This window comes from Apium graveolens, chromosome 3, assembly GCF_009905375.1.
Source record: "Apium graveolens cultivar Ventura chromosome 3, ASM990537v1, whole genome shotgun sequence".
NCBI lineage: Eukaryota > Viridiplantae > Streptophyta > Magnoliopsida > Apiales > Apiaceae > Apium > Apium graveolens.
The window spans coordinates 295,277,634-295,349,722 of NC_133649.1; the positions used below are offsets into that span (position 1 = coordinate 295,277,634).

At 35.6% G+C, this 72,089-nt stretch overlaps 4 protein-coding genes, 1 non-coding gene and 2 pseudogenes across 7 annotated transcripts; 1 reads left to right on the plus strand and 6 right to left on the minus strand.

The window, feature by feature from the left end:
• Positions 1-6,944: 6,944 nt before the first annotated feature.
• LOC141713662 (uncharacterized) lies at positions 6,945-8,823 on the plus strand. Of its 2 annotated transcripts, none has more exons than XM_074517171.1 (2): positions 6,945-7,997; positions 8,097-8,229. In XM_074517171.1, the coding sequence occupies exons 1-2, from the start codon at positions 7,287-7,289 to the stop codon at positions 8,190-8,192; spliced, it is 807 nt and encodes a 268-aa protein (XP_074373272.1). In that variant the 5' UTR covers positions 6,945-7,286; the 3' UTR covers positions 8,193-8,229. The 2 variants fall into 2 exon arrangements, with proteins under 2 accessions (XP_074373272.1, XP_074373271.1); XM_074517170.1 differs by having other exon boundaries at positions 6,957-7,997; positions 8,123-8,823.
• A 704-nt stretch (positions 8,824-9,527) lies between these two features.
• LOC141711162 (zinc finger CCCH domain-containing protein 39-like) lies at positions 9,528-13,284 on the minus strand (annotated as a pseudogene).
• A 1,005-nt stretch (positions 13,285-14,289) lies between these two features.
• LOC141711163 (zinc finger CCCH domain-containing protein 39-like) lies at positions 14,290-21,259 on the minus strand. Its single transcript, XM_074513587.1, has 3 exons — positions 20,981-21,259; positions 15,656-16,298; positions 14,290-14,748 (listed from the first exon to the last, which is right to left on the minus strand). The coding sequence occupies exons 2-3, from the start codon at positions 15,813-15,815 to the stop codon at positions 14,573-14,575; spliced, it is 336 nt and encodes a 111-aa protein (XP_074369688.1). The 5' UTR covers positions 15,816-16,298; positions 20,981-21,259; the 3' UTR covers positions 14,290-14,572.
• Positions 21,260-23,459: 2,200 nt separating this feature from the next.
• Positions 23,460-25,078, minus strand: LOC141711164 (RNA-binding protein involved in heterochromatin assembly dri1-like). Of its 2 annotated transcripts, XM_074513588.1 has the most exons (4): positions 24,825-25,069; positions 24,136-24,488; positions 23,835-23,905; positions 23,460-23,746 (listed from the first exon to the last, which is right to left on the minus strand). In XM_074513588.1, exons 2-4 carry the CDS (start codon positions 24,465-24,467, stop codon positions 23,733-23,735), a joined length of 417 nt encoding a protein of 138 aa, XP_074369689.1. In that variant the 5' UTR covers positions 24,468-24,488; positions 24,825-25,069; the 3' UTR covers positions 23,460-23,732. The 2 variants fall into 2 exon arrangements, with proteins under 2 accessions (XP_074369689.1, XP_074369690.1); XM_074513589.1 differs by lacking the exon at positions 23,460-23,746 and having other exon boundaries at positions 23,830-23,905; positions 24,825-25,078.
• A 3,456-nt stretch (positions 25,079-28,534) lies between these two features.
• On the minus strand, positions 28,535-29,743 carry LOC141711165 (early nodulin-93-like). Its single transcript, XM_074513590.1, has 4 exons — positions 29,588-29,743; positions 29,430-29,491; positions 28,908-28,983; positions 28,535-28,819 (listed from the first exon to the last, which is right to left on the minus strand). The coding sequence occupies exons 1-4, from the start codon at positions 29,619-29,621 to the stop codon at positions 28,719-28,721; spliced, it is 273 nt and encodes a 90-aa protein (XP_074369691.1). The 5' UTR covers positions 29,622-29,743; the 3' UTR covers positions 28,535-28,718.
• Positions 29,744-33,101: 3,358 nt separating this feature from the next.
• On the minus strand, positions 33,102-38,857 carry LOC141713663 (uncharacterized; annotated as a pseudogene).
• Positions 38,858-51,636: 12,779 nt separating this feature from the next.
• On the minus strand, positions 51,637-51,744 carry LOC141715292 (small nucleolar RNA R71). The gene has a single exon (XR_012572059.1). It is a non-coding gene; the product is annotated as a small nucleolar RNA R71 (small nucleolar RNA).
• Positions 51,745-72,089: the final 20,345 nt, after the last annotated feature.

Genomic DNA, 72,089 nt, shown 5'->3' on the forward strand with positions numbered 1-72,089 from the left:
GATAACGAGCACCTTCAGCGAGCTTGAACGGGCACGAAACTATCACCGAGAGAGAGAGATTTGTGTTTAGAGGCGAATATGTTTTTGGTGTGTCTAACCCTAACGCCTTAGAGGTGTTTATATAGGTGTAGATAGACTTGTGCGCTACTCTTTTCCATAATTAAATATCATTAATTATGGAATCGGTGTAATACTTGCAAGCTACTCTATTCCATAAATAATCTGAAACAGAATCAGATTAAATATATCAAGACATACACCATATCAATTAATCTGAAACAAAATCAAATTAATTTATGCCATAATATTTGAGCCAAATTCTAATGGAAAATAATAATTTCCATTATTAAGAGAATATCATCATATCTCACACATCTTTTAGTCATAATGCTCAAAAATATGACTTACCAATATGGGACTTATACCCATATTTTCCAACAATCCCCCACATGGGTGAGATTGGTGATCTTAGTAGCACACACCAGACAGACAGACAGACAGACACGGAGTTTGACTTGGTGATAGTTTCTTCGATCAGATATAGCATACGATAGGTAGAGAATGCTCCTTGAACCTTCGCTCGAGTAAGCATACCGACTTTACTGGTAGACAGTAGACGTGCTTGTCCTTGAACTGTTCGACCGTTTATGTAAACGATGATATACTTATCACTATATCGTTTCTGACTCGTTCAGCTCTCATGAGTATGTCCATTTTGGCCATGGAACATCGTCCTGGTTCTGCAGAAGTTTCTAAAGAATTGTGCCTCGCAATTCTCCTTTGAAGCGACCCCACTTCTCTCCCACATAGGTGATCTTTATCTTATAGAGTAACCCGCGTTTACTCAACTGAATTCCATGCGTTCACTCCTGAGCTCCATGTATTCATCAAAGATCATTAAAGGCTCAAAGCTTAACCTCGTACCTTACGGGTCTCACTGTTTCCTCATCATAGGAACAGGCCAGGGGTTACCCCCACAGTGATTTGGTCATCATGATTTAGTTGTCCCATTGAACCAAGTTCTTGGGATCTCCAGTCAGCAATGGTTGGGTGTCCACCATGATGCCGTTAAGCAATAGGCTTAAGGCCCATCCCTCTCGATGATTTCTCAACCACTTCTCTTGATAACCCTTTGGTTAGTGGATCCGCGATATTATCCTTTGACGGTATATAGTCAATAGTGATAATTCCGGTTGAGATCAATTGTCTAATGGAACTGTGTCGTCGTCGTATATGACGAGACTTTCCATTATACATCGTGCTCTGTGCTCTGCCAATAGCGGATTGACTATCGCAGTGAATCCCTATTGCAGTTACAGGCTTTGGCCATCTTGGAATATCCTCCAAAAATTGACGTAGATATTCAGCCTCTTCAGCGCATTTATCTAGTGCCACAAACTCAGCTTCCATCGTGGAATGAGTTATCACCGTTTGTTTTGAGGATTTCCATGATATTGCCGCTCCAGCTAATGTAAACACATAGCCACTCGTAGACTTAAGTGCTTTCTTGCTAGATATCCAATTTGCGTCAGTATATCCTTCTAATACTGCTGGGTATCTACCATAGTGCAGTCCATAGTCTCGAGTTCCCCTCAAGTACCTTAGTACCCTTATAATCGCTTTCCAGTGATCAGCTCCCGGATTACTCGTAAACCTACTCAACTTGCTAATTGAGTATGCAATGTCTGGTCTTGTACAACTCATGAGGTACATCAGACTACCAATTATCCTCGAGTATTCCAATTGGGAAACAGCTACACCTTTGTTCTTGGATAGGTGCAAAGTCATATCCACAGGTGTCCTAGCTTTCTCAAAGTCATCCTTAAGAAACTTCTCAAGGATCTTGTCAACATAATGTGGTTGACTTAATGCGAGACCCTCTGATGTTCTAGAAATTTGAATTCCCAGAATTACATTTGCTAGTCCCATATCTTTCATGTCGAACCTTGATTTCAACATGTCCTTTGTAGATTTGATAACTTTATCATTGCTTCCAGCAATAAGTAGATCATCTACATATAGTGTTATCATGACATAGCCATTGTCATTCTCCTTGACATAGCTGTTCTCGTTATCCTTGTAATAGGCACAGCTATCACATTCATTGATTTTGAAACCATTGGCCAGCACGACCTCATCAAATTTTTCATGCCATTTCATAGGCGCTTGTTTCAAACCATACAATGATTTCACCAATCTACACACTTTCCTTTCTTGTCCTGGGACAACAAACCCTTCAGGTTGTTCCATATAGATTTCTTCATCTATGTCTCCATTTAGGAAAGCTGTTTTCACATCCATTTGATGTACAGTTAGATCACGCATTGCAGCAATAGCAAACATCATCCTTATGGACGTTATTCTCGTTACAGGAGAATATGTATCAAAGTAATCAAGGCCTTTTTGTTGCTTGTATCCTTTAATTACAAGTCTGGCCTTATACTTATCAATAGTGCCATCAGTTTTCAACTTCTTCTTGAAAACCCACTTGCTACCTAATGGTTTGCAACCAGTTGGCAAGTCCACTAATTCCCAAGTATGATTTTGCATAATTGAATCAACTTCATTCTTGATGGCCTCTTTCCACATAGGCCCATCAGGTGAGGTAACCGCCTCCTTATAAGTTTTTGGGTCACCTTCTTCGAGCAAATAGGTCATAAAATCAGACCCATAGGATTTCTCCGTTCGTTGTCTTTTGCTCCTTCTCACTACCCCCACATTTTCGTCTTCACTTTCGTCACTCTCATTATCGTCATCTACAGACTCATGAGATCGTTTAGACGTCGTAGGTTGTTGGTTTCCTGGATTACAGGGAAACATCGTCTCAAAAAATGAGGCATTCCTTGATTCCATAATGGTATTCTTTTGAATATCAGGAATCTTGGATTCATGAACAAGAAACCGATATGCAGTGCTGTGTGGAGGATATCCGATGAAGACACAATCCACAGTCTTAGGACCTATCTTCACCTTCTTCGGTGTAGGGATCAGTACCTTTGCAAGGCACCCCCACACTTTCAGGTGTTGGTAACTTGGTTTCTTTTTCTTCCACATTTCATAAGGACTTACATCCTTATTCTTGCGCATCGTAATATTTAAAATATTATTTGCGCTTAAGATGGCTTCTCCCCACATCGATTGTGGGAGCCCAGAGCTTAACAACATCGCATTCATCATCTCTTTCAGAGTGCGATTCTTCCTTTCAGCCACACCATTTGACTGAGGGGAGTATGGTGCAGTGACCTCATGGATTATACCATGTTGTGAACAGAATTCCCCAAACGGTTCAACATATTCACCTACACAATCACTTCGTATCGTTTTGATTTTCTCAGTTTGTTGTGTCTCAACTTCTTCCTTATAGATTTTAAATTTATCTATAGCTTCGTCTTTGCTTTTCAACAAATATACATAGCAGTATTTTGTACAATCATCAATGAATGTAATAAAATACTTGTTTCCTCCTCTTGTTGGAGCGAATTTTAAATCACATATGTCGCTATGTATTAGGTCTAGCACTTTGGTGTTCCTTTCCACACGTTTAAATGATGATCTCGTTAATTTTGCCTCAACACAAGTCTCACACTTATGTTTTGGATCGATAGTAAGTTTAGGTATGTATTCTTTTGCACTTAAACGTCGTAAAGTGTCATAATTTACATGTCCTAATCTAGCATGCCATAAATTAGGAGACTCAAGCAAGTAAGCAGAAGAATTCTTCATTTCATTATCGTCCTTAACGGACATTACATTGAGCTTAAAAAGCCCATCAGTTAAATAACCCTTGCCTACAAACATACCACTCTTAGACAAAATAACTTTATCTGACTCTATTACAATGCGAAAGCCATGCTTATTCAACAGAGAACCAGACACAAGGTTCTTGCGAATATCAGGCACATAAAGTACATTCTTCAAAGTCAGATTCTTCCCAGAGGTCATCTTCAGGATCACCGTGCCTTCACCCTCAATGGTAGAAGTTGCTGAATTCCCCATGTAGAGCTTCTCACCAGCATCGGAAGCTTTGAGGCTAGAGAAAACCGCCTTGTCTGAGCAAACATGCCTAGTAGCACCAGTATCAATCCACCATTCACGTGGATTAGAACCGACCAGGTTCACTTCAGAGACCGTAGCACATAGGTCTATGTCACCCATCTCCTTGGAGATATTCTCTACCATGTTTGCTTCTTTCTTCTTGTTGGGCTTCTTGGGCTTCTTGCAGTCAGAAGACCTATGACCAACTTTATCATAGTTGTAGCACTTCCCTTGAAATTTCGACTTCGAAATCCCTCCCTTGGGTGCCAGCTTTGCCCCTTTACCAGAATTAGCCTTCTTGGGCTTGGAGCTTTGAGCATGCTCCACCATGTTTGCCTTCTCAGTGGCAGCGTTAACTTTCTTCTCGGACCCTCTGTTGTCTTCTTCAATACGAAGTCTAACAATAAGATCCTCCATAGACATCTCCTTTCGCTTGTGCTTAAGGTAGTTCTTGAAATCTTTCCATCCAGGTGGAAGCTTTTCAATAACAGCAGCAACTTGGAAAGACTCACTTATGACCATTCCCTCAGCATGAATGTCATGAATGATCACCTGCAGTTCCTGCACCTGACTGACCACAGTCTTAGAGTCTGCCATCTTATAATCAAGAAAGCGGCCAACAATCCACTTCTTTGCCCCAGCGTCCTCGGTTTTATACTTATGGTCAAGTGACTCCCATAAGACCTTAGCTGTTGGCTTCGCGCTATATACGTTATACAACGAGTCAGACAAACAATTTAACACATAGTTCCGACAGATGTAGTCGGAGTGCTTCCAAGCATCAGCAGCATACACAGTCTGCATGTTACTCTCAGCAGTGAGCAACGGTGGTTCTTCCTTAAGGAAGCGATCCATATGCAACGTGGTCAGATAAAAGTGCATCTTTTATTGCCAACGTTTGAAGTTCGTTCCGTTGAACTTCTCAGGTTTTTCAGCATGTGCAGCAGGCACAGTTGGCATAACAGGTGCAGCAGGCACCACGGGTGGAACAGATGGTACGTGCGTCTGTACTACAGGTGTATGCACACCAGTAGGCACCGCAGGTATGATCGGAGGAGTGAATCCTGCCGATATCTGTCCAAGAGGAACACTAAACTGTCCAATGACAGTGTGTCCCACAGGCACATGTCCCGAAGGCACATGTCCAACAGGCGTTTGACCCCCATCAGATCGTACGATCCGTGCGTTAGGGTTAATCGGCTGCTGGTGAACCCCATCAGATCCAGTGATCTGTGCGTTGAGATCAGCCGTCATGTTCATCGAATCGTTCATAGTTTGGTTCTCCATCGATCTGTTACTCAACAAAACAAGCAGATACAAATGTATCAGTCACAGATGTATATAAAAAAAATAGCTTTAAGATTGTGAAAACAATCTACGATTAATACAAATAATCAAACAAGTGTGTGCGTGAGTAAACGAAATCAAACGGAGGAAGAAAAGATATAAACAAAAAGAGATCCTCGAGTCCAGTTGAAACTGTCTCCTTAAAGCTATTTCGCCTCTCACCGTATGTGCGAGTCGATAGCCTCCCAGGATAAAACGAGGTAGCGGCGGCGTTACGGATAACGAGCACCTTCAGCGAGCTTGAACGGGCACGAAACTATCACCGAGAGAGAGAGATTTGTGTTTAGAGGCGAATATGTTTTTGGTGTGTCTAACCCTAACGCCTTAGAGGTGTTTATATAGGTGTAGATAGACTTGTGCGCTACTCTTTTCCATAATTAAATATCATTAATTATGGAATCGGTGTAATACTTGCAAGCTACTCTATTCCATAAATAATCTGAAACAGAATCAGATTAAATATATCAAGACATACACCATATCAATTAATCTGAAACAAAATCAAATTAATTTATGCCATAATATTTGAGCCAAATTCTAATGGAAAATAATAATTTCCATTATTAAGAGAATATCATCATATCTCACACATCTTTTAGTCATAATGCTCAAAAATATGACTTACCAATATGGGATTTATACCCATATTTTCCAACAAACATAATATACTACATGCCACGATGCTTTGAGATTCAGCCCTTCGTCACTTAGATTTGTAAAAAAAGTAGCAATAAAATAAAATAATGAACTACATTTGCAGCTACTGCAGCTACCTCTGCCTCTGTAATGGGTATTACTATTCTCAAATCAATTATCACACTTCTTGAGCTAGTGCTAGTTAATCGATAAATCTCAATTAAAATGATTGAGCAAAAACTCATATTACTAATATTAGTAAAATCTTTTGCAACCTAGAGAGTATCCATTAAGTGAATCTCCACTAGAAAGACACTTGATTTTAAAGGGACCGGTCTACAAAGGGGGCAGTTTCCAACAAACGTATGTTATAGCATATAATACAGCGATCTTTTTCCGCGTTAGGTGTAAAGTAAGAGTTTTGGTGTGAATACATGATAGACCCGTATTTTCATGTACCGCGGTCTTTTTCTGCAGTATGGTATGTTACAGAAATCGTTTGTCCTGAACCGTACACCGTGTTAAAAACCTGTCTATTTATGTGCAGTAAGACATGGTAGGCAAAATGAACATCAATCAGGGAAGCAAGTGGTTATGGAATATACAGTATATACAGAAACAAAATATGCAAGGATAGTCATTATCTGACTACCAACCAAGAAGTCTACCATGTGCCACATTTGTCTTCTTCCACAAGGATGAAAATTTCGAAAAATGGTGATAAATGCTGTCTTACATTATTATGTTTCTGTTTTGATAGTTCTAGCATTCAACGGTAGGCATTAACGCAACCAAAAAAGAAGATAGCACACTGACAATCATGTTGTAGATTCCCCAAAATTCAGTGTCACCTACACCTACACATATACTAATATTTATGTATATCTTTTTTCTTGGGTCTTTTGGCTTTTTGTTTCTTCTGTAGAATCTTGGACAAAAGTACACTATTATATAAGTCACCAGATCTTTTCTAAATTATCAACTACTCCTATAACACAGACACATACAACGCCTCCTGGTGCAGCGGTATCTCCCTCGCTTTACTAACCTCGGTATTTGTTCAGTTCTGATCAAGAATATGACGGGGAACTGACCTATATTGAGGTGCCTTGCTCAGGAACAGAATACTGAGCTTCCAGACATGGTTTAGGGGCCAAGTAGACCTGAAGAAATAGTTTGTGGAGCTCTCGCGTTTACGGGATTTGGCTACTATTGGAAGGTGAATTTAGTGCCTGATAAAGATTGTGTATTAGATACTATAAGACTAGATGCAGAATCACTGGCTACAGAAGTCACTAGGGTTGTTTGATGGAGCAATGAGAAGCTCCTTCAACACCCTAAACTGTCCACAGGTCCCTGTAAGAAATTTAAACAAGAGAAGAGCTCATCAGAAGATGAGAACAGACTCGTCCCTGGCTATACAAGTTTCTTCTATAATGTTACAAACTGAAGAAGGTGGAGAATCAACTAAATCAAGTCAGATTCCAGGTTCGTTTACATCCGAAGAAAGATGCAGAATCCCAGTTGGTATCATTGGTGGAGTATCTGTGGTATCAACGCTAATTTTCTTGGAAAAGCTTGTTTGGTGGAGTTCAAGAAGCGGAGGTGAATCTGCTCCCTTCATCGTCTGCAGTGATCCGTCGATCAGCAGACTTCATCTACCTCCAAATTGTGAGAAAAATGGAACTGATCACTATGATCGTTACTCGATCATTGAGAATTTGAGACAGAAAAGGGTGTTTCTGGAGCAATCAGGAGCGCGTTGTATTGTTATGCCATGCCATATTTCTCATTTGTGGCACGGAGAGGTGTCACTAGGATGTTCTGTGCCTTTTCTTAACATAGGAGATTGTGTTGCCAGGGAGCTCAAAGAAGCAAAGTTTAGACCACTAGAAGCTGGGAGTTGTGTCCGAATCGGGGTACTGTCAGATAACTCAAGTTCAATAGCAGCCTTTTACAAGAAAAAACTACAGAGTCAGGTATGTTTTTTACTGTAGAGAATGCCTAAGCCTTTATATGGACTTGGCTTAATTATGACCATCCTTTTAGCTCTCATTAGAAATGTTTCTCTAATTCAGAACAGAGAACACATTTTTTTGGACAGGGATTTGAGGTTGTGTTACCAGACAAACCAACAATGGAGCATGCAGTGTTACCAGCAATGGAAGCGTTGAAGAAGAAAGATATCGAAGGAGCACAAAATCTGTTAAGAATTTCGATTCATTTACTTTTAATGAGCGCAGTGAACACCATCGTCCTTGCCAGTGATGAGCTGAGAAATGTTTTGCCACCTAATGATCCTCTTCTCAAGAGATGTGTTGACCCAATGGATGCTCTGGTCAGATCGACTATAAGATGGGGAAGGACTTCTCAGAAAGCTGTATATCACAAGTAAAAAAATTCATTGATGTATCAAAGAATAAGGTAGAATTACCTATATAAAGATAGAAGGCACTACCATTCCAGCTCTCCCCCTCCCCCTGTCCGCAGTCTAATGACCACAGAACTACACAGTTACAAAGACGATCAACGTTTGCCAACATAGACGCTGGCATATCAATGTGTTCTTCACAGTTACACAGACGATCAACGTTTGCCAACATAGACGCTGGCATATCACTGTGTTCTACACAGTTACACAGACGATCAACGTTTGCCAACATAGACGATGGCATCTCAATGTGTTCAAGTAAGAATCCACCTGTAATATATACACATGTTGCCAATGTATATATGCAGTTTAATGAGCAAAAGCTTATTCAAATGATGTAAATATTCAATAAAATAAATCTTTCTAATATATGTGCTATGCAGAACATCTAGACTATCTAGACTATCTATGCCACCCTGTAATTCCTGAGATAAGATTACACATATATAACCATACAAGTACTACTACAGTACCTCTAACCAACTCAATATATCTGATTACAAGTTACAACCTCGATTAACACAGATAAATTTTCGCTTTGGTTGGGGAGACTCGATCAACCCATGTAAATTCCTTTTAAGTAGCTAATCAGGAAAAGCATTGGAAAACGAAATTAAAAACAAGTCGAATGAACAATCAAATCAATTCCCACTTCAGATTTCAAAACAACAAGAAGAGCATCCAGAAAGACAGTACTGTTGGTGCTGAATTAGACAACTGACACAGTTTGCCAGGTTGAAAGGATAGAAGATACTTCCTCCGTCCAGTTCTGTTTTCCACTATTACGATTTTTATACGTGTCACAAAATAATTGTCCAATTTGATAAATATGGTAAATATATGGTGGCAACGAGGGTGTCAAATGAAGTGGTGCTGAAGTAGGTTGCTAACTTAATTCGACAACCCCATCACATTTAAAATATTATTAATCTAATAAACAAAAATTACTTGTCAAAAAAATATATATACAAAAAGTAAGATATCATAAGTTGATATCTTGTCACGGTGCTAATAATTGGAGTTTTTCCAATTAAGAACACCAAAATTAACGAATTTAATGTGTAGTGTATAAGAGAAATCATAAAATCTTTTAAATGATTCGATAAACTGGCACCCCTAAAATACCAATAATCGGAAATTCTCTAGGTAGAGTTTTTGAATGTCTAGTTGGACTTGGACCAAGGTCGCATATAGACAGCCATTTCCAAATGTGGTGACCACCGATTTCCTCTGTAACACAAACAAAGCTGTTTAAGTTTTCTAGTAACACAGATCAGGAATACAGAACTTGAAAGGAAAATTCAATTTCACATAAAATTCATCTCTCCGAGAGAGGAAAAAACCATAAAGCATAATTTACCTGCATAGCATCACTTTTCATTAAGATATCTAAAAAAGAGAAATTGATACCTAAATTATCTTCTGCTACTGATCATCAGGATCTGAATATCATGTCAAATTTAATTATATGAATGATATAGTGAAGCCAATTCTTCTGGTGACATGATATCTTCAAGCCAATCACCATAAATTCTACTAACCCCCTTGGGTGTTGGTAAATCATTAAACACTATCACTCTTTCCTGCGGTGCCTCTGATTTTGTAGGCAATGCATCATTCACAACTTCTGGGATAGCCTTTTTTGGGAATGATTGGACATCTTTCATAATCTCAGCCTTGGTCTGGGTACTAGACTACTAGGCGCCTGCAGTTCTGCGTAAAAAAATGGATGCCAGGCAATTAAGCTCTTTGTAAGAAAGAAGGGTGGGATATAGAACAGCTCGTGAAATATGCATGGTTACATGTTTGTGATACAGTTTTGAAAGAAAACAAAAAATGCACTTGCTCAAGCAACCAATTGGTTCCTTGTAGCTGTAGCTGAACATAGAAGTGTCACAACAGAGGATGTGCATAAGCAAACATCAATGCCACTTGGAAAAACCAAACCACAATCTAACAATGAGAATGGAGATGGGGGAGGGGGTTGGGGGCTTTCACACTCTTCATTACATGGTCCTGTTGGTCAAAAAAATATCAGTACATCTATTTGAAGGAAGGGAAAAGTCTTTTAAATAACAAATAAAGCATGAATCTAAATACATTTATATACTTGGCACAATATGTTGCACGCTAATAACAAATCGAGGGGAATGGGTGCATGACACCTAGAGATAGTATGTAATTTTTTTTCCTGCCATTTTGAAATTGACTGCATAATTATGATAGATATTACGATATGGAATAAGATGGAGCCAAAATTAGTAACCATGTAAAACTTATAAATTGTACACCCTAGAATGGCAAAAATAACGTGAACAAGCATTTTATATTCCTTTTAAGAAAGAATCTTGTGAATAAAATGTCATGCTTGAAATACACTTAGAAGCATTTGTTTCACTTCCCTAACAGTAACATTATTAAAGCAAAGTTGGAAAACTTAAAAAGACTGAAAAGTTAAATTTACTTTTAAATGAGCCACCAAGTACATATTCATGAGAGGAAAGTAACATATTCATCACGAAGCAACAGCGTGCAAGAAAATTAAGGTAGACACTAGAAGCACACCAGAGTGCCCATGAACAAAGTGACATGTCTCTTCAAAGGGGCATTGGCCAGTGATCTCCCATTTGGCGGACATCTTTGTTTTTAAAGATGCAAGCTCTCTGTTAACTACCAAAGCATCAGAACAAGCCAACCGATTATTCAGTCTAGTTTGACCCAACACTGGTCCCATAGTTTGAGTAATTGGTGAAGATATCTTAATAGGAAGGGACCTTGCCACCTTAATGTTGGATGGAACTCGATGAAGGAATTTACACTTTTCCCCATATGGGCATTCTTGTTTAGAAATGGAATTCTTGCAAAGTTTCATCCCACGATTTGTTCGTCCTCTTCTACTACTAGCATAAATATGTTCATTCCAGTTAGGCGGGGCTCATGCAGATCTTCCGAGCCATGAGCAAAGGTACATTTCTCGCCATTAGGAAAATCACCGCCCAAAAATTGCCCACACAACCGAGTCTTGTAGAAGATACTTCTGGATCTTCTATTTTCAAGGGGATTTTGCTGATACTGGCATGTTCTTGAATTCAAGGGCATGAAAGCTGCAGCATCTGGTATGCATACATCTTGGCTCCTTGCTCTCTTGAAGGGAGGAGCATGCCCGTGCCCCGATCCTGAACCAGCAGATTTCTTGCCTAGAGAACTCATCCTTTTGAGATAGGTTTGAATCTGCTGTCTGCAAACATAAAATACGTTACTGTATTTATTTTAGTTTTACTTAACACTGACGTTCTGTACTTGTATATAGTTAGAAAGGAATTGTTTTTAATGCGATTCTATTAAGCCAGGAGCCGTTGCACGTGTAAACAACTATAAAAATAGCATAACAAGAATCATCTGGAAGCGGATCAAGAGGATTTACATATATTGACACAAACCTAGATCTCTTTGAGCAGAACTTTTTCTAGGACCAAAATATGTACAATAAACCTTTGAATATTAAATAAATATAAAATCGTACTAGGTTTCCAATCTGCAAAATTGTCAACTACAAAATTTATCTCATTCAAGGCTTCAAGCTCAAGTTTGTTTTCTTAGGGAGTTGAGCTTGAGCAAGAGGCAAGCTTGCTCCCTTGAGAATAAACTCATACTCAAAATTGTCGAATATGATACAAAACTATTGTACAAATGCTGTTATTGCTGAAAGGACCCAAATTCTCATACAGGACTGCATACTAGTTTTGTGGAGATCGTTCATATTTGAGATAAAATCTACAAGCTAATCTTGGCTGGTTTACACCTATAGTTTAAATCAGGACATTTCAAGATGCCAGACGACATTTTTTTGTAAAATCTATAGTACACATAAACATACGTCTTAGACTCTCTGGTCTACGTGGGAAAAACTGGAATCAGTCAGAAACCAGGATATCAAAATTATATTAGACAAATTGGCCAAAGTCAGTATATGCAGAACTAGTTATATAAACAATTAATAAAAATGAGAAAAATATACGAGTGCGTCCGATTAGTCCTTTTTATTACACTATTAATCACTAGAAATGTAAGGTGTAAAATGCCCCCATGTGGGAATACGGTCCAAGGCTTTTTAAAAAAAAAATAGAAATGTAAGGTGTAAATTAAACAAGTCGTCATGTTATTACCTATACATTTGAATTTAATCCAAATATTAGCAGGAATTCATGTTACGGATATCACGAGTCTAATACATTTGAGTTTAATCAAAATATTAGCAGGGATTCATGTTACGGATATCACGAGTCTTTCTTCTTCATCTACATCCACTTCCTAACAGCAATGCATTATCTAGCAATTTTAAACTAACCTAACAATAAGTAAGTGTAAACTGTAAACTTTTATTGTCAATAACAAATGCAACCAAATAATAGGTATCGAAACATGTAATAATAACTCTAAGAAAAGAAAAATATCTAGCAAGTCACTTAGTTCTTGAAGTAAGCTAAACATGAGTTAATCAAGATCATAATGATTTCTCTATTTTAGCATGTCAATAATAATAGTTTTAAAGCATAACAAATGGAAACTATTTATATGTTTATACTAAAATGGAAACTTACATCAGTTAAATGGCCTAGTGCAACCATTGCTGAGTTATATAATATCCATCATTATCATCATTATTATCATCAGCACCATCAAAATCTTCCGGGTTGAAACCCATGGATAACCAAGTTGGATCGGGTCGAAGGTGGGTGGATCCACATGGGCATGGAGATCAAATGGTAATGAAAAGGGTTCATAGTACTAGGCTTCTGTTTGATTTGTTTCATGTGGTCTGAACTGTTTGAAGAACGGACAATGATGAGCACTGTGAAGAGTTTATAAACTCTGCCGGTTCGATCCTCGTTATCCCGAGATTTATGAGAATATATATTTTATAAGATTATAAGTCATATTTGTCAAAAAAAAAAGGAACCGACAATGAAAGTAAATACCAATATTTTAGAAAAAAGTAAAACATATATAATTTCGGGTTTGGTCTTTTTTTGGGATTGTTTTAAAATAAATCGATAAAAAAAATTGAGATACTCAAAGTGAAGTTTAACCTCGATTGTTCAGAGTCAAATTTAGCTTTGAGCGGTTTTTATTGAATTATTTTTTAATCCGATTACTTGAAACTCGGATAGGATAGAGGGATTACTCGGCCGACTCGGCAATTTTAAGAACATATGTGGTTATAAAAAATTATTTATTTATGTTATTTATTTAGTAACATATAAGGATATTTATTTTCAAAAAAAAATACGGTATATTAGTATTTGATTTAAAAGAAAAAAATCCGGGTCTAATTTAAGTCCGGCTTTTTTATAAAAAATAAAAAATCCTGAATTGTTTAGATTTAATGCCGAGTTCAGTTTGATTAGATTTTCGTGCATCCCTTTTTGAATTAATACCCAATATCATTTAATTTAAAACAAGAAAATGAAATATTGAACCGATAACCAAATATCATCCCGTTTAAAGGAATCAAAATTAAATAAGATATACTTAGAAAACCTAAAAGACTATTATTAGGTTACCTAAATTAAAAAAATGAGGGATTATTTAATCTGTAAAAAAAGTTATTCTGTAGTAAAGTATTCGTAAAATATAGGCATCATATCCGGTCATTTGAAAACACTGCAGTAGCACAAACTGGCCTACGGTAAACACTGCAGTAGCACAAACTGGCCTACGGTCCTTTCTGAAATATTAAGCACATCGGAATAAGGGAAGGAGAGGGAAGAAGAATCGCGGTCTAGGGATTCAAACAGATTAAGAACTGGCAAGGAGCGACGGTAGCATGAAACAGAAAGTAAAACGACGATGTGTTTGCAATAGCACCATCTAAGATTCCGATACAAATCCAGGAGCATGAAACAGAAAGTAAAACGACGATGTGTTTGCAATAGCACCATCTAAGATTCCGATACAAATCCAGGAACATGGAACTTGGAAGGCAAACACAATTTTACATAAACAATTCATCTCTCCGAGAGAAAAAAAAACTTTATAGCATAATTTATCTGCATAGCATCACTTTCGTAAGGACTCTATAGCATAATTTAATTGCATAGCTATATATACCATATAAACCATCTAGCGCAGCAACTTCTCAGGCGGAACGAGATCTTCCAGCCAATCAGCATAAATATTAGTAATCTTCTTTGGTATTTTCCACTTTGGCAAGACCTCATCAGTCGTTCTTTCATGTGTTGCCTCCGCAATTGCAGGCAGGGTCTCAGCTTTGATCTGGGAACCAGGCACCTGCAATTCTGCGAAAAAAATATGGATGCCAGACAATTAAGCTCTTTGTAAGAAAGAAGGGTGTGATATAGAACAGCTCATGGAATATGCATCGTTACATGTTTGTGGTACAGTTTTGAAAGAAAGTGCTCAAGAAACCAATTGATTACTTGTAGCTGTAGCTGAAAACTGAAGTGTCACAATTGAGAAAGTGCATAGGCAAACATCAATTCCAGTTGGAAACAACCAAGACACAATCTAATGATGATGGATATTTGAAGGGGGGGGGGGCTTTCACGCCATTCATTTTATAGTCTTGTAGGTCAAAAAAATACCAGTATATTTATTTGGAGGGGGGGAGTCTTTTAAATAGTATCAAAGTTTACTGTAATACTTTTATAACGAAGGCGCAGAACTAAATACTAATCACATTTATACACTAAGAACAATATGTTGCACACAAATAACAAATAGAGGGGAATGGGTGCAAGACAGGTAGAGATTGGTATGTAAAGTTTTTCTCTGTCACTTTTAAATTGGCTACGTAAGATATTACGATATGGAATAAGATGGAGCCAAAATTAGTAAACATGTAGAACTTATAAATTGTACACCCTAGACACTGCAAAAATAATGTGAACAAGCATTTTATTTTCCTTTTAAGATAGAATTTTGTGATATAACGTCATGCTTGGAATACATTCAGAAACATCTGTTCACTATCCTAATAACGATTCAAGGAATTACACAGATAAATATGTAGGTGACATAGAAATGCAATAACATTATTACAGCAAAGTCGGAAAACTTAAAAAAACTGACAAGTTTAATTTACTTTTAAATGAGCCACCAAATATATACTCAAGGGAGAAAAGCCACACATTCATCACAAAGCAACAGTGTGAAAGAAAATTAAGCTATACACTAGAAGCATACCAGAGTGTCCATGAGCAAAGTGACATCTCCATCCAAAGGGGCATTGGCCAGTGATCTCCCATTCGGTGCACATCTTTGTTTTGAAAGATGCAAGCTTTCTGTTATCAACCAAATCATCAGAACAAGTCAAATGCTTATTTAGTCCAGTGTGGCTCGACATTGGTCCCGTGGTTGAGTACTTGGTGAAGATATATTAATAGGAAGGGACCTCGCCACCTCAGTGTTGGATCGAACTCGATGAAGGAATTTGCACTTCTTCCCATATGGGCATCCTTGTTCAGAAATGGAATTCTTGCAAAATTTCATCCCACGATTTCTTCTTCCTCTTCTACTATTAGCATAAATACACTCTTTCCAGTTTGGCGGGGGCTCACGCAGATCTTCCGAGCCATGAGCAAAGTTACATTTCTCCCCATTCGAGCAATTACCAGCGACAAATTCCCCACACAAACGAGTCCTATAAAAAACGTTTCTTGATCGTTTATTTACAAGTGGATTTTGTGTAGAAGCTGCAGCATCTGGTGTGCATACATCTGGGCTCCTTGCTCTTTTGAAGGGAGGAGCTTGCCCGTGCCAGGATCCTGATCCAGTAGATTTCTTCCCTGGAGAACTCATTCTCTTCCGATAGGATTGGTTCTGCTGTCTGTAAACAAAAATACGTAGATGTAATTATTTTAGTTTCAACATTCACTAATGCTGATGTTCTGTACTAGTAATTATAGTTAGAAAGGTAATTGTTATTAATGCAATTCTATTGTGCCAGGAGCCGTTGCACCAGGTAAACAACACTAAAAATAGCATAACAAGAATCATCTGGAAGATGATCAAGTGTATTGCATGTATTGACACAAAGCTAGATCTGTTTGAGCAGAACTTTTTCTAGTACCAAAATATGTACAATAAACCTTTAAATATCAAATAAATATAATATCATACTAGGTCTCCAATCTGCAATACTGTCAACTACATAATTTATCTCATTTATGGCTTCAAGCACAAGTTTGCTTTCTAAGCGAGCTGAGCTGTGCTTGAGAGCCAAGCTTGCTCCCTTGAGAATAAACTAATACTCAAAATTGTCGAATGTGATACAAAACTATTGTACAAATGCTGTTATTACTGAAAGGGCCCAAATTCTCATAGAGGACGCATACTAGTTTTGTTGAGACCGTTCACATTTGAGATAAAATCGGCAAAGCTAATTTTGGCTGGTTTACACCTATAGTTTAAATCAGGCCATTTTAACATGCCAACAGACATATTTTGTAGAATCTATAGTATACATAAACATACGCGGCCTTAGACTCTCTGATCTACTGCAGAAAAAACTGGAATCAGTCAGAAAACCAGGATATCAAAATTACATTAGACAAATTGGCCAAAAGTCGGTATAGGCAGAACTAATCACATAAACAATTAATAAAAATGAGAAAAATATACGAGTGCATCCGGTTAGTCCGTTATAACACTATTAATCACTAGAAAGGTAAGGTGTAAAATGCCCCCATTTAGGAATAATACGGTCCAAGGTGTTTTTCTAAAAAATAAGATGCAAGTAAAAAAGAAGTGGAACTAATTGGAATCGAAAACTAAATAAGACAAGTGGTCAGTAAACGGCCTAGGCAGAATCAATAAATAAAACATTTTAATGAAATTAAGAATCATACTAAGATACATCAGATTAATCATTACACATTAATCACGAGATGGGTAAGAAGGTTAAAAAATGCACCGATTAGGGAATAATTGGGCACCAAGGTCTTTTTCTCACAAATTGGATCTACGCGGGAAAGACTGTAATTAATCGGAAATCTAATAATTCGGACAAAAATAGGAGGTGGGACGTAATAATCAAAGCTAATATTTATGTACATCCAATCAATCCTTCCTGTTACCCTAGTAATCACTACAAGGGTAAGAAGGTATCAATGCCCCTATTCAGGAATAATCGGGCTCTAAGGTAGTTTTTTAGAAGATTGGATCTTCGTGGGTAAAACTGACAATTATAGTAAATCGAAAAGATGGGAACTAAACAAACAAATCGGCATAAAAAATCAGCAACAGAATTAGTAACAAAATTAATTTATAAAATCAAAATTTAAATAGAAGTACTACCAATTTATCCTTCTGATTACCAGATGAATCACTAGAAGGGTAAGAAGGTGCAAAATGCCCCAATTCGGGAATAATCAGTCTTTTAGGCGTTTTTTTCTTTTCTAAAAGATCAGATCAACATGGGATAAATTGCAATTAATCAGAAATCAAAATCATTCAAACAATCAGGCCAAAAATCAGTTTAGGAAGATGAAACATTTCAATAAAATTTAAAATACTATTAGAGAACATTTGATTGATCCTTCCTATCACCTGATTAATCACAGATCTCGTCAAGGACGATTTAACCCTTTCTTTCACCGAATTAATCAAGGAAGAAGGAAATATCAGACATCTTTGTGGACTTGAACAAATTACAGATTAAAGGCAAGGAAAAAGAAAGAACCTTTTTGTTGATCAAATTTCAAAGCAATGTCAAGGCCTGCTAATATCAAGGCCTGGTAATGATATTAAGAAAAAGAGACTCAAGTGAAGATTCTACACATTACGCTATTGATGTACCCTGAACAAGCTGGTAAACAACTACTCCCTTCGTCCCACTGGATTGTTTACGTTACTTTTCGGCACGCTTTTCAATGCTCGTTTAAAGTATACTTCCATAATATATATTTTTTTAAAAAAATTCTGAAAAAAAGTTTCATGTTTAAACTTTTATTCAAAAAAAAAAATCAAGAAAAAACATTATGAAACTATACTTTATTGAAGTCTCGAAATACGTGCAAACAGTGTACGTAAACTATCCAGCGGGACGGAGGGAGTATCATCCTAATTTATACTAAAGGATATAAATTGTATTTCTCGTTCCTGTTATTGATTTTTTTATTGAAAAATAAACTGTTAAAATTAATAAAATTTCCAATACCAAATTGTGCAATAAAAAAACTAAAAAAGAGTATCTATAATACTTGTAGGTACTTTTCCTATTCATAAAATGATTTCTTTTTAAAAAGCAATCATCTGCAAAAATCTTGAAAAACTTTTTGGGAACATAGAAATGTAAATTAAACAAATCTTCATGTTATTACCAACACATCTGAGTTTAATCCAAATATTAGCAGGGATTCATGTTATGGATATCATGAGTCTTTCTACTTCATCTACATCCACTTCCTAACAGCAATATATTATCATAATAAATAATTTTTCTAACACTTAATTTAATTCTAAAATAATTAACTTATTAATAAATGATGAAAAAATAAAATAATTTAATTATTTTCTGTTATGCAAGCTAACAGAGCCGAGCCGAGTTTAATAACCGAGATGAAAGTGATGTTCAAACTCGGCTCGTTTTCACGAACAACCGAGTTGAGCCGAACTAGAGCCGAGTCGAGTTGTTCACTAATAGTTCACATATATTTTTCGATCTACCAATCTTAATGTATAGTTTATAATTTTACAAGTTGTATCGAGATCAAATCATAGTCTTACATTACAATTATATATGCACACTCACACTTTACACTTGTTTCTTAATCTATATCATTTTATTTTTCAAGACAAGTTTTAGGAATATATCCCATTTTATTCTAAATTATTGAAACATTCGTAACTTTAGAAATCATACATTACTTCTTAAATTGTCGATGTTGAAATTTTATTATGTTTTGATATTTTACTTAAATTTGGTTTATGTAAATTACAATTTGTTTAATGGAGTTTATAAAAATATGAAAAATTGAAAATGAATATATCATGAATCATGACAACAATATTTGATAATTTTCTTACAGAATAAACTAATTATTATATTTAGAAAAATAAACAAAAATTCTAAATAATTAAATTATTAATAAATGATGAAAAAATGTACTAAAAAAATATTTTCTAAACAAAAATTCTAAATAATTAAATTATTAATAAATGATGAAAAAATGTACTAAAAAAATATTTAATTGATTAGTAATAATTTATTATTTGTAATACATATAAACTTTATCCGTGCCGAGTCGAATTACCGAGTTCGAGTCGAGTCCGAGCCGAACACACTGAAAAACTTCGGCTCGACTCGTTTACTCATCTGAGCTCATGTTCATGTTCAAGATCGGGTCGTTTAATAAAACGAGGCGAGCCGAGTTCACTTAAACGAACCAATCTCGAGTTTTGTTCATGAACGACTATGTTCATTTGCAGCCCTATCTAGTTCTCCTAACAACAATGTTCGTGAAAGGTTTATGCTAGTTGAAAATTAAATATAATTTCAATTAGATAAGAAGTTAGAGACTATGAAAGTCGTGGATTAGACAAGAACTTACTTTGTTAAAGAACAAGATTTTGATGTGCCCAAATTTGTAGCATGAACATTTTCAATAAGTGATAGACATCATGAAGATTGTCATATACCCTCTTTGTACAATTCAACTGTATAATAATCATTAAATAGCTCGAGTGCAAGAAAAAATATGTAGCTAAAAGCCAAAAATACATATAAAATGTATTGCATGCTTGCTCTCTGTCACATGATAAAAGAGGTTAACCTTGTATTGAGAAATACAAACTCTTTACGAAATTAATTACTAATATTATTCACACCAGTGAACTGTGTATGCTCTATATATTCGCTGGAAGCTTTTCTATTTTTATGAAAAACATAATGCAGAAAAATCTTGAACAAGCAGTTGAGCATAAACGCGTGCAGCAAGGCATTGCAATGTAGTAGCAAGATATCATGAATCGGCTAACATACCCAAAAGATTTTGTAGCATATCATGGAAACAAACGACCATGTCCTAGTGTTGTGTTATTGGATTTTCATATTAAGTGCACGAGACAACACAAATGTATCGAAAATAGGTATGTTAGAGCAAGTCCAACAGCTTCCCTACAGCTTCCCTACACGATGTCCTCAGTGATGTCCTAAGTTAAAGCAAGTCCAACGGCTTCCCTAAATGAAGGAATTTTCCTAAGTTTTAAACTCACCGCACACGCCTTAATTTTTGTTTTGTCAATAACTAATGCAAACAAATAATAGGTATCTAAACAAATAACAACTCAAAGAAAAATAACAAAAAATCATCTAGCAAGTTAAATTGTTTATAAAGTAACCTAAACATGTCTAAAGCCAGATCATTAAAATTTCTCCATCTTAGCATGTCATCATTAATAGTTTCAAAGCATACCCAATAATTTCATATTTCATGTCTACAGTAGGAAACTATTCATATGTTTATACAAATCACAAGAATCGAAAATAAACCCAAAAAAGGAACTTACATGGCCTCGTATATGCAACCATTGCTGAGCCATATTCATCATCACCATCATCATCACCATCACCATCATCACCATCACCATCATCATAATCTTCTGGGTTGAAAGCCATGAATTTGACCTAAGTTGGGTCGGGTCGAAGGTGGGTGGATCCAAATGGGTTGCTTGAAAGGTAGACATGGGCATGGAGATGAGATGGTAATGGGTAGGGTTCATGGTACTTGAACATAAACATGGTGTTCTTGATAGGCATCTGTTTGATTTGTTTTTTTGTGGTTTGAACAAAGAATCTATGCAAATATGCAATCTATTTTTGTCTACAAGAACATACTTATACACTAGAAGTATATTAATATATTATATTATAAATATTTTTTTAAGGCAAATTAATTTACTAATTAATAATATGAATATAACATTTTGCATGTTAATTGAAATTTCAACAAACATGTAAATTTTTTAGAAAAAGAATCGTAAAAATCACCGCATAGTTGAGGATATATTATGGCGGAATATCCCATTTTCTATGGTTAAGATCAATAATTTGTATAAGATATTTCATATGTTGTAATATAACAAATTTTAATCGTCAACTTCAATAATATATGAACATGATATTTCGAATAATATATCACACAATCATAATATTACCTATATAATATTTTCTTATGTATAAGAAAAATCTAAAATATGCGTTAAAATGTCCGATAATTGGATCGAAAAATTCCAAGTTCATAAAAAAAAATGTTAAATTTACATTCTATCACTACTTGCTTTAGAATCCTTTTAAAACCCGAGAGCACAACATATTCTATACTTGTTACTTTCTTTGTAAAAGGTTAACATTCAACTTGCGCTTCAGAGGCAAGATTAGCTAGGTACTTACATTATCTTATACATTTAATCTGTATATTCGTTTTTATACTTATTTATGTAGCTAACTGAGAAAAAATGACAAAAAAAGCCGATTTTTGAAAAAATTTAACAAAAATAGCAGTTCTGAAAAAAGTGGCCAATTTTGGCCGATTGAATACTCCACTATGAGTTGCAGTTGGGTATCCCATCGGCTAAAGTTGACCAACTTTTCAGAAACTGGTTATTTTTGTTAATTGTCCTTCACCCGCTAACTGATCACCTGATTTCTATTCTATATGAAGTCTATGTTGGGCTTGCTGAGTAGACTTAACTCCAGATTAGTATAATATTGTTTGCTCTGGGCCGAGCCCGGTTTGTTTTTGGGTGGTGCCCAAAAGACCTCGTATTAATTGGAGTTATCTGCTGCTTATATTCTAGCAAACTATCTCTCCCACAACGATGCGGGACAACTCCTAACAGTCTAATCACACTACCATTTTCCTTTCGTGCAACTATAGTTATGTAATGTTTTTGTTTACATTCTTGTTTCTGTGATCATAATAATATTATAGAAATTATTTGAAGTCCTGCAGTAATTTAGACCACTTCTATAGCCTTCTAGGATTAGTGATTTTAGACTTTATGTTAACAGGCACAAATATGCAATTAAAATGTAGCTGCAAACTTTGGGAGTGACTCTGTTTGCTCGAAATCGATCTTCGAAAGCTAGAACGTACCATTTGCAGATGGTTGAACACTATCTGCAAACTTTTAATGCAACTGACAAGATGATGACATGCATTTCATCTCTGGTTTTATAAATGGTCTGATTGATTTAAGTCGGAGATCGTATTCATGAAACTACACTGATAGGACTAAGCTTGAGAATATGCTTGGAGACATGTAGTTAAGTTGAAATTGTATGCTTTCTCTAGCTTTAAAAAGGATATTATAAAAATAGGAAGCAAGAATCTCCAGAAAGGTATATGGTGTAGTTTAGAGAACACATCACATTCTTCAGACTTCAATAGTACTTTTAGACTAATAACACCACACTTTCTACTTTCCTATCATGCTCATAAAGCCAATGAAGTTAACATAAGTACTAATCTAATTGTCTTAGACTGTGGAAATATCTATTTTTTTTAAACACGAAACGTCTTCTGAGTAATGAGCAATGGTTCCGTAAGGGTGATCATTGACTGACAAGTTGTCTTCTCTCGAGATTAAAAGGTAAAAATTGTCTTGTTTTTACTCGGTGCTGTTGCTTGTGTGCTCATAAAGCAGCGTATCCGGTTCTTATCTTTTCTATAATTGGGAATTCTAGTAGACGTGATGCTAAAAGGAATTAATATTATTGCTCCAAGACAAGGCTAAGTTGGAAAATAGTTCTTTGCATCTTTTTTTTTCTAGTTATCCTGTAATTAGTTTCTGGGGCAATGCTGTAATGGTGGTCCTTTTTATTTATTGTTGAATTACTATGCAGTCAGTAAGAAAGCTTTTAACAAGAGTTATAGAACTCAGAAACCACGTAAGAAATCAAAGCACACCACAAAAGTCGAAGTGAATCACAATTGTTCTAAAGCACTCTCTGTATGTCTGTGTATGAGAGATTATGCTATCAAACTTTTGCAAAAAGTTAAGGCATTTCATTAGCTTCATGTAAATAAGATTGCCCCATACAGTACACTAGGAAACCCTTTTAGGGAAAGACATGGCAATGCAACTGAAACTGGAAAACCAAATATAAACCTATATTTTATAAGTGAACTGCAAAAGGACATGGAGAAAAAATGATAGTTGTAAAGAAATAGTTGTTTGGGAGGGGTCAGAAATCGCGGTTGCAGCAGCTAGAAGTTGGTAATTGCTTCATGTAGATCTCATTCGTAGTTCATTTCCATTACACTGCACCACCTGAGTAAAGGTTAATGAGTGTTAGGAAGATGAATATTTGGTATTCAGAGTGTAAACATTTCGAGTATGAATAATGTTGGATGCTAACCGTATTCCTTCGGTGTTTTGCATTTGTAACATTCCTTCCTATTGGCATAGTTGTGTACTCCACATCCATATCTGACCAAAGTACCAAGTTGTTCATATCAGATGTGAAACTCATGTAGGATGATTAAATATTTTAAGGTCATAAACAGCTGCAAACTTGCAATTATGATTATTGTTGCTTTAGTATACTCATTTTAACTCTGCATTACATAATTCAATGCATTTTAAATTGATAGAGAAATAACTGTATGTTCTGCATTATAGATCAATGCAGATTGATAATAGGAAAACCATGAACTCACCTATTGCAAATCCAGTCACCACTTTTCCAACCAGGAGGAACTGTATTTTCGCTTGCATACCCTCCTGATGTCATCATGCCAGCACCATACCCGTAAAGATCTTGTTTTAATGCACCACATCTGAAGCAATTTGTTCTGCTAGCATAATTATGTGTTCCACAGTTCATGACATTGCAGTACCAATCCCCAGCCAAGACTTCTTCTCTGTTGATCCCATAGGATGCCATATCAGCCTCGCTGCCAAACTTGGGGAATCTGCAACGCTGGCATGAATCTCGTTTCTTAAAATTCAAATGCTGGCACAAACCACACATCCAATCTCCGCTGCTCATTTTTCTCTCTTTAATGAAGTACTGAAAAGAAGAAATTATACAATATTACAAATTTACACATATATTTTATGTAAACAGAGACATAAGCATGAACTATTTAATGAGAAGTGCATTTCACAATTCATATGCCTTATGAGTTAAGACAGATATTGTATTTTGCTATTAAAAATATAGTATTTATATCTTGTCAATTGATTCATGAAAAACTTGGTTTAATGGCTGACAGATGCTTGGACATAAAACTTCATTGTGCATCGTTTATTTGAAGGAGATTCAACAAAGTTTGAAACAATTCTTACAGTTTCTTATTATGGAGCGTCTGTACAAAGACAGCAAGCTTTAATGAAAAAGACTCACCTCAAGAACTTGAATAATGGCTCGGAAGCAGTTGACAGTATGACTGAAACTAGCTGAAGAGATATGTTAATGGAATTGATGATTTCGATGGAAGCTTGGAATGGTTTATATACTTGCTAAGGCCTCAAGGGTGGGGCTACAAGTGGAACCATTCATGTCATGTGAATTGTGGATTGACTACTTGGTATGAGATTCTAATGTTAAATTTTCTAAAAGTTTTAGATAAACCTTCATTTCTGTGCATCCTTCTCTTAGAGAGGTAGGGAGAAATTAAAGCTACAAGATGATTAAGTTGCATGCACCCAAGCACATATCTAAGTTTGTTCCAATAGTGCCCCTCTTTACATGATTCCCCAGGCATTATTTGAAAGTAGTTGAAGTATTATTCTCCTTTTTACTACATCCATTTGTGGAGGTGTTATGAGGGGCAAGTGTTATTTGAATGTGTGGAAATAGGGATATGTTACCCCCATTCTTGCTTACATGGATAGCCCCACTTATGTCCGGGTGACATGGAAGCTTACATGGATTCAGTGTAACCTGCATACAGACTTTTCGATTACTTGTTTTTTATTGTTTTGTGTTGACATAGTTCAAGTTGGAAGGCTAGTTTACAAAGAAAGGTTCTTGTTAGGAATCAGTTCTTCATTATGCACATCCATTGTCAAGTTCTATTCCTCTTATCGACTCTTTTTCTGGTATAATTAAAAAAACCATCTCAAGATTCATAATTAGTAGCTGTCTTTAGTTTTATTTTACTTTATGTTGGATGTGTAAACATCTGCTGTAAAATTCTTTGCTAAATCAAAGGAAGACTAACATTTGTATGGTTGATATGCTAGTTAACTTATTCCTTCAGAGTTTAAGTGGTTCCCCTTCAGAGTTGTCTTTTATTCGCATCCAGTTTTAAGTTATACTGGCTATTAAGCGTTAACCTGACAATTATAATCAAATTAGGCATGTTTACTTCCACTGTAACTTGCATAGGTGTACTTAAAATCACGACTGCTACACTATAATTATAGTATCTGATCACCACTCTGCAATATGGTGCATGCAATTCTACATTGATTAATTATAACTTGTGCAGCCTAAGCTTTATGCAGATGCTGATGGCTATGAGATTAACCCAAAGAGAAATTTTGTTTAGGATGATTGTCAACAAATGCATTCTGCAACTATAGAGGTACATATCATTCTTTTTTCTTCTGACTTTCAGAGGCTTTGTAATTTGTGTAGTAATTTAGTGTCATGATATTTTAATTAACGGGTTTTCTAATGTGTGCCCAAGGGCACACAATAAGCACTAACTCCCATGAGTTTGGTGCATTTTGATTGGTCCTCTAATCATAAATATTGATGGACCCCCCTGCATTTACAACAACTCCACCAATAAAAATACACCAAACTCATAAAATTTAGTGCTTATTGTGTGCCCTTGGACACATTAGAATGCTGATGTGCAATTATATCAGAACCCCAGGAAAGGAGTGTCGAAAACGTTTTGTGTGGACATTATACACATGGAATATCTTTGCTCCAAAGATATTAGCAAGCCAGTGGTCCATGTGTAGTATACTGTATGCTTAAACTTCAGAACAAAAATCCTATAGCCAATAGGACATGGCTTCAATCCTTTCCTCAGGTTATTGTCGGACCACAAACCAGCAATGAAGTCTGAATATTGCTCAAAGCTAGGTCTATGGTTTGCGGATAGGGTTCCCATTCGACTAGTAAGGAACTTGAGTTTAAGTTTTTATCTAAACAAGTCAATTTAATTAAATGAGCAGATTATCATGCTTGAGCCTGACCTTTGTTTACAAAGCTAAGCGAGATAGAACATTAGTGATTAGTATAGGTGAAGAAGTGCTATTTATATCCGTCCAAGTTTGAGTCGAGTTCAAAATCATAAAGTGATATCAATTCTATTTGAAATTGTTTTCTTGACAATTATCAGATTAACCTGAATAAATGAATCTTGAACTTTATAACATTGATCGCAAACAGCTTGATTGCAGAGGTCCCCTATGTACGAAACATAGTAATATTTCACCGAGAAAAACCAATAATTCTGAAGTCCTCATTAGGCAACAACTCACAACTCTCCTCAGAATATACTGAAAGCTGGAAGGGTTTAAAACGTCCATCGACCATTTGCTGGCTGGGCCGCTGAGGTCTGGCGCCACATTCTCTGACGTGTCAAGCATAGTGTGATCCACATAAGCATTTCTGTTGATCTAGGATTTGTAAATGAGGAATCCTAATCATCAATACTGATATTTTTGTAGATATATTCCCATTAGAAGAAAACCTTAGACAAAGCATTTCTCCAGGACTCTTTATTCTGGACATGTGACTATTCTTAATGGAGGATAATTCTAATCAATAATACTGAAGAGAATCCACATCCTGTCTGTGATGCGAAAAATAGACTCTTCTTTTGATCATGAATATTCTCTTTTCTGCAATGCCTATTATTAGTGTTTTTCTCTGTTAACATTACAACTTCCATTATCAAATTAACATTGCTGGACACATGATGTGTGAGCTTTTCATTACAATTTTTTGATGTAAATAGTTCTTTAAACTTTATTGTCAAGGAACCAGTTACTCTAAAATCTCGAGGTGACATGTCAAGGAATGTCAAGGAACCAGTTACTCTAAAATCTCAAGGTATTTATGCACTTCAAATCAGGAATCATTTACTATGCTCATTGTTCTTTTTCTGATATTTCATATACCAGTTAAGTTTGAGAGGATGAGAAGTGAAAATCAAAATCTTCACTCCTTTTAGCAGTAGAGGAATCTTTAACGCAGCTCTGCGCTCGTTCTTTTGTTTCAGTGATTGTTCTTCTTCTGCCTAATTTCATTTGACATCTCAGTACCTGGCATCTTTAAGGAACCGCAAAAGAATATATTTTACAATAGCACAAATTAGAGCATCTGAGAGGAGTTGGAGACATATTAGAGCAATGTGTGCCTGAAAATAATTGTAGCAATTAGGCCAGTCTGAAAATAAAAAATTTCTGAGATACATAGGAAGAGTAGAAAGAATCAGAACTAGATCACATAACATGGTTACAGAAAAAAATCCAGGATGCACCTCAGCTGAACTGGATAGCTTTGTTCATGAATTCTTCGTGTTTGAGTGAATTCTCATCCTGCTACAAAATTATACCTAAGCTATTAGAAACGGAGATTATTGCTCGATATAGGGAACCGTTTCCACCATTGTTAGACAAGGTTCTTTTTTCATGCATGGACTCACGGTGAAAACACTGCAACTACATTTTGCTGTATAACTTTTTTTTTATCGAGCCGCTATCCTTCGGATGCGCACTGAGTAAACCCCACGGTCTCACGCAATAGCATGCAAATCACGTGAACCAAGATAAACCGCACTTAAACTCTGGTTCTGGAGGCATAATCATAAATTCTCCTCCCGTAAGATTCAAACCTGTGATCAAGAGAATAATTATCCTCTCCTTAAACAACTGAGCCGACCTTTGCGGGCTTGCTGTATAACTTGCTACTTTGTAGAGCAACAAGTTACTAAAATAATTGAACTGCTATTAAAATTTAGAGTTGTTATCTAAAACTGAGAAAGTGACTATGTTCCATGTGATTAAATTACAATTCTTTTTATTGGATTTATATATTTATTGATTACTACTTCACTCGTGTTTTTGTTGCAGTTTTTATTTGATTAGTGGGATCCAACAAATTTGATTCTGATTATACAAACATTATTTGTTATTATGCTTGGTCTAGTACACAAACATTCAAACCTGGTCTTATTCATGTTTATACTAGTAGTACAAGGTAGTTATTTTTTTACATTGTCTTGCTAATTGCTACCATAACATTCTCGGTGAACTGTGTACATTCTCAGCTTCACTCTTCCATGTCAGAAACTGAGCTCTTCTCGAAGGAGTTTCGCCTTGCTGTCGCTAGAATGGTCTTGTCTGCAACTATGAAATATGCTGCACCAGCCACTGCAATGAAATAGACAACCCTACATTATTGCCAAAAGATGTAGAACAGGTCACTAACAGTAAAGATTGTCTTTATTTGCCTATCAACCTGTGGAGATGATGAGAGCCTGTGCAGTGTGGTTCAGGTAAGTTCTTGCCCAAGGCAGCATTCTAGCACTAGCTACCTGCATGTGTTTGAATGGAACTTGGTATTAGACTTTTGGTCTCTGACGTTGAAAACTGTTAAGTTACCAGTTCTCCTAAAACCGTAAGGTGTTAGGAAGCAGGCTTATCAGGATCATATCTCATATCATTAACATTCTTCAAAACATGTTTATCAGGATCATATCTCATATCATTTAACAAAAATCGATATAACTGCATGTTTAAATGAAACATGGTATTAGACTTTTGGTCTCCGGAGTTGAAAACTGTTAAGTTACCAGTTCTCCTAAAACCGTAAGTTTTAGGAAACAGACTTATCAGGATCATATCTCATATCATTAACATCCCCCGAAACAGGCTTATCATGATCATATCACATTTCATTAACAAAAGTCGATATGAAATTATAGTGTTTGCTTTAGGAACTAGCTAGAGCTCATTAGTGTAACCAATACAGATGACATACGGTGGGAATGGCGGTTGCAATGGTAGCAACAGCAGCAGCTTTTGCTCCAGCAACAACACCTTCTGGACATGCAAAGAAAGCAAACTTTTGTGATGCCATAACAAAACATAATGAACATTTGAAGCAAGGAAAGCAAATGTGAGCAATGCAAACATTACCATGAGAACAACGTTTCGCCATATCGTTAGTCATTGCAGTTGTTGTTGATTGATGATGGTTTGGATTGAGGAGTAATGAAGTTTTGGTTGGTTATTTATAGGCCAAAATAGTCAGTTTTTAGGTGAAACAGTCCCCAGATCTGGCCAAAATGTAGTTTGATGGTTTGAGAAATACTAACGTCTGAGGCACTTGTTTATTATATTTTCCAAGTGCTTGTTTTTACTTGTTGCTCTGTTTGATGAATATTTGTCTTCTTTCTACGTGCTGCAAGCCTGCAACACATTCATGTTGTTCATGCTTTTTATCGGGAATCTCACTTTATTTATCCACCAAAGTTTGTATTAAAGAAAATTGAATACTCCCTCCGTTCTCATTTCAATTATTTATATTTTTTAGAGAGTATTCGACACGTATTTTAAGGTGCATATAAAGTATAGTTCTGTAATTTTTTTTACAATTTTATTTTTCTAAATAAAAATTAAAACATTCAACTTTTATTCAGAAAGAGAAAATTATAAAAATAAGTTATATAACTATATTTTTTATGCACCTTAAAATACGTGCGGGACACTTTCTCAGAAATATAAATAATTGGATTTGGAAGGGACTGATGCAGTATTACACAAATATTATCCTGAATTAGTTATTTTTCCCCTTTGTTTTCCTAATTCAAAATAATTGTTCTTTTCACTACTAAAACACACTAACAACCCCATCTTGACTAAATTCGAAACTCTGTCTTTGACAAAATTCGAAACCCAACATTCCGTAAAATGAGCAACTTAGTGAGCGAGCCAAGGGCAAATACACTGGGTCGGGTAAAATAGTTATTAACTTATATTCCTTTCATCTTTTTCAATTATTATCATTTTTTTCAATTATTATCATTTTTAAAAAGTGTCTGACACATTATTTGAGATAAATAAAAAGCATAATTTTTATTACTTTCTAAATTTACTTTTTTTAAAATGAAAGTTTAAATTCTTTATTTTTATTTGAAAAAGAAAAAATATCAGAAAAAGTTATTCCCTCTGTCCCAACCATTTCTTTACACTTTCCTTTTTGAGATGTCTAATCCAATTTTTTACATTTCAAAACTTATAAAAAATAATAAATGGGTCCCACCACATTCCCGCTACTTTATATATTAAAAATTAATGGGTCTCGCTACTTCACTCACTTTTCTTTCTTTATTTGCACTATTTTATACATATTTCTTAACATGCGTGTCCAAATTAAATGTAAACAATTAATCGGGATGAAAAAAACATTAAATTATATTTTATATTTATTTTAAAATAAGTGCCGGACACTTTCTACCAACAATAACAATCGTAAAATACGGAGGGAGTAATTCATTGTTTTTGGATGAGGGGATGTTATCATTTTTCCATTATTCATAATCCATTGCATGTATCAGGGTCTCAACCTTATATATCCTTGCAACACGTGTCCCAGAGGATTCATAACAACTATTCATGACTGATCTCAGACGCAGCTCATGGTTTTGTTTAACCTTGGGTGGGGTAGGCAAAGCACTCAATTCTAGCCAGGGGTAATTGGGTGGGTAGCAGGGGTTGGTCCAACATATACTGATATTAAGATTGCTGTGTAACTTTGTCCCGTATATTCATCCGTCTCGTTCAATTCTTTATTATTGATAAAAAGTAAGAAATGCGTATAAAATGATGAAACAAGATAATTATTATTGTACAGTAAAACCTCGATAAATTAATAACCTCGTTAAATTAATATTTTTTTGTAACCCCGAGCCGGACCCTTTATGCTAAATTAATAATTCGCTAAATTTACAAGCTAATATTTTTTATTAATAAATATAAGTCCCGTATAATATATAAATTAATAATTGCATATTACATCAAAATTATAGATTTCTATGATGCATTTTTATAGTGAAAAAATGCCCAAAATACAATACTTTACAGTTCCAACTATCCAAAATGACTACTGGGTCCTCCCAAAAACTGACTGCGCATTCAGGACATGCGTATTCAAGTTTTTAAAAAATAACAAAGAATACGTATTACATATATACATACATGCGTATTTAAAAAAAAATTAAAGAGATACGCATTTCAAGAATGCGTATTTACTGAAAGACAAAAGTGAATACGCATTCCTGTAATGCGTATCCTTTGTTATTTTTTTAAAAAAGTGAATACGCATGTTTAGAATGCGTGTTCAACGGGTATTTTGGGCGGACACTCCCGCCTATTAGTATTTTGGGCATTTGCCCCCCAAATAGTGGGTATTTTGGTTTTTCACCATTTTATAATAAGTCTCAATTGTAACCTGTTTCTTTTTAAAATTGATGTCGCCTTCTACTCCGTCTTGAATCTTTCTTAATGCATTACGGAGCTCTGAACAAACTATGTTCATATTGCAGGAGAAAATTACGTAATGTAATTGTTGCTTTAAGGACAATTACGTAATGTAATTGTTGCTTTAAGGACATCTTTTCGTGAGACTGACTCCAACTGTATACTATCATCTTCATCAACTTCATGTTCTCTTTTATTTCCCAAGATACTGCTAATAATTCGTTCATCATCCAACAATTTACTTAAATTCATAAATATTTCTTAATGTTATTTTAAGTATTTAATAAATGAAAATAAATTATTATTATTATGATAATTGTATATGTTATAAAATTTTAAATAATATATCTCGATAAATTAATAAATTATTAATATATCGATAAATTAATAAATTATTAATTTATCGATATATTAATATTTTGATTAATTAATAATTTTCATGATCCCAAAGGTAATAATTTATCGAGGTTTTACCGTATAAAGTAGGTGTATTGGATGAAAGGAGTGAACATAATTAATTTTTATTTTATAAAATTTTACTATTTTTAGTAACTTTTGAAATGTAAAGAATTGATAGATATCCAGAAAAATGAAGTGTACATTAAAAAAGTAAATGGCACTGAGGAAATAAGTTTTATTATCGGTACATCACCAATATATGTAGATTTTGATAGTTTAGTAATCTATTGTTAACTATATAAAAAGTTTGTACCTCCGTCCCATTCGGAGATATACATACACTATTTACACGTATTTCAAGATATAAAACTTTAATTCAAAAAAAAATTAAAAATATTATGGAACTATACTTTAAACGAGTATTAAAAAGCTTGGTAAAAAGTAATGTATAGAATATAATGGGAAGGAGGGAGTATGTATTTCCCGAATTCACCCATGCTATATTGCTATGTACAAAGGCACGGTGACTAAAGTGGGATATTACCACTCAAAAGTTGTTTGACAATTGACAAGGTCTAATGAAATTGAAAGAACTATTGTACAAGTTAGCACTGTCAAGTAGAAGCAAGAGCAAAATTTGAAAGTTACAAGAAGAGTTCTACAGTAGACATTTTTTCAGATAACGCAAAAAACGAAGATCGTATCACATTCACATGCAACAGCTTGCAGGTGAGTAGGGTGAGTGGTTAGAAACGATTTTACGAAAAAATAATCCTACGTAATTTGGTGATTCCTTGTATTCTAAATTCGGTGCACACAGTACCTAGCAGCAGGTCAGCAACTAGGAAGACACTAATGTATTAAGCATCAATATAAGGGACCTCATCATAAATTATTACAAATGAGTATACACCGCCAAAGGTCTACCTGAGCCACACTTCACATCTTCACCTGAGAAAATCATCATATCTAAGATATTTAAACAATCCCGATAGAGTAAATAGTGAAGGTGGAAAATAAAGACTAGGGAGTCGCAAAAATAAATCGGTTCCATAACTTTGGCAAACTGTATACATAACTCGACATTTCATCATTTCAACCTTCTCCTGTTCTTAATACTAGATATCATTCTTTACGTCCATGCAGGATTACAACTGTGGCCCCTCTAGACTTAATTTCGAAGATAACCATGCAACGACATCATTTAACTCTTCTGGCAGTGTATAGTGTCCAAGTCTGCAATTCAAAAACATGAAGAAGCTTCATTTTTAATGCATCAAAAAAAGGAGAAAATCTTGGCCGGCTATAATTTACTCCTGGTAATTGACACAGTTATACAAATTACATACGCAGTGTACGGTTTGAACGTGCAATTCTGAAATCCACATGAACTTAGTTTCTGCGAGGACTTCTCACCAAAAGTAAAACGAACGACATCATCACCTGCATCAAGTTCAAAGACGTGATTCGAAAGTTTTACAATGAATCAGATCATATGCGAGAACCGAACTACATTAGATTAATGTATAGATTGCAGATTGCGGTATCAAACATAACCTTAAAGTACACCATCTATATCTTCTAGACAATTGAAAATCGCAACTTCACTCCATCAGGCAATCTGTTAAAAGCAGGCTTACCCCTACCTTTCTAATATTTAATCCAACATCACTACTAAGCATATATGAGAATATTATTAGGGATTTAAGAGTACTGATATGAATCCACCTACTAAAGAGTAAACAGGTGTAGGTTTAGCTCTTTGCATCCAGAAATCCGGTGCGTGGTGGAACAGAAAACAAAAATGCCTGATGATATTCAAAATTATGAAAGGTAAAGGAAGCCTAACTCCCAGCGGAATTGTAATTTATTACTTACCTAACCTTCCCTAGGTAGGTGAATGTTTCGGTAATGTATTAATTTTAGAAGTAATTTTTATCACATGTAAGTTCTAGTGTTCTACTTAAGTAATAATTACGCAAACTTTTCTACAAGTTTTTTCCTACTTCCTAGGGAGTATATGTTCATAAAGGTTCAACAAGAAGACGTGACATTGTTGAACCAAACAAGACCTTAACGTCAGAAATAAACATGAAGAAAAACTGAAATTATTATGATGGGTGATAAGTTAGATCACTGGAAAGAAGGTTACCAATATAACAATTAAATGTAATTATGCACTGTGATATGTTAGTTACCTTCGGACTTCATGCACAGAAACCCAATACCGATAATTAAGAAGTGATAAAAATTTCCATATAGGCCGCGTATCCATTAAAATTCATCAGCAAATCACCACATAAAAAGATTAAAGCAATACAAAATAATTTGAACCTTCATGTTCTTCAAAAAGTGATAATTCACCAAGTCTTTGTTCCATAAACATCTATCAGTGAGAGCAGATTATTATAGTGCACCCCATAGGTCACTATAGATTAATTGACTTCGGACTTCATGCAACAAGAAAGTCATTATAGATTAATTGACTTGCTTAAAGTTAGCCTCACCTAAGTTGCAACAAGAAAGTCTAACACTATTACTGATTACATATGATAATAATTTAATTACATGTTGGACTGGAGCATGAACTCCAGGGACCCAAGGGCGAAATTGTGGTAAAGGTAGTGGTAAAAGGCATATAATTGTTTTTACTTATCTCAATGAGGTCATGTTCAAAGTAGAAAAACTAACCTTTTAATTAAATTAAAACATAAAACGCACACACATATCACTTAACAGTTGAATGCAAGTTACTTGTGAGTTCAGTTCATTTTTCAATTCAACTGCCAAGAATTTTTATACATTGTGCAAATCATTCTCAAATACATGCCGTCCATACTGAGTGTTTAAGAGATGTTGGTGAATACCTCTACCATGACACAGCAAAATAGGCAAGGAGGTAGCGCGCTGTGCAGCCTCATCCCCTTCTACTTTGTTACTTAAGCTCCTACATTAGTATAGACAAGACACCAGGTAATGTGCATCATGGTTAATGCCAAAAATATAAGTTTACTATTTATTATATTCCCTGCAAATTTAATAGTTGATTAATTAAAGAATCCTTACTTCGAACAGGGCAGCCAGCCACTAAGTCCAACAACTACGCTTAGATTAGGAGGGTAAGGCTTCCCATTCCCAAATTTTCCATGTACGAAACAAGTGGCAGAGTAGAGGGCGGATGCTGCACCCATACTAAAGCCTCCAACGCCAAGTTTAACTGCGCAATAAAATAAAAAATTAGCGCGAAGCTGCTGTTGAATAATATAATTCTCTATCATGGATAAAGTAATTTAACTTGGGTCCATCTAAATTAAGATCTCACTCTCTATGATGCTAACACAATATTGGCACTATTACAACAAGTTAGGAATATATAAATTAGAATACACATGCACTGTCAAACATTTTAGACTTCCACTCAACCTCATAATAACAATAATATGGTTAGGAAACCCCATATTTGCACAGAAAGACGGACGTAATAAATTATCAACAGTGACAATATAATACTCCCTCCGTCCCACTGGATTCTTTACATTGGGGGACGGGGGATCGGCACGCATTTTAAGGCTCCTGTAAAGCATGGTTCCCTAAATAATTTTAAATATTTGTTTTCTTTTAAATAAAAAAATAATGTTTAAACTTTTATACAGAAAAAATAATCTAGAACTATACTTTAGAATAACCTTATAATGCGTGTCAAGTATCAGGAAAAAGTATGTAAAGAATTCAGTGGGACGGAGGAAGTAGCATTCTTGGATGTCGTGGTATAACTAAAACTGATTATTACATAATATATATATTGATGCATAAGTACACTAAATGAATACCTTTTTTTTACTAAATCACTAAATGAATACTTGAATCAAGTAACTCGTAAAAGAACTACATACTGTACATTCAGTTAATTTAAGCATAAGACCAATGACAGAAGAAATTTTTTAAGCTAGTTACTTACTGAAGTTGAGCAAAAGCATGTACCATTACATTTCTGGTAAAAATTCATCAGCTCCTGTTTTGAGTTATAATAGAAAACTTACTGCCCGGGGGTTCTGCAGACAACAAACTTGCTACATATGTTGCTGTAGCATCCAATCCTTCTAGATCTTCATTAGCATCTTCTGAGAGGTCACTCACGTCACACCCTAAACGTACAATATGTACAAAAGAGCAGACTTAAAAAAAATAAACAATAAAACATTGCACAGGAAACAGTATACATCCCTGCATAAAATCATTAGAAACTCATACAGTGATTTCGTATAGAATGCGGAGAAAGTTATACGATGAGTTCTTATAGAATGCTGGTAGTATATTAAGGTTATATATCTGCAATGATTTTTTATAGAATGCTGGTGATATATAAAGGTTATATAGCTGCAATGATTGCTTTACTAATTCCTTCATAGCCACATCAACTACTAAAAGCACTAATATCTTTTTAAATGACATATCAAGGACTTACTTTTTGCTAATTAGAATTTATGATCTTTAAAGTTACAGAGCATAACAGTTTAATTAAAAAAAGTGGTGAAAATGTGGTAGCCTTTTGTAACAACACAGAACTTGATTCAAGTCTAGACAAGCATAATAACTTTTTGGCCCAATAGCAACATTAGGCCATCTTGACTACCGAGCGCCAATCCAACATGTCATTGCCTTGGTATTCCTAAAATCAATGCCAAGACTGTATATACTGACAATTTTAAACCCTAATGTCCCCTTGTGGGGTAAAGGTGTTATGCTTTCAGTAACTAAATCTAGTCACTTATTCAAAATTGGGGATTAGAACAAAATGACCTACCAAAAAACAACAAAAGTAATTGACTTTGTTAAAGCAAAATATGGTAAATTTACAACAACGCAAAGGATTCACTTACAAGCGGTTGAAGGAAAACCACCAAATGAGGTAATCGGGTGGGAAGGAGCAGTTGGGCAGATCCACTTAATCTGCAGCACATATTATCAAGCAAGCACAGACTCTTAATCAAATAAACACAAAAAGTTGTTCTTATATAAGAACTATTATATGCAACAAAAAAGTGAGTAAATATACTATCCTTACATTTGGAAGAGGGATTGTTTCCAAGAGCTCAGCCCAGCTAGAAATAAAAGCAGCATTACTGACGGAAGATGAGAACAAACTATATACGGAGACTTAGCTTAATAACATTACCTCGAACCTTCATCGCCAAGGCCATGTAGCCAGACTATAGAAGCCTGATGTCTACCTTTCGGCTTCAACCACATGTGTTTTTCCAAACTCAAAAGCTCTTTTAGCATTCCTGGCACCTGTTATGCATTAATAACGGAACGACCATATATATATACCAGTCGAAGAAAAGGATAGATATACAAACTAAACATATGTATATCACAAACCCCTCTATGGTATCTGTCAGGCATAACCTAACAAGGAAATAATAAAGACACTGTAGTTCCACTAAGTCGTCGAGACTATGTTAGGCTTCTTGTAGGCATGCCCCTTAAACCAGGCAAACAGACAAAGAATTAAGAATACAATTACTATTTTTTTCTTTTTTAATTAAATCATAGATACCTAAGAAAACCTCTAAAAATTGTAATATCATAGTGTAATAAACTTTTTCATTTAATCTCCGCAAATTCAGATAGACAACAAACCGGAGGAACGTAATTAATCAAACTTAACTTGTTCCTTTAATTAAACCATAGACACCTAATTAAATCTCTAAAAAAACTAAAATTAACTTGTTCATTTTACCTCCACAAAATCGAGATCAACAACAAAGCAGCGGAAAGTAACTAATAAAATTAACTTGTTCTTTTAATTAAATCATAGAAACCTAATTAAATCTCTAAAAGACTAAAACTACTAAAATTAACTTGTTCATTTTATCTACGCAAAATCGAGATTAACAACAAACCGGACGAACGTAATTAAGCAAACTTAACTTGTTATTTTGATTAAATCATAGAAACTTAAGTAAATCGCTAAAAATACTAAAATTAATTTGTTCACATAATCTACTCCAAATCGAGATTAGAATTAGAATTAACTTGTCCTTTTAATTAAATCATATAAACCTAACTAGTTCTAAAAGACTATTAACTAGTTCACATAATCTACGCAAAATCGAGAAAAACAACAAACCGCGGAACGCAAACTAACCGGAACCAGTAGAAGATCCACTCATAATTATACTAGTGGAGACACCGCAAGCTGCAATGATCAAGAACACCGCCTGAAAATCAAACCTTCAGCTCACTTAAATCAATCTCTACATATAATCTAACTGTAAGTAATCACGTACGATTATAATCACAACATTAAAATAACTGAGAAATGTTTATCAAATGAACTTAGTGACTAATTATAAAAAGAAAATAGCAATTTAAAAAGAAAATAAAATAAAAATCAATTAGGAAATTGGGGGATTAGGGTTTGAAGAGTACTTACAGACAAGTGATGTCCGAAACGCCGATCGTCCACTTCTCTACCTAGGAAAACGAACCGATAAACTAAAAATCGGAAAAAGTTATATTTATAAAAAATGGTCAAACAATTGGAAAAATTATCAAAAATTGGGTTAATTAGTCAAAAATCGGTCTCAGTCGTAATAAAATAAAAATATATAGAAAATAAAAATTTGTAAAAAAAATTAAAAAAATAATATTCTCTTATACATGATGAATATTTAAATAGTTTAATTATGAACTTTCTTAATTTTTCATGAACTCAATTCACAAGTTGGTTTTTAAAAATATATTTAATTTAATTATATCACATATTTTAAATTTATTTTGTGATATATATATATAATAATTGTATATGTATAATAAAAATAATAAAATAAGTACATAATACTAAATTTTTCCGATTAATTCATAATTACCCGATTAATCACTATAATTCTCCTCTACCGACTAAGTTTGATTCCCTCATTTCATAATAGTGTGTTTTACACATTCACATATATTTTTAATATTTTAATTACATTTAATATCTTAAATTTATGGATTTTTACAAAAAAAACCTTTTATATAATTTAATGTTCAAGATTCGATTTGACAGCTCTTGTGTTTTGTGACTCAATCTGCCTTAATAAAATGTCTACGTACCTTGTTGTATATCAAGGATCAAGTCAAAAAACGTTATTCTGATTTGTGGGGTGAGACCTCTTATATAGGTAAAGCGTGAGATGCCTTTGAATTAGGCTAGAGTTATGAGACTTGGTGGACAAGTCTCAGAATTAGAGTGGACTTTGGAGTCCTAGAAAGTAGGAAACTGATTCCTTATCTATGAGATTTCTTGGAGGTCAATCTCCAAGGAATTGTGTCTCTATTTGAACTCTACTTTATAAGCTGATTTATCCCACATTAATCAATTATGAAATTAATTAATATTCAGGGTTTTGAGTCTTTTATAATGGGCTTAATTGTCAGCCCAATTCGGGTATAATTAATACGATATTAATTACACAATCAGAGTTTATTTTACTTCACATCATTTGCCCCCCAACTTCCGGGAAATCGTAAAAAGATTTCGAGGAAGTTAAGTTCTTTTAATCCCTTACACGGTATCGTTTTTCTGCGTAAAGTGTGGAGTGATCTACACATTTACAACGATTTGCTTTATATGTGGCTCCAGGGTATTTTTTGAAAGTCCCTATTATTTTCCTTACCTTACTCTTATTTTGTAGGAGTTTTCTAGTATTTTTCTTATTTTCTGGAATTTTTACTTATTTTTCTGGAATTTTTCCTTATTTTCTGGATTTTTTCGACCAAAAATCACATTAAATCGACCAGGATTCCTGATCGAAATCGACCAGGTTTCTGGTTGAACTTTCCTTAAATCTGTCATCCTAGTCGATTGCGAAATCGACCAGGATTCTTGATCGAAATCGACCAGGATCCTGGTCGATTTATCTTCACTTTTGACATTGTGGTCTAAAATAAAGTCGATATGGATTCCTGATCGATTCGGCCATGATTCTGATCGACTTATGTTTATTTTAGACACTGAGGTTTGGCTGAATTTCGATCAGGATTCCTGATCGATTCGATCAGGATTCTAATCGACTTATACTCATTTTTGACACTAAGGTCTAACAAAATTTCGATCAGGATTCCTGATCGATTCGATCAGGATTCTGATCGACTTACACTCATTTTTGACACTGAGGTCTAACAGAATTTCGATCAGGATTCCTGATCGATTCGATCAGGATTCTGATCGACTTACACTCATTTTTGACACTGAGGTCTAATGGGATTTCGATTAGGACACCTGATCGATTCGAACAGGATTCTGATCGACTTATTTCATTTTTCACCACCCTAGTCGAGTGAATATTCGATCAAAGTCACTTTTTAATCGATCAGGATTCTGGTCGGTTCTGGACCTTTCAAATTCCCTTCAACCTTCTAGATTGTCCCAGAAACGTCTTTTTAGTGGGCTTTCCTTTATTGGGCCACATTTCAATGGGCTTTTATCGATTCAATTCCCTTGACTCTGCTATATAAGTGTGGTGAGAGGTAGAGCTCCTCATTTTATTTCTCACTCACAAATTTCTCTCAAGTTCCTCTCTAAAGAAGGCGATTTTTGGCGTTATCTGCAACCGTAGCTCCACCACCTTCAACCATTTCATTTCGGCCTTCTTTATTCATTACAGAAATACTCAATTACTTATGGAATCTGATTACCTAATCCGTATCAGATTCACTTGACTTTCTTATGATACTATATACATATTGCGGACTTGTTGAGCAATCATGACTCGCTCTTGTTGTTACTCACTTAATCTTTCAGTAAAATCCGAGAATGATCAAGCTTAGTTTAACTATAAATTATTAATGTTGATCCATTAACTGGTAAAAGATATATAGTGTATTACATTATAGTATTTATCAAAACTAACCATTGAAAGATAAATGTGTAGCCTTTATCCACATCTGTTATCATATTCCCCAGGTTTAAACATATAATAATTTATGAAAAAAATAGAAACTCTCCTAGATCATTTGAAGTGTGTTAACAAAAGTATAGCTGGATAGTGACTTATGTGTTGTTTGTTTGTCCATTTTGTGTCCCTGCTTGTTATTTTGTAAACTAAATTATCTTTTGTGACTTTGACAGGGTCATCAAAGCAATATTATATTTAATGTTGGATACGCAACAAATAAGAGGAAAATAAGGAAAAGCTACCTACATCAGCAGAAAACAGATAAACTTTGACAGGGTCATCAAAGCAATATTATATTTAATGTTGGATACGCAACAAATAAGAGGAAAATAAGGAAAAGCTACTTACATCAGCATAAAACAGATAATACTGGAAAAAAGAGTGACGATGATCGAGACTTGTCTGATGAACCTGTTGAGTAGCATTTATGACACTTTATAATGCTCTATAAAGGCTTGAATTGATATTTTGTACTCAAGTTATTTGTGTTTTTAATGTGTTTTGTAGTATTTTTGCATTTCAGGCATATACTGAGGAATCAGGTGAATTAGCATTGTTTGATGCTAATATGGTGTTAGGATGGTGTCTAAAGAATAAAGCTCCGAAAGCCAACTCGATTGCGGCAGGAATTAAAGAGATTCAGAAGTTTTTGCAGAAGCACGGCGCGCCCGCGCTGGTCTAGCGCGCGGACGCGCCCATTGGTCAGAAAGCTAGCGCGCCCGCGCTGATGAAGCGCGCGGCCGCGCCAGGTCGGGATTTTAAAATCCTGATTCTAATTGATTTACAATTAGGAGGACTTCTATCTTGCTTAGGCTGTTATATAAGCATAAATTTAGGTCGTTTTTAAGAGGATATCAAGACAAAGCGCAAGGAGAGCCGTAAGAAGACCGTTCTTAGCACGATTCAACGAAGGCGAAGAAGATCTTGTTTTTACTTGTGAATCTTTGTTTTAAGTTGTAACTTGGATGCTAGTTTTCTTACTTGTGAACCTTACTCTTATTTTGTACTTGGTTTTATTTATTCGTATTAAAGACAACGTTTGTTATATCATGCTTTCATCGGAACCCACGTTGATGATGAGTCCGATTATGGGCTAATCGTTATCGTGGGGTTCTAGCGGATTTATTTATGGATTTCTTTAGTTAATTTGTTTTATGCCTTAGTATGTGGTGATTGTTGTTGGATTTAAAACGCAGCGGGGCATGGCAAAACACTTTTACACATACAAAATCCAAATAAAAGCAAATAAATCCTGAATAAAAATTCGAGGGATCGAATCTAACCTTTTAAAATAATTCGGAGACAACGATCAGAGATCCTTAGCAGTTGTTCCTCAAGTGTGAAGCACTCCACCGGTATCCACCAAGAAAACGATGTTAAGGAGGAGGAAGGAGGTGGAGAGAATTGGGTTTTCCAAACTTTTTGGGTTTTGTGTGGGTTAGAATAAAAATAGGGTCTATAATAGTGTATTTATAGGTAAAATTTTCATCTGAAATTTTCCCATAAATATTATTATTATTATCCCATTTATTATTCTCATTAATAATTAAAACACCTTTTAATCATTAATCCTTTTTCTAAACACTTTAGAAATAATTCTCTCTCTTGATTTAATTTCCAAAAATTAAATCCTTAATTAATAATATTAAGAACTTTTCTTAATTAATTTATAATCAATTAAATCTCATTTAATCAATTATTAAATTTGCCAATTAATTATTTATTTCATAAATAAATAATTATTAGCCATTATTAATTAATTACTCCACCATAAAATCATTCTCTTTTTATGGTGTGACCCTGTAGGTTCAATATTAAGCCGGTAGTAGAAATAAATAATAATAAAACTATTTTATCATTATTTATATAAATTCTCTAATTTATTAAATATGATTAATTAATTAATCACATTTATTCTACATCGTGAGTGATGCTTCTCAACATATCGCGACTATCCGGATAATATGAATTCACTGCTTAGAATACCAAGAACCTGTCAGTGAATAGTTACCGTATAATAAACTCCTTCTACCCTACAATGTTCCGATTAAATACAAGGCATGGATCTCGTGTCAAGCCTATCTAATTCAATCACTTGCTTACCATTTACTATGCGTAGTTCTATGCAAATTAGAAACTCCTTTCTAATTTCATTCACTCTGGCCAGAGATTTTTGAACTAGCATAAGTGGATCAGCCTTGAACATTCGCTTCCTTCACTGGAAGGGGTAGATCCTTTATTGATCATACACTATCTTCGTGTACAAATTCCTATACCGAGAAGAGCCCTAATAATTGTCCCTGGAGACTAAGAACTAAACCAAAGCATAGTTCAGTGTACACAAGATGACTATGATGACCTCAAGTCTAAGGATACTTGTACAACTATCACTATGTGAACAACTGCTGACACGTGAGTGAACTCCATCAGTTGTTCAGCTGTGCGAGTCATGTTCAGTGAACTTATTCTATAATAAGCACCTACATACTAGCTATAATGTCACCACACAAATGTCTATGAGAACAGACATCCTTCATAATGAAGCAAGCATAGTATGTACCGATCTTTGCGGATTATTAATTACCAGTTAGTTTCCTATGACCAGGAACTATTTAAGTTTAGAGTTATCATCTTTTTAGGTCTCACTATTATGATCTCATCATAATCCATAAAAAGCTTTACTCTAAACTATGATATATCTTATTTAAACACTTAAATAGATAAAGCCCGTAATAAAAACAAAACAAGTCATTTATTAATATCAATAAAATCAAAACAGATTACATAAAAGTTATTCCTAAATCCTTATACATGATTGGACTTAGGACATATTCCTTTCAATCTCCCACTTGTACTAAAGCCAATCACTCTGGAATCTAATACCCATCTAGTCTTTATGACGATCAAAGTGACTTTCAGAAAGTAGCTTTGTGAGTGGGTCTGCTATGTTGTTATGTGTGTCAACTCTATTTCAATACAATACAAGAAATGTTATCGCGCTCCCACTAACCCTTTTGTAGACGCATGGTTCATCTTCGTTTTTGATAAAATCAAACTCTTTGATTGTCTCATCAAAACGAATGTTCCATCTTTCGAGAAGCTTGCTTTAAACCACATATGGTTCGCAGTAGCTTACACACTAGGTTTTCATTTCTCTTGGAAAGAAAACCATCTGGCTAATTGCCAGATCTCATAGTTGTAGTAAGTAGCAATCGCAAGCAAAATCCGAACTGATTTTAACAGGGCTACAGGTAAAAGGCTTCATCAAAGTCAATCCATTGCCTTTGTTTGAATTCTTTTGCCAAAAGCCTGGCCTTAAAGGTCTCCACCTGGCCATCTGCTATAATCTATCTTTTGTATACCGTATACATAGATTCCATTCTGGATTTCATGGCACTATGCCATTTCTCTGAGTCAACACTACTCATAGCCTCATTATAGGTCACAGGGTCGTCATCATTAATGATCGACAACTCATTGTCATTCTCAATGACAAGGCCATATTACCTCTCAGGTTGGCGAGACACTCTCCCTGATCTATGAATGGGCTGTTCCACAAAAGGTTGTTCAGTCAGAACAGGTGTTTCCATTTGATCCGTAGTAGTTTGTGCTTCTTGAACTTCATCAATATTCCAGCTTATCTGGGTCAACTTACTTGACATAAGCTGGACATCCCCAAATCTTAACGTGTTTAAGACTCGGTTTCCTTTCTTTCCATATCTCATACAGAGTTTGAGGAACAGATTTGGAAGGCACCTTATTCAGTAAATATGCTGAGGTTTCCAATGCATAACCCCATAGGAATACTGGAAGATTTGCATAGCTCATCATGGACCGAACTATGTCTAACAAAGTTCGATTTCTCCTTTCAGATACCAATTTGGAGGAGTCCACTGGGAGACTATACCATTTACTTTGAGATAATCTAGAAACACTCCATTAAAGTATTCACCACCTCGATCTAATCGAAGAATTATAATACTATGTTTGGTTTGTTTCTCCACTTCATACTTATACTCTTTGAACCTTTCAAAGGCCTCAGACTTGTGTTTCATCAAACACATATCTGAATCCAGATCTATCATCTATGAAAGTAATGAAGTATGAAAATCCACCCATGGCTTGCATAGACATTGGTCCACATACATCTGTGTGTACCATTCCTAGCAAATTTGTAGTCCTCTCTCCATGTCTACTAAATGGAGACTGCAATGCCACTATAAAGTGAGATTTTCATCATCCCTTTTCTTTTATTAGTTTGTTCAATCTGAAGTAAATTATGTCACATAAATACAGACCATTATTTAAAGCACCACGTCCATAAAGAATATTATTTCTAAGAATAGAACATTCATTATTCTCAATAATAAATGAAAATCCAGCCAAGTCTAACATGGAATAATATTCCTCACAATCGAGGGAACAAAATAACAATTATTTAAAATAATAGTCTTGCCCGTAGCCATATGTAAATGAAATGATTCTACATCTTCAGCAGCAACTCTTGCTCCATTTCCCATCAGTAGAATCACCTCATCTTCCTCAAGAGTCCTACTTCTCCTTGGTCCCTGCAACAAATTGCAGATTTGAGAACCACAGGCGGTATCAAATACCCAAGTAGAAATTTGATTTAATGACATATTCACTTCTATCATGAACATACCTGAATCAGAAGCGGCAGTCTCACTACCCTTCTTCTTCTTCAATTCTGCAAGGTAAACCTTGCAGTTCCTCTTCCAGTGCCCCACCTTGTTACAGTGAAAGCAAACAACTTTGCTCTTGGGGTCTTCAGCTTTTGGTGGAACCGGCTTTTCTTCACCTACTTTCTTCTTCTTGGAAGAGTTCCTCTTCCATTTCTTAGGATTGGAACCTTCACCAATTAGAAGAACAGAACTCTTCTTAGGGGGGAAATTCGATTCCGCAGTCTTCAACATGTTGTGGAGTTCAGGCAGGCTGACATCCAACTTATTCATGTGAAAGTTCACAACAAACTGCGAGAACGAACTCGGAAGCGATTGCAAGACCAGGTCTTGGCTCAGCTCCCCATCCATGACAAAACCAAGTTGTCCAAGACGTTCAATCAAATTGATCATCTTAAGTACATGGTCATTCACAGATGATCCCTCAGACATCCTACAACCGAACAGCTCCTTCGATATCTCATATCGAGCTGTCCTCCCCGCCACATCATACAACTCTTGTAGATGCATGAGGATAGTGTGAGCAACCATATGCTCATGTTGCTTCTGTAGCTCAATGTTCATGGAAGCTAGCATGATGCATTGAGCAACATTTGCATCATCTATCCACTAACGATACACAACGTGTTCATCATTATGTGCATCACTAGCAGGTTCAGTAGGCTTAGGTGAGTCAATCACGTATTCCAGCTTCTCAATCCTGAGAACAATTCTCAAGTTTCGAAGCCAGTCAGCATAATTAGGACCAGTCAATTTATGAGCATCTAGTATGCTCCTGAGTGATAGTGCAGAAGACATAACGTACAAAGTAAATCTGTAAATGATAAACACATAACAACACTTAGCAAATATTTGATTTCATTTCAAAACACTATATGAATCGGGTCTTTATTCATAAGTGGCTCCCACTAGTTTTCCTAATTTATTCAACCCTCTACGAGAAAAATTAAGCATTCATAATGCTAGTGGGAATAGGGATCCTACATTCCATTACACAACCCCGGCTGTGGCACGAAACGCCATGTAATGTTCAATAGGCAGACAACTCTTGTCAATTACATCTTATGTTATTCCCTAATCAAACTTTAGCCTCTTGAATAATTGAGTCACGGCTGTAGCACGACAAACTCAATATTCTAAGTCAAGTCTAACCCAACATTCCGTACAATTGAATCAGTCCCCAAAGGCCCACGGCTGTGGCACGTAACGACCTTTAGATTCTTATTCAATGTACACATCTCTATGTAATAGACAAGTATTTCTTATTTCGAAATCAAAGCCCTCGGCTGTGGCACGAAACGACAATGATTCAAAAATAAGAACTACTTTCTATCATGTTGGAAGGCTATGACCGACACAAGCCCGTTGTGTCATTGGCCAATTACTACTTGATATTATTTAATTTTAGAGGGATTATATTACGTTACAATCATAATCATATTATAAAGAGATTCTTCCTTTTAAATTAAATATTTCAAATCAATAATCAATAATCAGACGATTCCCAGATCGGGTGGAGCATTGTCAAGAGGCGTCACTTAATAACCCTTTCTTACAGATAGAAATCTGTTGTTGACAGAATCATCCTTTCTCTCATATCGAAAATTCATATTCAATTACGTGTTTCACAAACACAAGAATCTCATGATTGTATTCATAATATTATTTTTAAGATTATGAAACAATTTCACTATACTAGGTTGTCTAACAAACGCCTTATGTTCATTTAAGTTCACCTAAATCTATCATCGCATGATAAACTAAGCATATATCACATATATCAACATGAATAAATATCAAGGTAGGCATGTTATATCATCTAGCACATTAGTCTAAGCATTATACATCTCTATGTATCACATGAAGCATTTAAAAGCAATAAAAAACAGTCAAAAACAGCTTTAAAACACTTCATGGAAATATAAACAGTTCAAAACTTTTATATAAACTAAAATTGATCACTCCATTAGATCCGTCTCGGAAAAATGAATCCAACGGTATATTGCACGTCCAAAACGGAGTTACGAAACTCCCAGAAAATCAATTTTAATATCAACAGACGGGCTGTAACGCATTACAGGAACGCGTTACAAGCCCTGTAACACATTCTGGTGATGCGTTACACCCCTTTTAAGCCATTAAAGGGTGTAACGCATTCCGTTAATGCGCCACAAGTGTGTAACGCATTCCCGGAATGCGTTACACCCCTATTTTTTTTTTATTTATTCTGCAGCAGCCGCCGTACTGTTCCTTGTCTCTTTCTCCGTGCAGCAGCAGTCGGACAATAGCAGACCACAACAGATGTATATCACAAGATTCACAACAGCAGATAATGTATATATACAACATATTATATATATATATATCTATAATTATTTAATTACGAATTTTAATTGAAATAACTTCAAAAATTCATAATAAAAAATCTATACATCATAAAATTATGAAAAAAATATCCAGACGATCTACAACAATTGTAGAACCCAGATCAACATTCAAAATTATTCTGAGAAATGATTTCTCATCAGACAAAATTAATCCATGATATAACTTGTAAAAATCATAACTAATTCATACAAGCACATAAAATTCTGAAATTTTTACCACAGATCTATATGCATACAACATATGCTCTGATGCCATTGTTGGATTTAAAATGCAGCGAGGCATGGCAAAACACTTTTACACATACAAAATCCAAATAAAAATATATAAATCGTGAATAAAAATTCGAGGGATCGAATCTAACCTTTTAAAATAATTCGAAGACAACGATCAGAGATCCTTAGCAGTTGCTCCTCAAGTGTGAAGCACTCCACCGGTATCCACCAAGAAAACGATGTTAAGGAGGAGGAAGGAGGTGGAGAGAATTGGGTTTTCCAAACTTTTTGGGTTTTGTGTGGGTTAGAATAAAAATAGGGTCTATAATAGTGTATTTATAGGTAAAATTTTCAGCTGAAATTTTTCCATAAATATTATTATTATTATCCCATTTATTATTCTCATTAATAATTAAAACACCTTTTAATCATTAATCCTTTTTCTAAACACTTTAGAAATAATTCTCTCTCTTGATTTAATTTCCAAAAATTAAATCCTTAATTAATAATATTAAGAACTTTTCTTAATTAATTTATAATCAATTAAATCTCATTTAATCAATTATTAAATTTGCCAATTAATTATTTATTTCACAAATAAATAATTATTAGCCATTATTAATTAATTACTCCACCATAAAATCATTCTCTTTTAATGGTGTGACCCTGTAGGTTCAATATTAAGCCGATAGTAGAAATAAATAATAATAAAACTATTTTATCATTATTTATATAAATTCTCTAATTTATTAAATATGATTAATTAATTAATCACATTTATTCTACATCGTGAGTGATGCTTCTCAACATATCGCGACTATCCGGATAATATGAATTCACTGCTTAGAATACCAAGAACCTGTCAGTGAATAGTTATCGTACAATAAACTCCTTCTACCCTATAATGTTCCGATTAAATACAAGGCATGGATCTCGTGTCAAGCCTATCTAATTCAATCACTTGCTTAGCATTTACTATGCGTAGTTCTATGTAAATTAGAAACTCCTTTCTAATTTCATTCACTCTGGCCAGAGATTCCTGAACTAGCATAAGTGGATCAGCCTGGAACATTCGCTTCCTTCACTGGAAGGGGTAGATCCTTTATTGATCATACACTATCTTCGTGTACAAATTCCTATACCGAGAAGAGCCCTAATAATTGTCCCTGGAGACTAAGAACTAAACCAAAGCATAGTTCAGTGTACACAAGATGACTATGATGACCTCAAGTCTAAGGATACTTGTACAACTATCACTATGTGAACAACTGCTGACACGTGAGTGAACTCCATTAGTTGTTCAGCTGTGCGAGTCATGTTCAGTGAACTTATTCTATAATAAGCACCTACATACTAGCTATAGTGTCACCACACAAATGTCTATGAGAACAGACATCCTTCATAATGAAGCAAGCATAGTATGTACCGATCTTTGCGGATTATTAATTACCAGTTAGTTTCCTATGACCAGGAACTATTTAAGTTTAGAGTTATCATCTTTTTAGGTCTCACTATTATGATCTCATCATAATCCATAAAAAGCTTTACTCTAAACTATGGTATATCTTATTTAAACACTTAAATAGATAAAGCCCGTAATAAAAATAAAACAAGTCTTTTATTAATATCAATGAAATCAAAACAGATTACATAAAAGTTATTCCTAAATCCTTATACATGATTGGACTTAGGACATATTCCTTTCAATTGTATGATAACCTAGTATTGGTTGTACTTATTCGTCTTATGAACGTCACGAACTTATAAGATAGCGTGGTAATTCTTAATGAAGCGAAAGTGAATTTAAGGATTTAGAACTTGTCATGCTAGCATAGGTTCATGTATTGTTATGCATGATTCATAGGTAATTTTTACCATCTTACTTGCCCTGTGTAATCAAGATAGATAACTTGTGCTTAAACTGTTATGTTGTCAAATTCTATAGACATATAGGGTCTCAATATAATTGGTGTCTATTCAGCTTCTATCTTATTTGTGGATGTCTGGTAGTATGGTATTCGTGCAACGAAAGTTGGCGTTTATCAGTTTCGTGTTATCTGATTAGTATCATCACCATTGCATGCTAAGGTTAAGAATGAAAAGGTTCTTGAATGAAGTATTTAATGAAGTTAGAATCCCATGTCTATCATATTTATTAACTCAGTCAATATTATTCTCGTAGTTAAATTAGTTAGCGTTATTCTTAGTTATAACAACCTCAATTTGTTATTCGTCTTAGCATTGAATAATAACCATATCATTGTTGCATAAGTGCATAAATTAATTGGTCAACCAAGCCAGTCTCTGTGGGAACGAACTAGAAAAGATTCTATACTACTTGCGAACTCATATACTTGCGTGTATTATTAGCGCGTGTTTAGCGACTAACAAGTTTTTGGCGTCGTTGTCGGGGACTACAGTGTTAATTTCTTTTAGTTTATGTGTTTGTCATCAGTGGTCGTTAAATTTTATTGACTCGGACATTGTTACTTATCTGTTCCCTTGTCTTATTTCAGGTGATCTAGCGAGCGTGTATGCTTACGCGTTCTCGGTCTCGTAAGAGAAATATGAATAAAGCCGAGGAAGAAGTTGTCGTGGTTCGAAGGGAAGTTTTTTAGGAAGAAAAGAAGGTAGAGGAAGAAGAGAAAATTGAAGAACCAGTTTTAGTAGTGATGGGAGATCAAGCTGAAAATCCGAAGGCTTTGATGGACTATTCTCAGCCTAAGATCAATGATATTCAGTCAAGCATCTTCAGACCAGCCATCTCGGCTAACACTTTTGAGATCAAAGCAAGCACGATTCAGATGATACAAAACTCAGTTCAGTTTGGGGGTTCTTCTACTGAAGACCCCAACATGCATATCAGGGATTTCATCGAGATCTGCGACACTTTCAAGTTCAATGGCGTGACTGAAGATGCTATTAAGCTGCAACTCTTCCCATTCTATCTGAGGGATAAAGCTAAGAGCTGGTTACATTCTCTACCACCAGGGTCTATCACTAAATGGGAAGAACTTGCTCAAAAGTTTCTCACTAAATTCTTCCCCATGGCGAAGACTGCTGCAATCAGGAATGCTCTTACTCAGTTTGCTCAACAAACTTGGAGAATCTCTGTGTGAGGCTTGGGATCGATATAAGGAGATGCTAAGGAAGTGCCCACACCATGACATGCCTAATTGGATGATTATAAACTGTTTATACAATAGATCGGGTTCTACTTCTAGACCCATGCTTGATGCAGCATCAAGAGGAGCCTTGTGGGCTAAAATCTACAATGAAGCTTATGAATTGATCGAACTGATGGCTGCTAATGAATACCAGAAACCTTCCTAGAGGCTAACTCAGGGAAAAGTCACAGGAATTCTGGAGTTGGATGCAGCAACTGCTATAGTTGCCCAACTTAAGGCCTTGACAATGAAGGTGGACTATTTGGCTAATTATGGAGTTAATCAAATCGCTAGTGTCTATGAGCTATGTGCTGTGCCCATGAGACTGATCAGTGCGCAATTTCTAGTGAATCAGCTCAGTTCGTGAGCAATTTTCAGTGTTCGCAGCAACCCGTGTCAGCCACCTATCATCCCAACAACCGCAATCATCCTAACTTCAGTTGGAGTAACACTCAGAATGCGGTTCAACAGCCTTATCAGCAATATCCAGCTAAGCAGTACAACCCCCTTGGTTTTCAGCAACCGCAATATGCACCAAGACAACAACTCCATCTACAACAAGCCAATGAAAAATCTGAATTGGAGGAGTTGAAGCTCATGTGCAAGAGTCAAGCTGTTTCTATAAAGACCTTGGAAAACCAAATTGGGCAAATTGTCAATGCCTTGCTAAATCGTCAGCCTGGTACACTGCTTAATGACACTGAAGTGCCAGGAAAGAGGGAAGCTAAGGAGCAGGTAAAGGCAATCACTTTGAGGTCTGGAAGGGTTGCGAATACCGAACAAACTCAAAAGTTGACTGAAGAAGCTGGGGCTGAGAAGGAAGTAGAGCAGCAGGATGAAGAAGTGGAACCAAAGAAGACTACTGTTGAGCACACTCCTCTTGAGGGTAATACAGGGGAGAAACAGATCTATCCTCCACCGCCTTATCCTAAGCGGCTGCAAAAGAAAAAGCTGGACAAGCAATTTAAGAAGTTTCTGGAGGTGTTTAAGAAACTTCATATCAACATATCTTTCGCTGAGACTCTTGAACAGATGCCTAGTTATGCAAAGTTTATGAAAGGTATGCTCTCTCGGAAGGTGAAGCTTGATGATTTAGAGACTGTCGCTCTCACGGAGGAATGCAGTGCTATGCTGCAACAGAAGTTGCCTCCGTAACTTAAAGATCCGGGAAGCTTCACTATTCCGTGTACTATTGGAAAAGTGTCTTTTGATAGATGCTTATGTGACTTGGGAGCTAGCATCAATCTGATGCCATTGTCAATCTTCAAGCAGTTGGACTTACCTGATCCAAAACCGACTTACATGACTTTGCAATTGGCCGATCATTCTATTATATATCCGCGAGGAATTGTGGAGGATGTCTTGGTCAAGGTTGATAAACTCATCTTCCCTGTCGATTTCGTAATTCTTGATTTCGAGGAGGATAAGAAGATTCCCATAATCTTGGGAAGGCCTTTCTTGGCAACTGGCCGAACCTTGATAGATGTGCAGAAGGGTGAGCTCACGATGCAAGTTCTGGATCAGGATGTAACTTTTAATATGTTCAATGCCATGAAATTCCCTACAGAAAATGAAGAGTGCTTAAAGGTGGAGTTGGTCTATTCTGCAGTGACTTCAGAACTTGATCAATTGCTAAGGTCCGATGCCTTAGAGAAAGCATTATTGGGAAATTCAGACAGTGAAGATGACGAAGGTGAAGAACAATTGCAATATTTGAATGCTTCTCCCTGAAAAAGGAAGATTGATATGCCTTTTGAATCTCTTGGAATGGAGGAATTAAGCAAAGCTCCTAAGTGCCTCAAGCCATCTATTGAGGAAGCTCCTACTATTGAGTTTAAACCTTTACCTGAGCATTAGAGGTATGCATTTTTAGGTGACGTACATACTTTGCCTGTTATTATTGCATCTGACCTATTAGGTAGTGATGAGGAAAAACTATTGAGGATTCTAAGAGAATTCAAATCGGCAATTGGCTGGACTATAGCAGATATCAAGGGAATCAGCCCTTCATATTGCATGCATAAAATTCTGCTAGAGGAAGGTAGCAAGCCTACGATCGAGCAACAAAGATGCCTCAATCTAATCATGAAGGAGTTAGTGAAGAAGGAAATTCTTAAGTGGCTAGATGCAGGGATCATCTATCCTATTTCAGACAGTTCATGGGTAAGCCCGGTTCAATGTGTGCCAAAGAAAGGAGGCATCACAGTTGTTACTAACGAAAAGAATGAGCTTATTCCTACAAGGATAGTCACGGGGTGGAGAGTTTGCATGGACTACAGGAAGCTGAACAAAGCCACTAGAAATGATCACTTTCCCTTGTCCTTCACTGACCAGATGCTTGACAGGTTGGCCGGTCATGAGTACTACTGTCTTCTAGATGGTTATTCAGGTTACAATCAGATTTGTATAGCTCCAGAAGATCAGGAGAAGACTACCTTCACATGTCCATTTGGTACTTTCGCCTTCAGACAAGTTTCTTTCGGTCTGCGTGGAGCACCAACCACATTTCAGAGATGCATGATGGCCATTTTTTCGGATATAATTGGCCAGAATGTGGAAGTGTTCATGGATGATTTCTCGGTCTTTGGCGATTCTTTTGATAAATGCTTGCAAAATCTTGGACACGTTCTCAAAAGGTGTGTTAAGACCAATTTGGTTCTCAATTGGGAGAAATGTCACTTCATGCTGCGACATGGCATTATTCTTGGGCACAAGGTTTCTAGTAAGGGTCTTGAGATGGATAAGGCCAAAGTGGGGTTCATTTAGAATCTTCCTCCGCCTATTTCTGTTAAGGGAATTCGCAGTTTTCTTGGTCATGCGGGTTTCTATAGGCGTTTCATCAAAGACTTCTCTAAGATTTCAAAACCGTTGTGCAATTTGATAGAGAAAGATGTCCCCTTCAAGTTTGATGATGAGTGACTTGTAGCTTTTGAGACATTGAAGAAGAGTTTAATCACGACACCGATCATTACTGCACCTGACTATAATGAACCTTTTGAGATGATGTGCGATGCAAGTGACTTTGCGCTTGGAGTAGTTATTGGGCAGAGGAAGAACAACATTAATGGTGCTCAACTGAATTATACTACTACGGAAAAGAGCTTTTGGCTATCGTCTATGGCTTTGAGAAATTTTGATCTTATCTACTTGGGACTAAGGTGACAGTTTTCACTGATCATGTTGCAATTCGATATATAGTCTCAAAGAAAGACTCGAAGCCTAGATTGATTATATGGGTTCTTTTGCTTCAAGAATTTGCACTTGAGATCAAGGACTGAAAAGGAACTAAAAATCAAGTCGTTGATCATCTCTCGCGTTTAGAGAATCCTAATGCTACTTCAATGGACAAGACATTGATAAATGAGTCTTTTCCCGACAAGCAGCTGTTTGGAGTGCAAGAAGAACAACCGTGGTTTGCAGACATTGTGAACTACCTTGTGAGTAATATCATGCCTCCCGACTTATCTTATGCTCAAAGGAAGAAGTTTCTACACGAAGTAAAGTGGTATATGTGGGATGAGCCGTTTCTTTTCCGATAAGGAGCTGACCAAATCATCAGGAGATGTATTCCTTACTGCGAAACGGGGGTAATCTTGTGATATTGACACTCAACGGCTTATGGAGGTCATTATGGTAGAGAAAAGACAGCAGCCCGTGTTCTTTAACCAGGTTTCTTTTGGCCTACATTATTTAAAGATGCTCACCAGTTCGTTTTGAAATGTGATCGATGTCAACGTGGGGGTAATATGTCTAAGAGGGATGATATGCCTCTTAATGTGCTTCTCGAGGTTGAGGTCTTCGATGTATAGGGAATTGACTTCATGGGGTCATTCGTCTCATCTTGTAACAATCAGTATATCTTGTTGGCGGTTGATTACGTGTCAAAATGGGTTGAAGTTACGGCGTTGCCAACAAATGATGCGAAGGTGGTGTTTAGTTTTCTTCACAAGCAAATATTCACAAGGTTTGGAATGCCAAGAGTCATAATCAGTGATGAGGGATCGCATTTTTGCAATCGCAAGTTCACTGCTATGACGTAAAGGTATAATGTGAATCATCGCATTGCTACGGGGTATCATACTCAGACAAATGGTCAAGTGAGGTATCTAACAGAGAGATCAAGTGCATATTAGAGAAGGTTGTGTGTCCATCGAGGAAAGATTGGTCTTTAAAGTTTGATGAAGCTGTTTGGGCATACAGAACAACTTATAAGACTCCTTTGGGAATGTCTCCGTTCCAGTTGGTTTATGGAAAGGGGTGTCATTTTCCTGTAGAACTCGAGCATAAAGCATATTGGGCATTGAATAAATTGAATTTGGACTTGGATGCAGCTAGAAAGAAGAGGATACTTAATTTGAATGAACTCGACGAGTTTCAACTTCAAGCTTATGAGAACAATAAAATGTACAAGGAAAAAGTCAAAAGGTGGCACGATAGGGGTCTAGTGCTCAAATCATTTGTGTCGGGGCAACAAGTTCTTTTATTCAAATCTCGTCTCCATCTTTTTCCTGGGAAGTTGAAGTCAAGGTGGTCAGGGCCCTTCACAATCAAAACTGTGTTTCCGCATGGAGCGGTGGAAATTTTTGAAAGTGATCCGGGCCAAGAATTTAAGGTAAATGGTCAAAGGTTGAAGCATTACTATGGTGACACGGCAAACTGCGAGGTGGTTAGTGCCGTTTTATTGGCCGTTTGAGCTCAAGATTCTACGTCGAGCTAACGACGTAAAAGAAGCGCTTCTTGGGAGGCAACTCAAGTATGTTATACATTAGTAGGTAGAGGAAACAAGAAGAAAGAAGAAAAACACAAAAGAAATCAGAAAAAGAAAAAAAATCAGGGCCAACTTCAGAAGCTGGGCGCACCCGCGCCATTTTTCCAATAACCAAGCGCGTGCAGGTTGACCAAGCGCGCGCCCGCGCCGGTTTTCCAGAATGTGAGCGCGCCCGCGCTGTCCTAGCGCGCGCCCGCGCCGGGTCCTGTTCGGAAAAAAATAAATTTCAGTAGTTTTATAAGGTAAAATCGGCACTTTTATTCCAAAATCAATTCCAACCCGATTTTTACTCTTCCCCATCCCAAAATTCCCTCTCCTTATCAATTCCATTATTCCCACGATTCCCATAATTAATTCCCACTTTTATTCCTTATCAAATTCTCACCTCTCCACCTATAAATACATACACTTATACACAACTTCTCCACCACATCACAAACTCCCAAACACAAATTCTCTCTAAACACTTACACTTTTATTCTCTCTCATTCAATCCCAATGGCACCCAAGAGACAAAGAACACAAGTCGACAGCAACACCATAAATTCTTCATCTGTGGGTGGTATGAGGCCAAGATTTTCTACTCCTGAGGCTGAAGGAGTACACGAGGCTTCTTTCGAAGCCTATTGCTAAGGAGCGGGGTTTTCTGCCATCAGGGAATAATGGTAAGCTTTTGGAGATGATTCTTGAGATGGGTTGGATTTCTTTTTGTGAGGCTCCCGCTGCTGTGCCCATGAGTGTTGTGCGGGAGTTCTATGCCAACGCTAAGGCAGAGAAGAATGGCTTCATGGTGGTTAGGGGGATGACTGTCGAGTACAGTGTTGATGCTATTAGGAGGGTGATTGAGCAGCCCGCGAGGAAGCCCGGTCAGGACACTTGGTACGATAAGACTCCGGAGGACTTTGATTTTGATCTGATCGTTGCTACTATGTGTGCCTGAGACTCATTGGAAGTTCAAGAGGGGCACTACTGATTACTCTAGGTTCCCTGCGTCGTACATGAACATGTTTACATGGGCTTGGAACTCGTTTATTTGTGCTAACATCATGCCATCTTCGCATGTGCATGAGATTACTGTGGAGCGTGCTCATCTGCTATGGGGTATTCTTCTGGGTGATTATATTAATTTGGGGATGGTGATTTACCAGGGGATTCTGATATTTTTGAGGGGAGGTACTACAAGTGCTATTCCGTATGCGTCAGTTGTGACGAAGTTGTGCGTGGCAGTTGGTGTTCATTGGCCAGCACATGAGCAGCTGTAGCTTCCCAGTGCTCCTATTGACAGTTCTACGTTGCACAACATGGTTGAGTGGGGAGGAGGTAAGCCCGATCTTAAGGGGCTTGGTTACACGTTTGATCATCTGCCAGGAGGTGTGCCCCGCGATCAGGTGTATGCTGGTGGTACGCAGTGAGCGAGTAAGGCGTCTTGGAGAGCTCAGCTAGGAGAGGAGGCTGGTCCTCCGCATCAGCAGGAGCAGATATGGGAGCTGGTTTGAGCTCGACACAGTATAGGCGTCTAGCGAGGAGGATGGATGCGATGCACGACATCCATAGTCGGTTTACACGCGATCTCACCTAGGCACTTGGGACAGCTTTTAGAGCCACCGGAGTTGACATTCAGTGGCCAGTATTTGGTGAGGACTCCGTGTATTCGCCTCCTGACACGCCTGACACTCCACCCGTTGAGGGTGATGATTCTGATTCACAGTAGGTATGCCTGAATTCCTTACTATTACCTTCACTGAGAATAGTGAATATTTTAAGTTTGGGGGTAGTAGTTGAAGGAATATATGTTTTTGGTGTGAGTCTCATATAGTTGCATGTTCATGATAGTTTAGTACATATAGTTGCATATTTTGCCATGAAGTTTTTTTATTTTATTTTTCGTTATTTTATTCTGTCATATAGGTTTCATCATGCATTTGCATTATAGCATGATCCCGTAGATAATTTTTCCAGTTGACTTGTGATATTGATGTTAGTGTAGTGATGTCGTGTTTAGAGATGTTGAGTCTTATTAAGTTGATTTGCATGCTAGAGACACTTGTATTTCACTAAGTCTTATAGGTTGCTAGAGTACTAGATCATAATCATGGTTTGTGGTTTTGTCGAGGTTTAATCGCTTATTTATATTTAGAATTTAGGATATTCTCTTAATAATAAAAGACATGGATATTTAAAAAAAATGGAGGAAATTGGATTTCATTGCTAGTTGTGTCAATTGGTTAGTAGCCAGCTCATATTTATATGAGTAGTCTAGGGTTGAATGAGATGAAGCGAAACGCACTCATTCAAAAATCGTTAAAAGGAAAAAAAAGGAGAAAAAAAGAGAAAAAAAGAGTAAGTGTTATGTATAATTGATCACGAGTGGGCTCTTTAGTACTCGAGTTATTAAGTTCTTAGAGGACTTTGTGCCTAGTGACCTAAGGCTTTTATAGTCTGGGATCCGCTAACCTAACGCTCGCTATATGGGTACTATTGTATAAGTCTTTTGTGGACCTCACTCATTACACGATCAAATATGTGTTTTCTTCTGTTTAAATAAAAGCATGAATCCATGATTAACTCCGATATAAGAATCGAAGTGTTATAAGTTATTTTGATTCTAGCTTTTATTCTGTTTATAAACTTGAGATTGTCTTGATAAGTAGTGAGTCATGATTGTCGATCTAGTTGCGATAGTATATCTGTAAGCATTTGCACACACGTACGTCTTTAGTTTGTGAGTTTATTTGTATGATTGACTTGATCTTTATGCGAGTAACTGCATTTTCTGAGGTGTTGCTTGTTGATTGGTTGAGTTATTCTAGTGGGGATCATTGTATTCATATTAGTTGCATTCACTCATTTTTTTTATTCTCTTATTTTTTAGTCTGTTTATGCTTGAGGACAAACATCGATTCAAGTTTGGGGGTATGTTGAGTGGCATTTATGACACTTTATAATGCTCTACAAAGGCTTGAATTGATGTTTTGTACTCAAGTTATTTGTGTTTTTGATGTGTTTTGTAGTGTTTTTGCATTTCAGGCATATACTGAGGAATCAGGTGAATTAGCATTGTTTGATGCTAATATGATTTTAGGATGGTGTCTAAAGAATAAAGCTCCGGAAGCCAACTCGATTGCGGCATGAATTAAAGAAATTCAGAAGTTTTTCCAGAAGCACGGCGCGCCCGCGCTGGTCTAGCGCGCAGACGCGCCCATTTGTCAGAAAGCCAGCGCGCCCGCACTGATGAAGTGCGCGGCCGCGCCTGTTCGGGATTTTAGAATCCCGATTCTAATTGATTTACAATTGAGAGGACTTCTATCTTGCTTGGGCTGCTATATAAGCATAAATTTAGGTCATTTTTTATAGGATATCAAGACAGAGCGCAAGGAGAGCCGTAAGAAGATCGTTCTTAGCACGATTCAACGAAGGCGAAGAAGATCTTGTTTTTACTTGTGAATCTCTGTTTTAAGTTGTAACTTGGATGCTAGTTTTCTTACTTGTGAACCTTACTCTTGTTTTTTACTTGGTTTTATTTATTCGTATTAAAGACTATGTTTGTTATACCATGCTTTCATCGGAACCCACGTTGATGATGAGCTCGATTATGGGCTAATCATTATCGTGGGGTTCTAGAAGATTTATTTATGGATTTCCTTAGTTAATTTGTTTAATGCCTTAGTATGTGGTGATTGTAAGATAGCCTAGTATTGGTTATGCTTATTCGTCTTATGAGCGTCGCGAACTTATAAGATAACGTGTTAATTCTTATTGAAGCGAAAGTGAATTTAAGGATTTAGAACTTGCCATGCTAGCATAGGTTCATGTATTGTTATGCATGATTCGTAGGTAATTTTAACCATCTTACTTGCCCTATATGATCAAGATAGATAACTTGTGCTTAAACTGTTATGTTATCAAATTCTATAGACATATAGGGTCTCAATATAATTGGTGTCTATTCAGCTTCTATCTTCTTTGTGGATGTCTGGTAGTATGGTATTCGTGCAACGAAATTTGGCGTTTATCAGTTTCGTGTTATCTGATTAGTATCATCACCATTGCATGCTAAGGTTAAGAATGAAAAGGCTACTGAATGAAGTATTTAATGAAGTTAGAATCCCATGTCTGTCATATTTATTAACTCAGTCAATCTTATTCTCGTAGTTAAATTAGTTAGCGTAATTCTTAGTTATAACAACCTCAATTTGTTATTCGTCTTAGCATTGAATAATAACCATATCATTGTTGCATAAGTGCATAAAATAATTAGTCAACCAAGCCAGTCTCTGTGGGAACGAACTAGAAAAGATTATATATTACTTGCGAACTCGTATACTTGCGTGTATTATTAGCACGTGTTTAGCGACTAACAGAACCTATCATTCCAATGACTGATTCTTTCGATATTTTACTTTGGTAGAAAGATTATTCTGGCAGATATAAGATTTTATCCATGATTGCAAGAGATGTACTTGATATTCAGGTTCTACAATTGCATCTGAATCTACCTTAAGTATTAATGGGCGTATTTTATACGTGTTTAGGAATCCTTTGAGTCTGAAAATGGTGGAGGCATTGGTGTGTATTCAAAGCTGGTTGAAAGAATAGAAATGGGGGATGAATCTACAGAACTTCGTGGATCAAACTAATTTTTTCCAGTTCCTGGAGGAGGGTATGTGTTTATCTGAATTGTACTATCTAGATTAAGTTTTTTCCAGAACAGTATTTTCTTACATGTTTGTTTACTTGCCTTCTAATGAATTATTTAATTTTATTTGTTGACGTTGCAAAGATGATCAATGGATCAAATGAGAAGATTAAGAACATAACCAACAATGTCAATATCATTTTTGTAAACCAAAGGTGAATTTTATTAAATAGAACAAAAATCACAAGCTAATGTCTCCAACACATTAGTGGATGAAACGAGAAAATATTGGAGCTATCCATCATACAAGGTAATTTTGCTAACAAATGAGCAACCTTGTTGGCGTGTTTCTTAACAAATGAAATGGTTAAATCAATCCTGGAACTAATGATTGATTTACACGCTTGCAAAAGAAAATCCACTTCAAGCCAGTATTGGAGACGGTGGTTTAGCGCATTGACAACAAGCATAGACTTACTATCTACTTCCATATTGGTTAATTTCATGGGTACCAGCCATTTCAGAGCATCCAGAACATCCCGTACCTCAGCTTCAAAAGCTAACACCTCGCCATCACATATTTTATTTCGTGCCAGAATAAAATGTTCTTCATGGTCTCGTAAAATCATCCCTACAGTAAACAACGACGATCCTGCGATCGATGCATTCATATCCAATTTAAGTTTGCCAGCAGGGGGCAATCATTTTGTTAAACTAGCCTGAGCAGGAGCGTTAGTTTGTGGCTTATCCAATCACTTTTCCAATAGTGTTCTCCATTCAGAGATTTGCTTTCCACTTCATTCCATTGCAATTGAAGGAGAGATCACTTTATTCTGCCATACTTTTAGGTTTCTTGCATTTCATAATCCCCATAGCACAATAGCTATTTTCACCACAACCTCATATTTCTCATTTAAAACCTCTGCAATAACTGCTCAAGAGCGTACTCAACTGCACTTATATCGTATCGCATGCCAATCAAATGCCAATATTGTTTGGCAAATTCACAGTAAAAAAATTTATGCAGTAAATATTCAACATCAATTCTACACATCAGACACAAAATTGTGGTTTGCACCCCTTTGCTCTTTATAATGTTAAACACAAGTATATTATAAAAAAAATTGACTTTGTAGAGAAGTTTTGTTCTCCACAACTGGCTCAAACCCGCTATTTGATGCTCCTATTACCATGATTATTTTAAGTACTCCAAATTCTATATCCCGTCTTGAGAGTGTATTCACCATCCACAAAATGCATCCAACCAGCACGATTTCTAGCCTGATATATCGAACATATGTGGCTAAAATTTCCTTAGCATTATCGGAACGGAAAATGTTGTGCACCTTAATTGAGTCTCACTCCTTAAGTCCAGGTTTAAAGAGATCACAAGCAGATTAAATGTCATTTTTGTTAGTAATGTTACTATCAACACGGAAATCAGTTTTACCCCTCAGCCAAACATCCTCAAAAACTTTAATGTCTTTGCCATCACCAAGTACCCACATGTGTCCCTTCTAATCACCTCTTTCGCTTGCCAGATACCCGACCAGATGAAACTCGACCCACCTCTAGGTAGCATTAAACAACGTACAGTTAGGAAAATACAAGGATTTGAAGACCCTAGCAACTAGAGAATTAGGATTATGCAGAAATTTTCAGAAATGTTTACCTAATAGAGAAATGTTGAAACCATGGAGGTCCCTAAATCCCATTCCCCCTTTACTCTTGCACATACTCATATTTGTTCATGATAACAATCTTATACCCTTGCTGGAATTAGTACCGACTCCACCAGAATGAGTTCATCATCGTCCAAGTTCTTGACAAGTTGTCTTGGGAAGAAGGAAACAAGACATACAGTAAGAAGGGATTGCCCAGGCTCAATTCTTAACAAAATTTCTTTTCCTTCTCTTGATAGAAATTTAGTACCCGCCCCTGTATTCCCTTCTTCACATTTTCTTTCAAAAAATCAAAAATTGCTCTCTTCGATCGACCAATTAGCGAAATAAGTCCCTGGTATTGCTCATCTCCCGGATCATTATGAACACCTAATACATCTTTAATTTGTTGTTGCATATTTTCCTCCACAATAGTACTGAAAAATATGCCCCACTTCTGCAAATTGATAGCCTGACCAGTAAAGCGTTCATAGTCCTGTAAAATATTCTTCACCCTTATTGTCTCTTACATCGTAGTGTTACAGAATAAAAAGCCATCATATGCAAATAATAAGTGTGCAGCGGAAGGGGCATTGACACATACCTTACAGCCAGTAATCCTCCCATTATCAGCATCCTCCTTTATCAAGCAAGACAGACCTAAACTCATAACAAAAATAAATAAGGGGAGAGGGGGTCCTCCTTCCTTAACCCTCGTCTTGGTTGTATAGGTCCCACTTCATCACCGCTAAAACATATATAATAAGATACATTGGATACACAAAACATGATCCACTTAATTCATTTCTCTACAAACCCTATATGTGTTAAACATTTTTCAAAAAGGTCCAATGTACATGGTCATACGCTCTGGTGACAACAAGTTTCAATGCCACATCACTATTATTGCCCCGACTCTTTCTCTCCATATGACGTATAATCTCAAGCGCCATTAAATATTGTCAGTAATGCTCCTTCCAGGTATAAAAACTAACTGGTTCTCTGTAATGACACCAGGCAACATTATTTTCAGTCTTTTAGCCAGAACCTTAGCAAGAATCTTATATAGAACACTGTAGAGTGCAATAGGCCTAATATATTTGATTGTGTTTACATTCTCCTTTTTGGTATTAATATAATATTTTTATCATTCAATTTTGCTGAAAATGACACGTTCTTTAACCAGTCAGTACAATACCAAAATACTTCTTTACCCATATGTGATGAGAAGTGTTGAAAGAAGGCGGGGTTGAGCCCATCTGGACCTGAAACTTTTTCCGAATGCATCTGTTTTAATGCAATAGTGAACTCTTCAAAAGTAAAATATGCTACCAAAGCTTTATTTTGTTATGTAGAGATAAGTGCAACATTACTTTGGTACTCCATCTCTTCCACCATCTGCATTGCCAAAAATGGCTAAATAAAAACCCTTAATAACAAGACACATGTTATTATGATCAGCAACTATTTTTCCTTCCTCGGTCTTCAGTTTAGTAATCTGATTAATCTTTTTCCTTGAAGTAGCAAAAAATGAAAGTATTTAGAGTTTGAGTCATCTTCCTTTAGCCAGAAAGCTTTGGCTCGTTGTTTTCAGTAAGCCTCCTCCTGAATCAAAAGATCATTAAGTTTGTGCATTGCTGCAAAGTACTTTCAAATACAATCTTCATCCAAGCAATTCACATACAAATCAAATTCTTGTTTCTATTTTTTAATTTCATCTATGAACTTGTGGCCAAAGTTACCGCCCCATTTTACCATGAACGAAGACCCTAAAATCAACTTGGGCAAAAAATGAATAGGTTGTAAACACATAAACATCAATATGGTTCAGTGAAAAGCTAACAACAAAACACGAAAGACCGTTCTTTCAGAAAATGGCCAGTCCACTACCTCTTCCATCTCTATCTACTGAACAACATCAATATCATTGATGTTTGAATAGTGATCCGTCACTATTTTATTTTATCATTCAATTCAGTGTTTAAAGACCAAGTCTTGTAATGTCAGTCTCTTTTGATGTCAAAAATTGAATGTTTAAGACATGTTTGACATGCATGATTGTAATATTTTATTGAACTATGTTCAAATTTTTAGACTTTGAGACTTCTGTTTTAGTTTTATAATTATTAATATTAATTTTGTATATTTAGTAAACCGGTCAAACCAATTCAAAACAGAGTACTACAAACTGAATTGGGTTATGATATTTTTTTACATGTTGGGTTAAAATTTTAAAAAACCCAAATTAGTTAATAGATTTGGGTTGTTAAATTTCATTAAATCACCCAATCCTGAACGTATATTTTCTTTAGCCCACTTGATCATAACTCATCTCATGCCTCGCACTTGACCCAATCTCTTGCTCATATTGGACCTTTTAGCTTGGTGGACTCAAATCAAGTCCATATAAAGTTTTGATTACAAAAGCTGCCCTTTTTTTCGAAGTCATGAAATGCAAAAAGAACCGAAATAACTTTCAAACTAATATATATTGATTTTGCTTTTTTAAGACAATGTGACTATATGATGTGTATTTTTATAATTATATTTTAGTGCGCGGAAGCATATTTTAATGCGCCACAAATATTGATAAGAAAGGGTGAATGACAAATTTAAACTATTTTCATATGAAATTAACAAAAATAAATAATTTATTAAAAGTTGACCAAATTTAACCGATAAGATACCCAACTATTACTAGAGTATTCACTTTATATGAGATACCTCAGTGGAGTATCTTATAAATGACATACACAACAATGAGCGAAATATCTTATATAAATTGGGACACTCAACTGATAGTTGAATATTCAGTCGGCTAAAATTGATCATTTTTTCAGAACGACTATTTTGATTAAATTTTTAAAAAAATTGGTTGTGTTTGAATTTTTTGTCAAAAAAATAGGGGATCACTTTTTCCATTATTCTCCGTCTTTACAATTTTATTCATAAAAAAAACAAATAAAACTTTGTAAATTATTCCGTAAGAACATTATTTCCATGAAAATCCAAGATGACATTTTTGTCAATTTCCTAGCAAATTTTCATCAGCCCACCTCTCATTCCCCTGAAAAAAACTGACCCATTATGGACCGAACCGCTCTCCAACTCCAACAGTTTGGTCTAAATTTCGGTCTAAATCTCAAAATATTTATTTAATTATTTTAAGGTCTTATAATAATAAAAATATTATTTATTTAAATATTTAATTAGTTACGGGCAATATTTTGACTATCTTAGAGAAAGTCAATTTAATTTGTCGGACTAAATTAATAATTAGTTCTCATCGCATTTTCATTTATGTTGTGTTTCAAATTAAGTTTTATGTGTTTTAATCTTTATTTTAATATTTGAATGTATTCGTAATTTGAATTCAAAAAATGCAATGATATTTATTTAATTATGTTTAAATATTTTTTAATTTGAATTATTATTTAAATAAATAATAATAATATCCTAATATCGGTTAATTACATTTATAAATACCCGAAATCAAAACTTTATGTAATAAACTAAAAGAAATACATTAAAAACTATTATTTTAATCTCGGTCCAAATTTGGACCGATTAGGCCGGCACTATTCATCGGTCCAAATTTGGACCGAGATTTAGGCCACTGTTGGGTGAATTTGGACCGAAATCGGTCTAAATTTGGACCTTTAGGCCACTCTTGGAGTTGGCCTTATAAGGATTAATCGTTGAATCGGGGATTAATCAGAGGATTAATCGGTAGAAAAATCGGAAGTAAATTAATATTATAATATATATATTTATGTGTAGTAGATCATAGAAAAAAAAAACTTGTACATACATAAACATAAAATAGAAATCAAGTAAACAACACGTATGTGCCACGATACTCATGACTTTTACCTCCCAAAACTTCACCTCTCTCTCTAAAATCCTCTTTCTCCCTCAAATCTCTCCCACCAAAAACCTCGTTTCATTATTCTCCCTTCTCCCCTTTATCCCCGGTTCAAGAAAATCAACAACATCCTTTACCTCTCTCTCTCTTTCAGCTGAGTTTAACAAAGAATCATCCTCTTCTGGCTCCTCCATTTCGCTCTATTGGTGTCTCGATTTGAGCTACTCACATGTCGAATTGACCTCTGCATTGAGGCAAAGGTCAATTCGTGTGTTCTTAAAATGGGTCTCATCAAGATCAAAATGTTACCGATAAGTTATTTCGTATTTTGTCGATTATTTTGATCTTGTCAAGATCAACTCCGATGTCACTACACCAACGCAGTCATCAAGCCATCCCTGATTACAACTTCGATCGATCAACTATGTTCATAGTGACCCAATTTTTTCTGTTTGACCCGAGTTTTGACCCGATTTAACCCAAACCGTATAATGGAGCGATTCGCCAAAACTAGATCGGCAGCATCAATCTTGCCGATAAATTGGCCGATTTATCGCCGGAACGCCCGATTTCTGTAACAATGCCTACTTGGCTAAATAGTCTTAAATTTATCAACACACAGACAGACACATATCAGTGCCCAGTACCACACAAGTTGACCGAACCTGAGTCTCTTGATACACAAAACAAACATCATTGCCTACCCTTGTATGGAGATCCCCAAGAGTGACATTGCCAATCTTTGGAATGGAGACGGCAGTTCATCGACAGAGCTACGAGTCAGCAGGCAGCCATTGTTGGTTGGTTATACACAGTTTGCTGAATTGTATCCTATTCACAAGAAGCCATTATTGAGGGAGGTTGGTTGGTTATACACAGTTTGCTGAATTGTATCCTATTCACAAGAAGCCATTGTTGAGGGAGGTTGGTTGGTTGGTTATACACAGTTTGTTGAATTGTATCCTATTCACAAGAAGCCATAACGGAGGCCCTAAAATACTGGTATCCTCTCTAGAGACCAGCTAGATTCACTACTAAGCTCAGAATAAGCCGTAATGGAGTCCTTAGAACACGGTATCGTCTCTGGAGACCTAGCCTACTGAGCTATGTTCTGCAGGTACTTCTTCTCCCTCAACTTTCCTTCTTAGCTCCTTGTGAAAGAATTCAATAAGTCTTGTCTTCCAACACCGCAAGGTCGTTGTATGTGTAGTTGAGTGTTGTTAACTTAACACGATATCAGATCTACGCACAAACAAAAAGAAACAACACAAGATATCAGATCTAGGGTAATAACGGATTACACGAGGTCTCAAATATAATCTAAAATGAAATACTAAAGTCTAATGACTGGATTGGATTAGCCCAAGTATAGTTCAAGTTGTAAGTTGTTTCATTCTTCTGGTGTTTAAGGGAAAAAACATCTAGCTCAAATTGCTTAAATCTGTAGTTTGATGTATTTACTATACTAAACACATACACACAATTAGTTTCAAATCATAAGTCACTATATGTGTGCTACAGCCGAGCCATATCACTACAGTATGTATGTCCCATGCGCAGAGTTGCAAGTACTGCAAATCTGCAATCATATTGCCAAAGACTACTTTAAGATGTATGAATGGTATCATCCTGCCTCTAAGTGCTACCATTCACCATATATGCTTCATCCGGTCCCGTCAAAGAGACGTTAGTCCATCGTCAATCATATTGACTAACTTTTACATTCATTTTCAAAATATTGACTGGATTTTCAAATTAACGGAATGATGGTTGGTTGAATTTACTTTCCACCCTATAAAAAAAGTATTTGCACTGAGATGCACCCCAACGGGCTCTAATGGAACTATAATTGGATTTTCATATATTACAACAGTCAAAATATGTTGTATATATAAAATTGAGAGTTTAATGGATGCTTTATGGTTATCATCTAAACGGAGCAGAGCAACTTTTATCCCTGTGTCTACAACTGAGAGAAAAATTCAAGCAGAGTATTTTGAAAATGAGTGTTAAACTTAGTCACACTCTCGTAGTTTTATATTATTGATTTTTTTACATTTGATATCATTATATGTTTTTGACTTTTTATGTCGTGTTATTTGTTAAATTTTCCATAATTTTCACAATTTATCTACTTATTCCTCCAACTAACTAATTAATCATCTCATTATTAGTCCCACATATATTAATTAATAGTATCTTGCCCCATTTTCTAATCATAATAGACCGTAATTACCGGTGCAATTCACTTTACCTAATTGGAAAAAAATACTAAAACACGTATCTTCCAATGAAAAAATACTCCAAATTTTAAATACACAATCAATAACCTAATTGGATATCGTAAAGATTACATGGGAAGAAAGATTATAAGAAAACGAGGAGGGACATCAGACGATGACAATACATATATTAAACATTAATCCTCTCATTATTAATCATGTTATATATATGACAATAACGTCTGTGTCAATGGAAAAAACATTTAAAATCATAGAATTTTCCATATTTTTCACAATTTACCTATTTATTCCTCCAACTAACTAATTAATCCTCTCATTATTAGTCCCACATATATTAATTAATAGTAGCATGCCCCATTTTCTAATCATAATAGACCGTAATTAACCGGTTCATTATTACATGAAGACCGCGATTTTAGCATTTCTCATGTCATGAGAAATGCTAAAATCGCGGTGGAAACAACATCTTCACTTTCTTAAAGGGCTTTGCCTTTTTCAACCTGCAAACACTGTAGTCCGTACCTCCCACATGCACACTCACCTGCACCAACTCATCAAGCCAATCCAAAACTCTGATGATCGGCTGATACCTGAAAAATAATAGAGCTAATTCATGTATAATTCTATGTATAGGTTAGAAATGAAAAAAAACTGCAGGTAAATAGAAGAACAATGCTATGGTAGAGAACTGGTCAGAGCAAAATGTAATCAATACGTTTTTTTGCTAGCTGTAAAATTTAATAATAATTCAGAAAATCAGCCCAACTTTAGTTAGTAATATCTTTAATGAAAATATACATGAAAAGCTATACAAAGAGATGGTACCAGAACAAATCTATTTAACAGCGAGTTTTAATCTACCTAGCGACTATGAATTTACATATAGGGCCCGACATTCTCGAATACTCAACATTAAACAACTAGGTACTTCATTTTTAGTGTAGAATTTAGCAAGTTTCCAGTATGGTTGATGACTCTACAGAGTAAACTCCTTATCAGACGAAAACACCTCCAAGTAATATGGGGGAAAGGGTTCAAACTGAAACTGGCAACTAACGAAATTCAAGTTTTTATAATGTAATTTTGAAATAATGTAACGATATATCAATACCACTAATGTAACTCAATATTCCTAAAAAATTGGGTATAGCTCGAAACCTTGATTTACAACTAGCCAATTACATAAATATGAAAACAATTAGTACTAGCCTTTCTTCAGGAAACCCAAATTTTATTACAGCTCAAATTACACGAAACGAGTCTTATTTCGAAAAATGTAAACATTAGAGGGTTCAAGAGTACACAATAACAAAAAGGGGGCAACCCAAAATCATAAAACATATCATTATAACAAGACATATCCTACCTACTAAGAATACTCTACAAAGTAAACTCCTTATCAGACGAAAACACCTCCAAGTAATGAGGGGGAAAGAGTTCAAACTGAAACTGACAACTAACGAAATTCAAGTTTGACACATGGCACGTAGATGTAATAATGTAACAATATGCCAGTACCACTAATGTAGCTCAATATTCCTAAAAAAAATGAAAGAGTAGATGATAATTTGTTAAAAATTTCAACCTAAAATATATTAGGGTTTAAACTTACATGTGTCACAACAAAAGGTTCATTTGGTTTCACCACAACCCGCTTAGAGCTAGTAGTTTCCTGCGGCTTCACAAATGTTATCTTCACTATTCGAAATTCCATTGATTGTAAAAGCTTAAATGTCAAACCCTTAAAATCAATATGCAAACCCATGTTCTGTTGTTCTAAAATATATACTCTTTTTATTGGGCCTTTGTCCTTTGGACTTGGGTTTTTCCTTTGGACTTGGCAACCTTTCAATTCTGGGGGTCATTGTAAAATTATATAAGTCAAATGCTTATATAAGTGAATTAAACCGGCAAGTTACAGTCTACTATGATTATAAAATTGGGCAGGATACTATTAATATATGTGGGACTAATAATGAGAGGATGAATTAATTAGTTGGAGGAATAAATAGGTAAATTATGAAAAAATATAGAAAATTCTATGATTTTAAATGTTTTTTCATTGATACAGACGTTATTGTCATATATATGAGACGATTAATAATGAGAGGATTAATGTTTAATATATGTATTGTCATCGTCTGATGTCCCTCCTCAGTTTTCTTATAATCTTTCTTCCCTGTAATCTTTACGATATCCAATTAGGTTATTGATTGTTTATTTAAAATTTGGAGTATTTTTTCATTGGAAGATACATGTTTTAGTAAGTAATGCCTCTTTTCTTTTCTTCTATTAATATTGTTTGACGTTGCTCCTCATTTTCTTATAAATTTTCTTATCTTTAGATATTTTCAGGGATTATCTTGGAGAACTAATATTTTTAAGTGTGACATCTCGTTTGAGCGATACGATTATATTATTAAAATATTGCTTATAATAAGTTAATTGAATTGATAATTACAGTCTATTGTGATTAGAAAATGGGGCACGATACTATTAATATATGTATTTTCATCGTCTGATGTCCCTCCTCAGTTTTCTTATAAAATTTCCTCCCCACAATCTTTACGATATCCAATTAGGTTATTGATTGTTTATTTAAAATGCTACAGTTGTTTATATATTACCAAGTTACATGACAGTAAGCCAAGACAATAAGACAAACTGTATCTAGTCTAACTTCATGCAGCTACACTTCTCTTTCCCGCAACTTTGAATATCTTCAGTTTAGCATGGAAAATGGAAATGCTTCTTTAGTTCACTATATCCTGCTAACAGTCTGCCATATTCCAATTACATACAATAAATGCATGTGACTTGTCAAGTCACTATCAACTGCTCTTTTGAATTTGAACATCCGTTGAAGCTACATTGAATTATTCGTTGAAGCTATGATTGATCATCCGTTGATACTTTGGTTGATCATCCATTGAAGCTTTGTAGATCATCTGTTGAAGCTTTGTGAATCATCTTTTGAGACTATCTTTTTGACAGTCAACTCCATTTCATTCATACAAGATTACAAGGCATCAGCTATATACAATTAACCAACCTATCTTGCATATCAATCTAGTAGCCAACATGACTTAGGTATTTCTCAAAGATCTAGTTCACTAAGCTATTTAAGTATGCAGAAATGTGTTGCTAAACTTATTGTACATAAGCTACTCTTTCA

Excerpts from the sequence above, each read along its gene's own strand:
- LOC141713662 (XM_074517170.1), top strand. The coding sequence starts at position 7,287 with ATGCAGAATCACTGGCTACAGAAGTCACTAGGGTTGTTTGATGGAGCA. Across the intron at positions 7,998-8,122 it reads AGAAAAAACTACAGAGTCAG|GGATTTGAGGTTGTGTTACC; the intron begins GTATGTTTTTTA and ends TTTTTTGGACAG.
- LOC141711163 (XM_074513587.1), bottom strand. The coding sequence starts at position 15,815 with ATGTCGAGCCACACTGGACTAAATAAGCATTTGACTTGTTCTGATGAT. Across the intron at positions 14,749-15,655 it reads CTTTGCTCATGGACACTCTG|AATTGCAGGTGCCTGGTTCC; the intron begins GTATGCTTCTAG and ends TTTTTTTCGCAG.
- LOC141711164 (XM_074513588.1), bottom strand. The coding sequence starts at position 24,467 with ATGAGCAGCGGAGATTGGATGTGTGGTTTGTGCCAGCATTTGAATTTT. Across the intron at positions 23,906-24,135 it reads GGTGACTGGATTTGCAATAG|ATATGGATGTGGAGTACACA; the intron begins GTGAGTTCATGG and ends TACTTTGGTCAG.
- LOC141711165 (XM_074513590.1), bottom strand. The coding sequence starts at position 29,621 with ATGACTAACGATATGGCGAAACGTTGTTCTCATG. Across the intron at positions 29,492-29,587 it reads GGCGAAACGTTGTTCTCATG|AAGGTGTTGTTGCTGGAGCA; the intron begins GTAATGTTTGCA and ends TTGCATGTCCAG. Across the intron at positions 28,820-28,907 it reads GGCTCTCATCATCTCCACAG|TGGCTGGTGCAGCATATTTC; the intron begins GTTGATAGGCAA and ends ATTTCATTGCAG.